The 72,089-nt window shown below is 46.0% G+C and overlaps 1 protein-coding gene and 1 long non-coding RNA gene across 4 annotated transcripts; both read right to left on the reverse strand.

The window, feature by feature from the left end:
- Positions 1–13,884: 13,884 nt before the first annotated feature.
- On the reverse strand, positions 13,885–48,071 carry LOC146177334 (uncharacterized). Its single transcript, XR_014701023.1, has 7 exons — positions 47,759–48,071; positions 46,470–46,606; positions 42,885–43,042; positions 41,815–41,969; positions 39,495–39,598; positions 37,946–37,999; positions 13,885–14,158 (listed from the first exon to the last, which is right to left on the reverse strand). It is a non-coding gene; the product is annotated as an uncharacterized LOC146177334 (long non-coding RNA).
- Positions 24,028–34,966, reverse strand: LOC146177335 (P2X purinoceptor 7-like). Of its 3 annotated transcripts, XM_084581130.1 has the most exons (5): positions 34,093–34,966; positions 33,827–33,988; positions 25,872–25,956; positions 24,333–24,451; positions 24,028–24,252 (listed from the first exon to the last, which is right to left on the reverse strand). In XM_084581130.1, the coding sequence occupies exons 1-3, from the start codon at positions 34,317–34,319 to the stop codon at positions 25,947–25,949; spliced, it is 399 nt and encodes a 132-aa protein (XP_084437256.1). In that variant the 5' UTR covers positions 34,320–34,966; the 3' UTR covers positions 24,028–24,252; positions 24,333–24,451; positions 25,872–25,946. The 3 variants fall into 3 exon arrangements, with proteins under 3 accessions (XP_084437256.1, XP_084437255.1, XP_084437254.1); XM_084581129.1 differs by having other exon boundaries at positions 24,028–24,451; XM_084581128.1 differs by lacking the exons at positions 24,028–24,252; positions 24,333–24,451; positions 25,872–25,956 and adding an exon at positions 29,687–32,049.
- Positions 48,072–72,089: the final 24,018 nt, after the last annotated feature.

Below are 72,089 nucleotides of genomic sequence, written 5' to 3' on the forward strand. Positions count from 1 at the left end.
GGGCCTTTCCCACTTTCTGCGTTGGGAAATAAATGGATTGCGGTGGCCACGGATTATACTACGCGCTACGCTACCACCCGAGCGAGACCCACCAGCTGTGCAACTGACATGGCTGCGTTTCTTCTCCACGACGTCCTCCTGCTCCATGGTGCTCCACGCCAGCTGCTCACTGATCATGGTCGTTGCTGTCTTGCTCGAGTAGTCGACGAAATTCTTCGGTACTTGCTCCATTAAGCCTTATTTTACCACCGCTTATCATCCACAAACGAACGGCCTCACCGAACGCCTCAACTGCAAGCTCACGGACATGCTGTCAATGTATGTCTCGGATGATCACCGCGACTGGGATATTAATTTGCCGTTTGTCACGTTTGCGTACAATTCCTCTCGTCACGAAACAATGGGCTACTTACCTATTTATCTTCTATACGGCCGTGACCCTCTCCTTCCGTTTGACAGCGTAGTGCCCCCCACCGCTAACGCCAGTTTCTACGTTCGTGACGCCATCTCCCGAGCTGATGCCGCCCGTGTTATCGCTCACCGCCGACAGGCTTCCTCCCAAAGTTCTCAAAAACGGCGCCATGATTCTCGCCACCGGGATGCCCACTACTCTCCGGGCTCTCTCGTCTTGCTCTGGACTCCCGCTCGTAAAATAGGGCTGTGTGAGAAGCTCTTGCCACGCTACGCAGGACCCTACCGTGTTTTACGGCCATTCACTCCTGTGACATACGAGATCGCCCCTGTACATCCGCCGCAACAGTCCTCTATGCCATGCACCGAGATTGTTCCTGTCGCCCGAATGAAGCCGTACTACCCCTGTGGTAGTTCGTCCTAGTGCGCACCGGGACTGTGCTTTTCGCGGGGAGGGGGGTAATGTGACATACATGCCCTCGATCGCTGGAAGTTGAAGATGACAACGATCAGCAACAGTGACACAGAAGAAGATAAAGTGGTAGCAACGGTTGATGCTAGAAGAAATTCGACGCTGCTGTGTTTCTGTGTTTTGTGTGCTGTGCCATCCTGGACTAAACTTCGTGGACTAACCTTGCCACGTATCAATATAGAAAAACATTTCCGATATGGACCAGAAACTCTTTTCGAGCAAAAAAAAAAAATGGTACACCCACTGTGAGCCTGCGAATATCATTACCTGTAATCCTTCGAAAGTATACTTCTTTTTTCGTGCGGACATAAGAAAGTTGACATATTTCATGCATCCAGCATGTGTACGGATGCGGATATACGAATCCAGATTCCACGGCCAAGGGAAGTAAGTTTTAAGCGAAGGATGTTCGAGTCGAACAGGGAAGTCCGCTGAACATTGGTGGTTGCTTGGGAAGAATGTGCCCCTCCCCGCACGGCGGTGGAAAAATGTAACTGAAAAAGAGGGTGAAGAAATTGTTCCGTAGGAATGCGACGAGATTGAAGTGCAGCGTGAGTGCTTAAGTGCGAGAATATGGAAGTGAACAGTTAATCGGGGATTTGCTGGAGAATTCCGAGTTTGTGTGTTCTTGTGCCATGCTACACAGTAATCTATATATATATATATATATATATATATATATATATATATATATATATATATATATATATATATATATATATATATATATATGTGTGTGTGTTTTCACTCATTTAATGAAGTCATCAAAAGTTTACAACTGAACAACGAGGTAAAAGATGTATGATATTCATGCAGTAATGACAGGATATGAAAGGCTAGTTGCTTTAGTTAAAAATATGCAAGATAACGTTCAAACTTGCGCCATGATGGGTTATTTTTGATACTAGTAATGAAAAATTTAAGAAAGGAACGGTACTAAAATCTACCCATTTGGTGGTTAAAAAATTTTGGCTTCTTGGTCGTATATTGAGTTGTTTCTCTCAAGGAGTCACCTATAGTCACGGTGAGCTTCCAAGTTCACGACAACACAAAACTTACACTTCAAATTAAATTCGTATTTATAATTATAGTTGTAGTAGTTTGTCATGCAAGATTGCAACAAAAGTATATTTCAGTTGGATTATGATTGAATGAATAGTTTCTAGCAAATTTAAATGTGGATTCCTTTCATTTGACGAGCCAAGGCATGTTTGAACCTTGTTGATAAATCTCCAGCTGATATTTGCTCACCTGGAAAGCTTGAGGTGGAGAACATCGACTCCAGCTGGAAATTATTTTTTTCCAGCTGTTTCCAACTCCAGCTAGAGTCTCTGTTGAGAGTGCAGCTGAAAATCGCTTTTCCGAGCTCTTTCCTAATCCAGCTGGAAGGCTGCCATCAGGAGCAGTAGGAATCCAGCTGGAAATAATACGCATCCTAGCTGAACTACACAGGGTCTTGAATATTTGGGGGCTGGAATTTAAAAAATTCCTATGCAAAATCTACTAACCCATTCGAGCTGAAATGACGTTCACAAAGTAGCAAAATATAGTCTACATTATCTGATAAGTGATTCAACATCGGTACTTGCCTAGATTTCTCGAAATCGAGAAAAAACTGCTCTCGGTTGCGTGCACATTTTCGCAGAAGAGAGTCGAAAAGCTATTTTAACATGATGCGTCATCTGTCGAGCAGTGAGACAAGCTCCATCCCGGCCGTTGGCGCGCTTGCCTCGCTGCCCGACAGATGACGCATCATGTCAAAATAGCTTTTCAACTCTCTTCTGCGAAAATTGTGCACACCACCGAGAGCAGTTTTTTCTCTATTTCGAGAAATCTAGGCAAGTACCGATGTTGAATCACTTATCAGATAACGTAGACTATATTTCGCTACTTTGTGAACGTTATTTCAGCTCGAATGGTGCAGTAGATTTTGCATAGGAATGTTTTAAATCCCAGCCCCCAAATATTCAAAACCCTGTACAAGTTCCAGCTATGACTACTTTCATTTCCATCTGTAAAATGTCCATTCCATCTGGGAACGCAGTTGGAAATATTGATTTAAGGCTGGAAATCTCGATTGCCATGTAGATGTTCGTTGCCATTGTCACCTGGCTTTGGGACATTAAACCCCTCACACCTAACCAAACATACTACCCTATTGAATAATTCATAATGCGTTGAGCATATTGCGATATTAGCCACCTCGATATCTCATGCCATATGCTCCTAGTAATATTATATGAAGAAATCAGGAAATCTTTAAGGAAATTAGACAACCAAACAACTTTATTTCGTTGCCAGGAAAGGAAAGAAGCAGTGTCTGTCAAACTTGTTCGGTGGAGATTGGACCCGCGCCGTAAGGGAAGGGAGGAAGGGGGAGTGAAAGCGGACAGGCGCCGTGGTTAAGGGTTCCGGAGTAAGTTCAACCACTTGGGATCTGTTACGTGCCCTGACATCGCACAGCACACGGATGTCTCTTTTGTGTCGGCCTTATCTAAACGCCGCCGCAGGCCGTCGGGATAGAACGCGGGTACTCCGACACAGTATTTTATAACAAAATTGATCACCCCCTCCAAACGGATGAGAAGTGAGCGGGACATAACAGACATTGAAAATCTCGCCTGCCACAGTACTCTATTTTTAGCTAAACAGTGTAAAGACCCCCTATATTGAATGGGGAATCCATTAGCTCGGAAACGTTGCCACCTAGCGCGCTAGCACGCTGCCCCCCCCCCCCCCCCTGTCGCGTGGCCACCCTGCCTAACTTCGCGCGCATATGTCAAATCATGCATCACGTGCTGTCATGCAGTCATACACCCCGTTGACCGATGACCACAATCTAAAAAGACGATGCCGGTCGCCGGATACCCCAAGGGGGTTATATTAGAATTAGAGGAGTGTAGGTGGCGCCCGTAAGCTGACGCCGCACGACGCCATCTCGTTATAGGCAGAAAATGCGCCGGTTTCGCTAGTCGCGGTCGATTCTTTCGCTTGATTTTACGCTCATGGATGGTGATCTGCGAAAATGGTGGCGTCGTGCATTTTATATGAATACGTACCTGGATCGAAGAAAGCTTGAGGGATTATATTACACCTGTAAGTACGCTATAACGAATAAGCACAATGCGTGCTGCTGTTGTAACGTTGGCTTTGCTGTCACTTTGTGCTCGGACAGCGCCCATGGGTCGTTTCATTAACAGGTTTTCAAAAAAATGAAGTGTGCACCTTATGGAAGCGAAAAGTTCGAGTGAACACAGGGAACCAAAAGGCAGTTATTGGCGTCTCATGCTTCCACTGCACCTGGAAAACCACCGAACTACACCCGGGGATTGCAGTGCTGAATCTATGCCGAAAGTGGTACAGCCCAACATGGGCACACAAAGTAATGCATGCGTGTCTTTTCTTTTTTTCAGCTGCGTATAATTTGATCGTCCCCTTCATGGATCACTGCCTTGTCGTGGTGGAGGGGCTTGCAAAACTCGATGAAGTCGTGAGCTCTGCTGTTTAGGGCCATCCAAGATAGACAGGTCACGACAGAAAGTTCTGACAAAATGTGATTCACTGGAGAAGGTAATGGCAGCCCACTCCAGTATTTCCTGCCAAGAAACCCCTGTGGCCAGTCGCAATACCATTAATGATATGGCGCCGGACGATGAGCCCCCCAGGTTGGAAGGCGTACCACATGTTACTGGGGATGAAGAAAGGGCGATTCTTAGTAGCTCCAGGAGGAATGAAGCGGCTGGGCTAAAGCCAAAAGGACGCTCAGGTGTGGATGTGTCGGGAAGCGACCGGAAAGTCCGATGTTGCAAAGAGATACATCACACAGCAACATGGAATGTAAGATCTATGACGGAAGGTAAACTGGATGTCGTCAAGCGAGAAATGGACAGATTGAACATTGATATCTTGGGTATCAGCGAGCCCAAGTGAACCGGAATGGGAGAATTTAACTCCGGCGACAATTATGTCTTTTATTGTGGGCACGAATCCAAGAGAAGGAATGGGGTCGCTCTCATAGTAAACAGAAGAATGGGCAAAGCTGTGCTAGGGTACAACCCCAAAAACGACCGAATGATTTCACTTCGGATCCAAGGTCACCCTTTAAACATAACAGTTATCCAAGTCTATGCACCGACCACTACTGCTGAAGAAGCTGACGTTGAGAGATTTTATGCGGACCTACAATGCCTTTTAGACCGCACCCCATCATCAGACATCGTTTTTCTCATAGGAGACTGGAATGATAAGGTCGGGAATGAAGAAATATCCGGAATTACAGGCAAGTTCGGTCTTGGTGAGCCAAATGAAGCTGGGCAGAGGCTAGTATAGTTCTGTCAAGAAAACAACCTGACCATAGCGAATACTCATTTTCAACAGCACAAGAGGCGCCTGTACACATGGACTTCACCGGACAGTCTGTACAGGAATCAGATCGATTATATTTATTGCCGGCAGAGATGGAGAAGCGCTATACAAGCAGTAAGAACGATGCCTGGGGCCAATTGTGGCACCGATCATCAGCTTCTTGTTGCCAAAATTAAGCTTCGATTGAGGAAAACGCAGAAAACTATAAGGCCTTTCAGGTATGATCTGGATCAAATTCTATTAGAATATGCTGTGGAAGTGAGAAATCGATTTCAAGAATTAGATCTAGAAGACAGAGAGCCCGAAGAGATGTGGACTGATGTTCGGGATATAATACAAGAAGTTGCTACTAAGGTAGTTCCAAAGCAAAATAAATGCACGAAATCAAACTGGTTATCTCAAGAGGTTTTGCAAACAGCTGAGGAAAGGAGGATGACAAAAGTTATGGGGGAAAGAGAAAGATAAAATGTTCTCAATGCGGATTTTCAGAAAATAGCAAGGAGAGATAAGAATGCCTTCCTGAACATACAGTGCCAAGCAATTGAGGACAACAGCCAATTAAGGAACACAAGAGCTCTGTATAAGGCAGTCAAAGATATCAAAGGAAGCTTCTGTACTAGGCTGGGCTTGATAAAGGACAAACGAGGCAAGGACCTCACTGAGGCCTCAGAGATAAAGAAGAGGTGGCAGGAATACACAGAAGAAATGTACAAGAAGGACCCGAATGTGCAAACCCAACATAAGACGGTTGTGATTACTGATCTCGAGCCGGGCATCCTGAAGAGTGAAGTTGAATGGGCCTTAGCAAGCCTTGCTAAGAACAAAGCTAGCGGAATCGATGGCATTCCAGCTGAGTTACTTCAAAACCTCAACCATGGCGCTGTTAACATTCTGCATACATTATGTCAGAAGATTTGGACAACCCTGCAGTGGCCACAGGATTGGAGGAGGTCAGTTTACATCCCCATTCCAAAGAAAGGCAGTGAAAATATCGTTCCAACTACCGGACGATCGCGCCTATTTCGCGTGTAGCAAGGTGATGTTGAAAATCCTCCAAGGTAGGCTGCCGCAGTATGTGGGTCGGGAGCTTCCGGACGTGCTAGCTGGGTTTCGCAAGGGCAGAGACACTAGAGACCAAATTGCCAACCTTCGCTTTATCATGGAAAAAGCAAGAAAATTCCAGAAACCCATCTACTTCTGCTTTATTGATTATGCGAAAGCGTTTGACTGCGTAGATCACAGCAGATTGTGGCAAGTTCTCCAAGAGATGGGAGTTCCAATTCACCTCATCTGTCTCCTCAGGAACCTGTATGAAGGGAAGAGGCCACAGTCAGAACTGGGCATGGTCTTACTGATTGTTTTCCGGTTGAGAAAGGAGTGAGACAAGGCTGCATACTGTCGCCCCGCCTATTTAACCTATTGCTGAATGCATCATGAGGAAGGCCGGTCTGGACGAGTCTTCAGCTGGAGTGAAGATTGCTGGAAAACGTATCAACAAACCTTAGATATGCGGATGATACCACATTAATGGCAGAAAGTGAAGTGGAACTCAGGAGACTTCTGATGCGCGTACAAGAAGAGAGTGAGAAGTTTGGGCTTACACTGAACATTAAAAAGACAAAGATCATGGCGTCTTGCCCTATCAAGTCCTGGGGCATCAAGGGACAAGAAGTGGAAGCTGTGACAGATTTTCTCTTCTTGGGCTCCAAGATTACCTCGGAAGGAGACTGCAGCCATGAAATTAGGAGACGCCTACTTCTGGGAAAGAGCGCAATGGTTAGCCTTGACCGCCTAGTAAAGAGCAGAGACATTAGTTTGCCAACCAAGATCCGTATAACTCGCCCTATGGTCTTTCCAGTTGTGATGTATGGATGCGAGAGTTGGACTGTGAAAAAGGCTGACCGCCGAAGAATTGACGCGTTTGAACTGTGGTGCTGGCGAAGACTCTTGAGAGTTCCTTGGACTGCCAGAAGATCAAATCAGTCGATATTGGCGACCATAAACCCTGACTGCTCATTGGAGGTTCAAATTCTAAAGGTAAAGCTCAGCTACTTTGGTCATCTGATGAGAAGAGAGGAGTCGCTGTAGAAAGGTTTGATGTTGGGAAATGTTGAGTGTCGCCAGAGAAGGGGTAGGCAGCGAACGCGATGGTTAGATGGCATCCTCGAGGCACTGCAGATGAAGTTATGTGATGTTAGGAAGGTAGTGAGAGACCGGAAAGCGTGGCGTGACATGGTACATAGGGTCACGAAGAGTCGGACACGACTGGACGACTGAACTGAACTGAACTGAACTGATAATTTGATCTTATAGCTAAGCTATGGCATTACTGTGCGACGGCTCATCTTAAATGAAAAATGAACCACAGGCAGAAATATTTTAAGTGTTTTCCGTTCAAATCTCGTGGAAATGCAGTCAGTCGCCATTCCCTATTGCTTATATGCTCAACAAAACATGGAAATCGCTATCTGCAGGTCAGGTGTGAATATTATACCAAATAAACAAACGGGATAAAAATAACTATAATTTTTTGTAGTACACAATTCTTTAGTTAAGCTATTACCTTGCTTTCCAGCGCGCACTAATTAAACGGCTGTATACATTTTTGGCATCCTTGGTGCGTTTTTAGTCTGCATAGGCTATCTCTAGGCGTCTCTAGCTAAATGTGAATGACGATATATTATGAAATTGAACATGGAAATCGGGATGCACCAGTGGACGAATGAAAAATTGCCAGTGGTTTAAACATGGTTTAACCTAGTTAAACAACCTATAGTTATCGTTTTTGCATGGTTTCGCGTGGTCTAGTGTTCGTTTTGAATTTTTGTTTGTTTGTTCTTTTACGGGCCTTAATGTCCCAATACGACTCGGGGTATGATAGACGCCGTAGTGGAGGCCTACGGAAAATTTGACCACCACGGGTTCCTTAACGTGCGCTGATATCGTATACCACACAGGCGCCTTACTTTTCGCCTCATCGAACAGCGGACGCCGCGGCTGGGATCAGATCCGGCAGTCTTGTTACATCAGTCGACCGCTGTAACCACTGCACCACCGCGGTGAAGACGTTGTTTGGATTATTATCATAGAGATTTTTGAAGGATGTGATAGTTTAGGGTACGTAATCAAGTTCTAAGTTTAGTTATAAAAATACTTATTGGTAAATATTTCTTAAAACCTGCATTTATTCCTGTGCATTTATACTCGGCACGACTACTACATGTGGTTCCGACACCAGGAATCGAACCCGGGCCTCCTGGGTGAGAGCCAGGTATCCTAACCACATGTAGTAGTTGTTGATTTGATATTAGACTGAACTGTGTTACTACAACTTTGAACTTCAGGGGATTCGAATAAAAGTGAAGAATTCACACGCGGACAAAAACTGTTTTACGGTAACAAAAACACTGAATATATTCAACAAAGTTTACACGCGTCTTTCTCCGACGAAGGGTGCGTTCCACACTGTCTCGTCCCCTCTTCTCTCTCTCGGCCAGTCGTTCCCAGCAGCACTCGCACCCCGCACATGCGCACAGCCTCCTCGTCGCCGGCCCAGGCCCCTCCTTCTCCTCAGCGGGGTACCACGCCGACCCTTGTTTCCAATCGCGCGTTCCCCGGTCGTTCCGGGAAAGTGGACCATGCCGTCTTCGGTTTGTAACTTGAAATCTAGGAACACGCTGACTTTTGCTGGCTGCTCTTTCGGGAGCAAGAGCTCGGCATTTCTTCTCTGCTTTGTGCTCAGATTAATGGCCCTTTTTCGTTTCTGAAGTCGAGCTACGGGATTGTCGGTTCTTCTTTTTCTCTATATATTCTTTACACCTGCATTTCCTCCTGTGCATTTATACTCGGCATAATCTATCCACTGATGTACACGATGTTGTAGCGTCAAATTATTTTTAATTAAAATTAAAAATAACGGCGAGTAATTGCCACGCGTAGTTATTGAAAGTCTATTCTAGATGTGAAGTATAAAAGTATCCAACCCTTGTGGTATAACTATACTAAAAAGCTGAATTATACTAAGTTTCGCGGCACCGTTAAAGATTGCTTGTTGACTTAGGTTAACATCAATGGGCAAATATATCAGTACTGTGAACTAAACACAGCGCTGAGTGCGCATGTCTCTCTTTTCCGCTCTTGCCTGCTGTGCGCTATAATTATGATGTCAATATATTTTTCAAGAGATTTCTGGTTGAGATTTTAGGTCATCTCATCTTATTTGGTTTAAATATCCACGCTTTAAATGTCCAACACTGGCTTATTTAGAAATCGAGCAACCATCCCTGTCAGCAAAACATTGTGTTGAAAATTTGCGAAAAACTCGCACATGTTTTTATAAAAAGTACTAAGAAAGTACTCAGAGACTTGGAATGAGAGCAGTTAGGAATAAGGGTAGATGGAGAATACCTCAGTAATCTGCGATTTGCTGATGACATTGCCTTGCTAAGTAACTCGGAGGATGAACTGCAAATAATTGATGACCTAGACAGGAAATGTAGAAAGGTAGGCTTGATAATCAATATGCAGCAGACTAAGGTAATGTTCAACAGCCTTGGGAAGGAACAGCAGTTTGCATTAGGTAGCGAAGTACTGGAAGTAGTAGGCGAATATGTCTACTTAGGGCAGGTAGTAACCGCAGATCCGGACCATGAAAAGGAAATAACAAGAAGAATAAGATTGGGACGGAGCGCATTTGGCAAGCACTCGCAGATTATGTCTAGCAGCTTACCGGTATCGCTAAAGAGGAAGGTATATAACAGCTGCACCTTACCTGTACTCACCTATGGCGCTGAAACGTGGAGGCTAACCAAGAGAGTTCTACTTAAGTTGAGGACAAACCAGAGGGCTATGGAACGAAAAATGGTAGGGGTAACTTTAAGAGATAGGAAGCGTGCACAGTGGGTCCGAGAAATAACTCAAGTTACTGACATTCTAGTGGAAATTAAGAAGAAGAAATGGGCATGGGCAGGACATGTAAGGCGAAGAGAGGATAACCGATGGTCGCTTAGGGTAACAAACTGGATTCCAAGGGAACGAAAGCGTAGCAGGGGGCGGCAGAAAGTTAGGTGGGCGGATGAGGTTAAGAAGTTCGCAGGGGTCAAGTGGATGCAGCTAGCACAGAACCGGGTAAATTGAAGAAATATGGGAGAGGCCTTCGCCCTGCAGTTGGCATAGTCAGGCTGATGATGATGATGATGATGATGATGATTAAAATTCATCGAACTAAAAAAGTCGCCCTCTATCTATCCCCTCCAAGAGTAACTCATGAATCCTCCCCTGTTTCGAAAATATGATTGCAGAAAGAGATTTACGAAATAGTTGGGTACTATTTCTTCCTTATGGCAAGACGCCACCGCGTGCTTGTCCAGGCTTCACCTCCACGTGCACGCCGGTATAGGCGGCCTCCCCTCCAGCAGTTCTATTCTATCCTCCATGGATACTGCCCTGTTATTCTCTTATTCTCCGATCAACGGTTTAACGTTGTGCTGGGAAATCAGCGCATGTCGTACCCCTGTACGACTTTCAAAAGTATCCTTTCATTGCCTTATTCATGGCTCATAACTCCATGCAGTTTAGCATTTTTCGTCGGAGCTTTATAATTAACTGTGATTAGGCATTCTTCGTACGTTGTGCGGACACTCTTTTGCAGTAACCCGTATCTGTGAGTCCCTTCCAGCGGAGGTGTTTATACATTTTTTATTTTTGCCCTGAAGCAAGCCGTTGCCGCGATCACCGTGCCAGTTTGCAGAATGCACAAGCCCCAATGGAACTTCAAACTGTTCAGCCAGTTTTGCGCATTCCTGTAAGCAAGCGGAACCTCTGGGGGAAACTTAAGCTCTGTTTTAAGGGCATGACGGGGCACCGGTATTGGTTCCTGTATGCGGATTCTCGTCTGCGTATGTGTGAGCTAAAGAGGCAGTATATACACTTTGTTAGTGACTTAATCAAAAAATACTGTTTAGCTCATCTGTTAGCTCATACATACTCAACATTCCAGCTTCGTAAGCTATGAGAATTATGTGAGAAATAATCCGACACACATATATAGAGCCCGCTTTAACCAAAGAGCGGTTGTTCGTGGCTCAGGACCTCAGGAGTACCAGACTCGGGTTCTATGTTCCCAGAGAGCTCAATTCCCATCCCAGAGCCTGATAGATCGGCCATGTCATAGAGTGAAGTGACGTCACACATTACACCGATCAATTATGCCAGGCTATATACCACATGGTGACTACCACCTGCCAGAGCTCTCGAGCTCTTTGCTTTTGACGCCATATTGAATGGAAAATAAATTTACGCAAATTGACATTCCCAGTACAGAATGCGGGGCCGTAGTAGGACCGATGTAGTACATACCATCATAAAACCATGTAACCATGTAAAACCATCATGTAACCATCATAAAACCTGCATCGTTCCCGATGGGGCAAAAGTGGGCAAGCCCCATTTGGGCTTGCCCCTGCTCCTCCCGCATGGGTACCATAGCGGCGTTTCTTGGGCTAATGCAGAGCACATTCCTGCATCCAGACCACAAGGGTTCCTCGCCGGATATTTAAGGGCAATCCAACCTAAATGTGGGCTTTTTCTGGTAAAGCCTTCATAGATCCGAAGTGAGGCAGCCCTCATTAAATCTTTGAGGGACGAACATCGGCCGTAGTAGGACAAGAAAACGGACATACCCACATGCTGCCCCAATCGGCCCCTTGTAGGTTACTTGAGGGCAGGTGAAATATGAATAACGGCTCAATTTGGGCAAGGCTTCGTGAAGCCCAAATGAGGCAGCCTTAGTTAAACCGGTTTAGGTCCCACATAGGCTGTAATGGGGCTGGAAGGCGGGCGTGCCCGCATGGTACCAAAATCAGTCCTTTGTGGGGACTTTGAAGGTCCGTGCAACAGCAGGTGGGCTCTAGGTTCAAAAACAACGTCCAGCCCCATTGGGGCTGCCCACATAAAACTGCTTTACATCCCACATGGGCCGTAATGGGGCTGGAAGGCGGGAGGGTCCGAATGATACCAAATTTGGTCCCTTGTGGGGAATTTGAAGGCACGTGCAACAGCAAGTGGGCTTTAGGTTCAAAACCAACACCCAGCCCCAATTGGGGCTGCCCACACAAATCCGCTGTAGGTCCCACATCGGCCATAATGGGGCTAGAAGGCGTGGTGCAATGCGTAATCATTGTTTCCAACCTTTATTTGCATTAGATATTGCCCTAAATTACTATTATAGATGATTTGTATAACAGATGTTGCCACGTTTAGTCGATTAGAAATTTACATGGTTTTAGTTCTCGCGCTCATGCAAATTGCGCTACAAATACTAAAACAAACTGATTGCTAATTGTTGCCTCTTATGTGGTTGCTTTGGACAGCCTGCAACTCGCAGCACAATATTACTGTTCAGAACACACATCTCCATAGCCTGAACAAGATGTACATGAAGTCATTTCGGCTAGATGAATGTTATGAATTATTGTAAAATTTATTATTGTGGCTGTTTAGAAAGTGCAGACATGTATAAAATAATTATTTAATTATGTGCATAAATATTGATTGGGAAAACTTCGACTAGGGCTTTCCATTAATTTCTTGCGTCGGACCCCTATGAGAATAATGTGGGCAAGCACAAGTGCGGCTAGCGCTATAGAACCCATATTGGTCCTATGTCATTATATGAGGGGCTAACTGAAATAAAAAAAAATGTTCCTAAAAGCGGCTGCCCAAATCGGTCCAAAGTAGGACCATCGCGGGGAGTGGGCGGGATGTGCCCTTTTAACAATGCCGGAAAAATGTGGGCAGCCCCGCAAGTGCTCCCTGCATCGGCCCCTAGTGGGGCCCATTGGGGCTTTGTCGACAGCCCCCTTCGGGCCTACGTCGGCCCCTCTTGCAGCACCCACATTGAGCCCACCGGAGCTGTCCTGCATTGCCTACATCGGGCCCACCGGGGCCCACCCTTCAGAGCCCACTTTGTGCTACCTGGGATTGTTTAAAAGAGCACGGAGGAGGGATAAAAAGTTTTACGTAGTGACTGGACGTCACGTTTTCAATGCACATAAAACAGTCTCACAAAAAATATACCCTTCATAGAAGCTAAGAGACCAAAATGTTAAAATGGAGGTTACCCGTTTGCCCACCGATGTCACAAATGATTTCCTGCGTCTAAACCGCTCAATCTCAAGACCCAGGTGTGGCGATGACCCTATACTCACTGAACCGATGAAAACCAGCTGAACAGGACGCAGGGAGTTCGAGTGAACAGTCAGGAAGTTTTTTTTAAAATCTGCTTTCCTTGCAGTCAAAGGCGTCCGCTGCCGGCGGGCAAGTAGCAGCATAGCCGTATAGCGAAATAGTCAATTTTCTCTTAGAGCAGTAAGTTATCCTCAGAAGTCCTTCGACGTGGACGGCAGAGATATGCTACTGCCCCATGACCACGGCGGCAGAAACCAATGCAAGCGTCGTCATTTAGTTAGTTCATATATACCCAGTTGCTGTTGAACGTTTCTATGTCAACAGTTACAGGTGACATGAATGAAAAATAATGGTTATCAAATGTGAGTTGGTCACAATATAAAATCTCTACAAAGTGCTGCATGAGGAATAGAAACGATCTGCCAGTGAGACTTTATTAATTCCCCGAGTCGGTGTATTCACACTTCCGGGATGGACAGCTCCGGGTTGTCCATCCCAATACCAACATTCTGTGTTTCAACTACTTAGGAAGGAGCAATGAACAAGGGTCTAGGGGGAGCCAACGTTTAGAAACGGGAAGTTGTCCTTGTTCAGTTCTCTCATATATTGTATAGCCGTCTTCTTTCTCTCGTTCTACCCCTAACCACTGACGAAGTCTTTTATATACATCATTGCCGCATTAAAATATCGAGGGTCTTTTGGTAGCAGGGATCCAGCGCATCTCTGAAAGTAAGGAGGAAACCACAGGCAATGAGATTACTTCCAAACGTTTTAAAGATGCCTTCGGCCTAAGTGCGCTTCAAGGGTTAGCTAATGAAGATGCCGGTAAATACATCATTAAGATCCAAAAACGTTTTCCGTTGAGGGGATTGACTTTGAGTACAGGGCTGCTATGGTTTGTGCTGCCATTTGGGCTCGATGCGCGACTTGCCACTATTCTTCCGCACCAGATAAAGCTGCTAGGCACCGCCTCACATAAATATGCGCTTCTTTATTGTCTACGCTAAACTCTATTTTGATTTTATTGATTTTGTATGATTACCACTCCTATCTGTAATGCCTCCACGGTCATTATAGTAATCAAATTATTCCTGGCAGGCGTCCGGTGTTACTGGGGCCGCTGGCATTTCTGCACTGAAACTGCGAGTGGCGCTACAGATACTTATAGAGATCTTAGGGTGAATGAACAAAGCTGAAAAATTCTGAACTGAAAAAATAAGCGAAGTACGCTAAGTTCATAACATCGTACAAGTGCTCTCGTGACATGGCAGATAAGTGTACGGCGAGCTCTTTTCCAGTGGTATTTGACGTAATATTTTGCAGCAGCTGGGCAAGCGGTGCAACTTTTTCTTGTCATAAAAGCCTCGGGAGAAAATATTTCAATGCTAGCCTCATGCGGCGACAACCATGATGAATGCCAAGGGGCTCCTGTATTAGGCAACGACGCGTGCCCGGCATAGAAGGCAACCACAGCGCCACTATTTCGAGTGGTATTCGTAATAAACGCTTAAAAGCCTGCCGTAACGCTCCACCAAAATTCTAAATTCAAAAGAGCTTGCAGAGCTTTGAATAGAACTACCTGATTTAAGAGAGTTAGATTCATGCACTCAATCAAAAGTGAGGAATTCAGAAAAGTTTGTGGAACTCTTATGTAAATGCACAGACTGCAGTCTCTTGGAACACATAATTCTTAATAGCCTCAACCTCACTATGAGTGCAAACGTTTTCTTACATAAGTGAAGTTTCGTAGTGCTCCTTCTACAGCAAATTTATTTTCAGGCAAGCTGCAGTTACCGCAGTTTTCTAACTCTCCTAGCTATACGCCGCCCAGGTTATGCGTGCTGATACCATGCAAATAAATTGGGGCTGGAAATAAATGTACCACTTAAATTGAAAAAGAAAAGATGGTGAAATGACTGCTCAAAGTTGTTCATATCTTTGTGCGCTTTTACTTTTATACACTATACAATTCGACTCGGTACTACGAGGCTTTAATTTATGCATATGGCTCACTAAATAAATTAATCAACCCGTCGAGGTGGTGCAGAGGGTAGAACGCTCGACGTCAATGTCCGAGGATGTGGGACCGGATCCCGGCCATTGCGGCCGCTTTTCGATGTAGACAAAACGTTAGGCGCCCATGGGCTGTGCGATGTCAGTGCACGTGAAATAACCGCAGGTTGTAGAAATTTCCGGAGCCCTCCACTACGGCTTCTCTCATAGCCTAAGTCACTGGGACGTTCGACGTTCAACCTTACAAACGAAACCAATGAAAGAATAAATTTTGACGACATTGCCAATAACATACAGGAGACATTTTTGGTACTGTGTTTGGCTTGCATGTATTTCTTGATATATGAAAAGCCATTTCGGACCGACAAATAGACAGAACGGGCCGATGAAGTAGTATTTAACTAATTTTTGTTACTGGCAAGGCAAGTCTTCACTTAGCCTTTAGAACTATTGCGCATGGCGCCTATTGTCCACTCTAAGAGAATCTCCACAATTTACAAACATTCATCAACAAATGCCCATGGAATTCCCAGAGCGCAGCATCAACGCAGCACCATTGTGATGGAGAATAACACTACTGCAAATGTACACTCTCTTCAGCGTTTTATCTGCTGCCCATATTTGCATATATGCATTACTTCTACTGAATACAATGTGACGTCAGTTATACGTCTACTCTGCCTTTTCAGTTTTCCACTGTTAAACAGAAGTGTAGTAAGGTTTACTGCTTCGTGAGCAAAACTAGTAGCATTTAAACGCAAACATTCCTATAGCCCTTTCATAAAAATTATTGGCGACGCTTGACTTCCACCTATAACTGTAGGACGCTATAGGAGGAGGAAGAGGAGGAATTTATTAATGAGAAATTGGTGCATTCATTCTTCGTGAGAGTATACTCTTCTCCTTAAGCCGCCCCAGGGGTGGTCGTCGCTCTATGGCGCTTGACGACCTCCTTGGTCCAGGCCGTGATAGCGCGTTGCCGGCCTGGATCTAATAGCTAAGCAATGCAGCCTCCCACTGTTCCAGATGGGTAATCCGCAGGTCCCGCGATGGTTGTATACGTTTTCACGTTTAAACGTGCTGTACCATAGATCTGCCCTCTGATCACCGCAAAGGGAACACGAGGGGCTCTATTCGCCTGAATACCATTGTGCTAATTTATGTGGATAAAAGCACGTATTTGTCTTAAGTTTTGTTGTTGTTTTTGCAGCGATTTTCGTAGTGTAGGGTGGGCTTCTGGATATTTCAGTCTGCGCTTGTACCAGTTCGTAATTCCTTTGTACCTGGGGTTCCTCTCGCGAGCCGATCTTAGTTCGGGGTAACGCACCGCCCGATTTACGACTAATTCTCGGGCCTCATTTCCAGGACGACTCGCGTGTGTGTGGACCCACAAAATTTTCATCTAACGTGCATTCTTGGAGTGATTAAAATTTCGGCTTCTGGTTGATGAATTCGACGTTTTGCGAAATTTTGAATTCCTGTTTCCGAGTCATTGAAAAAGAATTTGGAGTTCGTCGTGACAATCACTAGAGCTAGAGCCACCTCCTCTGCCTCGTCTGATGATCTGGCTTTGTTTATGGCTCCTGATGTTTGTAAGCGATACGTGTGACCGACCACTGCCAGGGCGTACGCTTCCTTATCCCCGTATTTTGCCGCGTCGACATATGTCGTTTGTGGTAGATTAGAATAGTGTTTCTCTAATGATTGCGCTCTTGTTACCCGACATTGCAGTTGAAACTCCGGGTGCATGTTTTTAGGTAGTGGAGGGAATTCCAGTGTTTTGTGTATTAGACGGGGAACCGACGTTACGTGGGAGTGTCTACCCTCATAGTGTATGTCGGGCTTTTCCAGTACCTGTCCTGCGTTCTACGTTGCGGTCAGCCACTCGCTTTGCGCCGTGGGGTGCGTTTCAGTCATTTCTTCTAGTGTGTTATGTATTCCGAGTTGTATGTTTTTCTTGGTAGCCGTGCTAATGGGAAAACTGAGGGCAGTATTGAAGGACTGCCGAATAATGGAGTCGATCGCTTCTCTTTCCTTGGCCTGTGGGAATAAGTGGGGCATGCAGTATATGATGCGGCGGGGAACGAATGCTAGCAGAAGTTTGACTCCTTTTCTTTCATTCCACTTTATTTGATATTAATTTCTCCGTATGAGGCAAGATGTGTGATTACTTATTGTTCGGAATTTTCGGATTAAATCGTTTTTGTCATTTGATTGAATGCATACACCCAGTATGCGTAACTTTTCTAACCTCGATATTAGGCTATTAGCCCACATTTAAAGTCCCGCTTTAGCCAAGCCGTATGAAAGTGCCTGCGTGGCATCCGGTAACGTGACTGTAACGCTCCGGGCAGTCTGATTCTGACATCTATCTCCTGTATGTAAGGAGAGGCCCCAGTCGCCAGCTCCTGCAAAACGTAATGCGAGGAAACCTTACGCTCAGTTAGTGCGTAACGATGCCACTTGCCAGCTACCGCTTGCCAGCACCATGCTCTGGAATTTTGGTTCACAGAACCAACGCTGGCGCCGGTGGATGGCCGCCGACGGCGGAGTTTCGGTTAGTAGCACTTTAAGAGGATATGATACCCCTGAGGTGCGAGTAAGGAAGCTTCAACATTTCTGAGTTTGTGTTGAAATAAAAGTCTTGAATCTTGGCCCTATAATTTTCGAATGAGCTGACGTCAAACACAGCAAGTGTCAGTCGTTCGTTTAAAAATTTGTACGGCCTTCAAGGACCTCGGATGTGCCTCTTATCGTCTCGTCTATGGTACTTTGCTGCGTGTACTGGCTGATATTTTGAGCCCCCTGTCATCATCGGTCCTCCAGGCACAGTTTATGTTGTACGGCTGTCTAAAATATTGCCCCCCTATATCCGCCTCTCCAATTTGCGCTCGCCAGTGCAAGCCGTCCTTTGTCCATCGCGACTTGAGAGACAGCACCAACGTCTTCTTATGCATGGATTGTGCCCGCCGCTACTTCAGACACCCTTTACTGAACGTATCGTCGCGTGTGGAGACAAAATTTGTAAGCTGTGCGTCAACGGTCGCGGCACCTTCGTATTCCAGTATCGCTTAACTCCTGCACATGTCGACAACGTCGTCCTGCTTTCACCAACTGCCCTTCATCTTCTTTTTCAGTTATTTCCCAACGAGACAGCTCCCTGCCGCTTCCACTTCGACTATGCGCTGCGTTAACTCTGTCCCCAAATGGGAGGCCATGTGGTGGCGGGTTTAGCGCCGCATGATTTGAGGTGAGGTGACGTGTACAGCGTCGTGCGCTATGCGAGAAAGGGGAAGGAAGGAACGAGCAGCGGATGAAATAAATACGTTTGCCTGTGATCGTTGTTGGAACAGCATCTTGAACAACCCAACGCCTTTACAAGAAAGTATAATTTTCCCAGAAAGTAAGAAAACTTTCGTTTTTCTGAGACACTTTCTTTTGGCTGCAAAGTATAAGAAATCTGAAATCATATTTTCTACCGCTTCTTTAGCACACAAGGGACATTAGGCGAAGGAGGAACACATAAGAACAGGACGGACGCTAGTCTTCAACTGTCGTTTATTGAAGCAATATGTCATATATACGATCTCAAAATGAACATCACACATGCGTAGTGAGGGTGCCAGGCTTAAAGGGCCCCTGAAACGCCATTTACGGGCGTATTTTGATGCCACATGTGTTTAGAGGTGGCCTTAGTGAGCATCGAGATCATATTCAAAACCTCTGCGTGTTAGCTATAATTTACAAATAATTTTTGAAAATTGCCACTCGCAGCCGACTTGTGCGACGCACCACCATGCGTTTTCAGCCGTCCAGCTCATGCGACGTCATTGGCGTTAGCGTTATCATTCGCCATGGCCATATGACGTCACGTGTAAGTTTTGCAATTATAGATTTTAAAATTAGCACTATTCTTCCTGAATGAAGTATTTTATTCGTTAGTTATTATTGTATATTAAAGAAAGGTAAGAATTCTGCGCGCATGTTGATGGAAACGGAGCACTTCCGGCCGAGAGAGATCCGTCTGCTCGCAAAAGCACGTGTTGTCCGGTTGTCAGTCTTGAAATCTCGCGATAGCAACTGCTGCTGCTTTTTTTCTGGTCTGCAATGGACCACAATTGCTGTGTAGTTGGCTGTAAAGCCGAGGACAGGAAAGATGTTATAATGCGACATCGTGTCCCTACAAAGCAAGGTGTCACGCGGGAAATCTGGCTCCAACGCGTCGGGCTGTCATCGTCGGACAAGCGCCAGGAGCTCAGAGTTTGTGGCCGCCACTTTTCCGCTGACGCATACCAGTACAATCCCAGTTTGGCGCAGCAAACTGGCCTCAACGTGAGACGTCAACGCCTCAAGTCCGACGCTTTGCCGACGCAGTTTCTCCCTGGAATGGTAAGTTTTCTGGGTTGCGAGTTATTGTGGAAACACGCGTAGAATGGCTCGGAGTCTCGCATGGAAGTGCATGAAGCCAAACGCAAGTTTTGTAGGCGAAGATTCCTTCCGCGCAAACCGCTCTTGCGAGAGGACAACAAGTTAAGGCGCTGAAAATGTATGAAAGGGAGCTCTCGCCCTGCGGCGCGTGGATAAGAAAAAAAAATAAATATAAGGCGAGCTTCTCACATGGAACCATGAATTAACATACAATAACGTGTACGCGATCACAACAATCGTAGTATAGGGTTAGGGTGGTCGACTGCTGTGCCCAAGGCACAGCGGCCGCTTTTCGACGGAAGCGCATGCAAGCAAGGTGCCCGCGTACCGGTGCGGACAAAAGTAAACGGAGCACGCTTTTTCTTCTATCATTTTTCACTCGGTGTATATTTGAAACTGGTAGTCGTGGTATGAGTGGACCGGTAGTAGACGCAAGTGCCCTTTCACGGACAAATATTTCCGGATCTCCAGTGAGGAAGGCATTATTTTAATTTGACTGAAAAAGCCTAACTGCTCCGTTTACTTACGTCCGCACTTGTACATGTGCTGTGCGATTTTACTCAGTGCTGTGCGGCGCCTCGTCTGAGTCGAATTTGGGGCGTTGAACCCCATAAACCAAACCTGACTTGTAATAAAAAAGAAATGCTTATTTTACAGTGCGTCCAGTCCAATCTTGATCTTTGCCTTTTAACACCAGTATATGCATGTCTTTCTCATTCATGAAGCGGAAAATTGAAGGGCAAATTGGCTCATTATGATACAATTAATGAAAGGAGCCAACAGTATTGTCCAAGGTAAATGTTAGTTGTTTTTTTTTAATACTTTTGAGGTTGATATTAATCAGAATTAGTCCTGTAATGATTTTAGGAAGAAAGATAATTAAATACAAAGTGGAAGGAAAAATAACATGCAGTATATAGATAAAATAAAAGGTATCCCCTATGTTTACCTTGCACTTGCAGACTGTTGGCTCCTTTCATTCTCATTCAAGTGCAGAATAATAAAACTGCCATTAACACAATGTTGATTACGCACAAATTTCTTTTCTTTTCTAAGCATGGCAAACCATCATCGGCAGGAAGCCCGAAAGACCTCAGCACTACGCAGGTTTCCTCTGTACAGGTTAGCACTGTGATCACGGTATTAATAACAATCTATATATACTTTTATATGTATATTTATATTATATTTATATTTGTGTATATTTAGGCTACATATATAACTTTGGAATATGTTGCAGACATATATGATGGCTCTATTGCTAGAAGCTATATAAACTAGCACAACTGTTGCTATGTCTTTATGCTTTCTTGCAGTTATATGTTTAACCATTGCTTCAGGCACCTACAGGAGGTAATCCAAATACCACAGCTCTTCCTGTAGAGGTGAGAATATTTTAGACAGTTTTTTGTCCAGTGGATGATGCAAGTCTTTTGACATATGTACATGTTTAATTTTCAACTGTACTGAACAGCTTTGTATTATGTTGCATGTGATGGCTCTATTGCCCGAGTAAGTAAGCTATGCAAATTAGTGAAAATGTTATGTCTGCTTCCATGCACAAGCTCGATCATCGCTTGAGGAACCTTCTGGAAGCAATTAAAAATGTAGCTCTTCCTGTAGAGATGAGATTATTTTGGAGTTCAAATAGTTAGTTTTGTTTAGTGGATGATGCAATGCTTTGGTGTGCACTGGCGCACCAAAAACAAAAAAAAAACTCTGAGCACATATATTAACTGGATTAACATGGGAGACACGCCGTCCAAAAATAATGAGCTGTTGGATTGGTTCATGGAACGGTGTATTAATCTACTGTCCTGCATTGTGTCTTTTGTTTGTGCTGCTAACATGCCTCCAAATTTTTCAGGGCTCTTGAAACTCCACAAAATACAGCTTGTCTGTGCGAACTTTTTAGTCATAGCAGTTCTCCACTTTCAGAATATTTGTGTATGTGTAGCAAGTTGACAATGTGTGCATTTTGACTCTATACAGCACCTGAAAATGAAAGCATGAATTATTTCAAATCTGCAACCATCATTATAATTATGAATATCTGTCTGCATTAAGCATCGTAAGCGGGGCCTTCAACTACTCGCACGCATACTGTGGCAACACAGACAATGTGGGAGTGCAATTCTGTTGGTAAGTCATTATTGATAAAGCTGTTGTAGTGTTGCGAAAATGCAATAAAGAGAGCTATATGATTGATTACATTAAACGTAGATGGGGTGCTTGGCAATAATTCTAAATATATGAAATTTTTTTTCAGGTACACAGGTGTCTATTGGACTTAAATCTCTAGTCAGCACCAAGGTCCAAACAAAGAAGCCTGCCACCAGAAAAGTCGGGGTAGAGGCCGACCAGGGAACCTGTACAGCAAGAAAAACGCACCTAACTGCAACGGTACTTGATCCGCTACCACCTGTGCCAAGGAATTTTCAGCCTCCTCGTGGCTCAACACCCATCCCGATGGAAGTACATGACTCTGTGTGCACCGAAGACGACAACAAGCCGCTAACTGCAGGCAGGGACATGAGTTATGTGCTGCCATCATATGCCAGCTTCTGCAAGTATTATTATTTCCACTTCAACAGAGTTTCAATATTTAAAAACAAAAGCCCCAGCTGCAGACAGTCATGATATAGTGCATTACAGTGCAACTGTAGATCGGTTGCACTTATTCAAGCTAGCTCAATGACATACAAGTGTCTCGTAGGGGCATAAAAGTATTCAAACTTTCCTAGTTTAGTTCATCAACAGCATAAAAGCAGATGTCAAACGAAGACATAGAAGCATACTACATTTTTAGTCTGTGCTTAAATTTTCTTGTCCCTGTTCGTGCTGTTTCTCCTTTGAAATGGATGTCACCTAACTCTTCATCTACTGCAGCAGGGCCAAGTAATGCATGTTCACAATTATTTCAGCCAAATCAGATGCAGACTTGAAATTTCAAATACCATGCAGTTCAACGAATAATGTTGCAAAGTTCATCTAAAGTTCTTGCAAGCTTCATTCTTGGAGTGTTTCAAAGACAGTATCAAGACTGCAATGCCCCACACTGCATGGGATGGAGGGCTTGGCTGCAATATGGGAAATGTAGTTTTGCAAGTTGTGCACAAACAAGCATATAACGCAGTAATGACATAGCATCGATGTCATAGTCTCCTTCCTTGTTCTTAGGAGTGTGCATGTTGGGATGTGAAGAATATATGCAGGATCAAGCAGACTAATGGCAGGAGCCATTAGTCTGCTTAGTCTGCATTAGTGTGCGGGACGTTCATGGTGGGGCCAAGAAGCAGAAAAGGGAGTTGAAATATATCTGAATTATGGCATTCCATACTAATCATGTAAATATGTGAACAAAATGCAAATCTGGGAGCTTGATTAGAAAGGGGCCTATACCGGGCTGCGGTAGCTTCATTGGGAATGCTTGGTACCCTTTCCTGTGGTCTGGTATTTACTGCTATCACTGGCCGCACGTTAGAACAGAACTTCTTTCAGCCACTTTTGTGCATTTGTTGGCTATGGCAGGCAAAAACATTTGTCATTTCAGCACTGTTCATTAGGCAAAAAATGAAGAAAACGCGACGAAATACATAGACATGACATGTATGCTACGTCACCTATGTGTCACAGGTTCACTCATTCAAACCTGCAAATATACCCTCCCCGTGACACAGTCCATTCGAGTGATAGCGTTCATAACCCTTATGCATGGCTTGACATGATTAAGGATGTTGTAATACTCACAATGGGTCAACAAATATTGCCTTGATGAGTCAATAGAGACCATGCCTCATACATACCTTGCACACCACTAATCTCGGACGTGGGGTTAGGATATTCACAGTTGTTTCAGCTAGCAAAAGGGCAATTTTTCCTTACATAATATGGTCATGTTGTGTCTGCCTAGTGTACATTAGTGCTGTCTTTAGAGCTACTATGGAGCCATCACATGCACTTTGCCGTTTAATTTTGCACAAATATTTGAACAAGTCACTAAGATGCACAAGGATATTTGATTCTTTTGGGAGAAAAATATAAGTTGCGTAGCCATAAAGTGTACCTAATTTTCCATGGCATTTTTCTGTTCCTGTTGATAGAACGAAAAGAACAACAACTGCATACCTACTATAAACTTTGACAGGACCTTTATTTAGCACATTTTACAGCCAAGACATTCCGAGATGAACATCCATGGCTGCTACGTATTAGTTCATTATATTAACAATCACATGGAACCAATCGCTGATGTCACTGCACTTCTTTTTCGGCGACTATCAGGATAAAACGGCCCAGTCAGAGATTGAGGAACCCCTTTACGAAGAGCGGAATTTCCTTGTGTTCGAGGGTTGCCTGCGGCAGCTTCTTGAGACCTGCACAATGTGCGGGCAAACAAGAACCCTTTACTTTAGCATAGTGGGAAGCCTTGTGACTGTGAAGGGGACATGCTCACTGCAGCATTCTTTCATCTGGAAAAGCCAGCCACTGGTTGAAGGAAAGGCAGCAGGAAATGTCCTCCTGGCTGCAGGTATCTTGTTCTCTGGCTGCGGTATAGCTTCGGTTCTTCGGTTCCTGCAATCCATCAGGGTGCAAGACATCACAGAGAGGACCTACTACAATTACCAACGGGCATACTTGCTACCTGCCATAAATGAGGTTTGACAATAAGTATATCTCTCATACAACATTCAAGTCAAAGTATACGTTATTAACTCCATAACTAGATGTCGCATCCTTTCATGACAACAACTTGAAGCTACAATGCAACATATAAAACATATAAAGAGCTGCATATATGCAACCGCGGAGGCATTGCAGTGCAATGCACCTGCTATTGCACATCTCTGTTGCCTTTGGCTACATGTTTAATAAACCAGCTGCATGCTCTAGTACTGAAGGCATAATTTTTGCAATAAATATTTTTTACTAAATGTGCTGTGAGAAAAGTGAAAAACAATGAAGCATTTGAAACCTGCCCCCCCCCCTCATCCTAATGTGCACTAAGGCAACCACATGACTGCAAGTTTGTAGCCTCTAAATTGAACATCTCCTTCTTTGCAGCTTTTTCAGCAAAGGCAAGCAGAACTTGTTAGTGATCTTGGGACAACAGATCTGGCAGGGGATGGTCGCTGTGACTCGCCAGGCTACAGCGCAAAGTACATGACTTACAGTGAACTAGCTGTGCAGAATGGAGCCATTTTGCACACAGCACAAGTTCAAGTCGGTGAGGTAAGCCCGAGTCAGAACAATATGATGATTCTTTCCCAAATCAATTCTATGCTTGAATTTCCTGCCCTGCTTCAATGACTAAAGTGATGCAACACTCTAAACGTCAGCCAATAATGAAGAGCACGTGCAAGGCCAGTGAACAAAAAATTCAAACCAGGCACAAAACTGTTATTGGAATCATAATGTCTAACCATTTTTATAATATGCTAACTACTGTTCACTTGTGCAGTCACCAGAGGTGCGAAACAGTGTTTCGATGGAGAAACAAGGCCTGATCAAGTGCTTGGCAGCAGTGGAAGACATGGGAATCGGAATTTCTTCACTGACTACAGGTACCATCCAATGTTCTTGCACATGTTAGTCTTCATTACAATAATATATATGTCAATGTCACTATCATTTCATCAAGTGTTTAGTCTGATTTATGGGGTCCAATAAGCCAAATCAACTCTATAGTTATGAAAGGCGCCATACTAAAGAATTCAGAATAATTTTGACTCCCTTGGTTATTTAATGTGCCCTGAAGTAACCCAGATGCTTTGTGTTTATCCTCCACTGAAACAGGGCAGCTGCAGTTGGGAGTAAACACGAGTCTCCTGGCTCTGTAAGTGGCAAGAATTACACCAGCAGAATAAGCATTTAGCTTGTCTTACTCTTGCAGATAGATACAAACTGGCCCAATTTATAGCTGTCATTACACAAATAGTCTGATTGAGATTAATGTACCATCGTTAAAAAGTGCTGTGTTTACCTCTGCTCTTACCATTTTGAATGGGCCTCACAGTTCCTTTTCTCCTTTTTCTTTCTTTTTTTTTCTTCATAGACCGGCACCCAGCCATCAGGCGGTACTGCAGGACAAGCAGAAGTGCCGTTTTGGTGAGTGACAGGCGTTAGCGCTTGGTCATCTCGTCAAAGCTGACGGCGTCCAGCCTGATCCTCAGGTGGCCGGAGCCGTTGCCGCGTTTCAGCAACCTCAGAATGTGAAGGAGCTCCGCAGTTTTCTTGGGTTTTGCTCATGTTTTCGACGCTTCAACCCTCGTTTTGCAGATGTCGCCTACCCGCTCATGTGCCTTACTACATAAAGACAATCCATTCCAGTGGACATTTGAATGCGACTCATTCTTTCCGCCAACTGAAGTTCCTCCTAACATTACATCCTATGTTACGGCATTCCAACCCTTCTGCTCCAACTTCAGAGCACACGGACGCAAGTGGCATAGGCCTGTGCTGTCCTCGTTCAGCGCTATGACGACAGCGAACATGTGATTGCTTACGCCAGTCGGACTCTATGCAAGAGTGAACGGAACTGCACCATCACCGAGCAGGAATGTCTCGCGGTTGTTTTCGCCGTCCGGCGGTTTCGCTGCTACCTGTACGGAGAGCCTTTAGTAGCAGTAACCAATCACCATTCCCTATGCTGGCTACTCAATCTCCGTGATCCGTCTAGTCGCCTAGCCCGCTGGGCACTTCGCTTGCAAGAATACGACTACAGCATTTCGTTCAAAAGTGGCTGACGACACGCAGATGGAGACTGCCTCTCCCAGTTGCCACTTGCCACGACGGAATGCGACGCGGACAACTTTAATCATTACGTCGCTGCTTTATCTCAGAAATTTCCAGATACTCATACCTTTCGAACAGAGGAACACACCGACCAGCATCTGGAGTCGTTCTTAACTGCTGCTCAGGACTCAACCTCGAACAGCCAGTTTTGCCTATGTGATGGCCTGCTATACAAGAAAGTTTACTCGGACACTGGCCTTCGGCTCCTGTTGGTAATACCTGGAATCCTCCGTCTTTCTGTTTTACGCGTCATGCGTGATGATCCAGCTTCGGGACACCTGGGATCTTCGAGAACTTTGTACTGCACTCAGGAGCGATTCTACTGGCCACGGATGCGCCACACCAATGACCAGTATGTTGCAAGCTGTCCTCAGTACCAGAGTCGCAAAGGTCCTACTGGTGTTGCACCAGGAATGTGGTGCCACCCAAGGCTCCTTTTGAGAAAGTTGGAGTGGACCTTTTGGGTCCTTTTCCAGAGCCGCATGGAGGCAATCATTGGATTGTTGTATGTGTGGACCATCTTACTCGCTACTGTGAGACGGCCGCTCTTCCCGCAGCTACAGCATACCAAGTTTCCCTGTTTAAGCTGCGTTCAGTCATCTTGCGACATGGTCCCCTGAGAGTTGTTATAAGTGACAGAAGTCGTCAGTTTACTGCCGAGGTAATTGAAGAACTCCGTTTATGTGCATCTCATTTCAGACATTGGACCCCTTACCACCCTCAGACAAATGGTTTAACTGAACGCACCAATAGAACTCCCACGAATATGCTTGCCCCCCCCCCTCCCAATGTATGTCGCATCGGACCATAAAAATGAAGACTGTGTTCGTCCGTTCATAACATACGCCTTCAGCGCTACCAGGCATGAGACCACAGGATACAGTCCATTCTTCCTCCTGTTCGCCCGCTCCCCTCGACAAACCCTCTACACCATCCTCCCATTTTCCACTCAAGACGACCCGTGATTAGCCAAAACTCTTTGCTTGGCTGAAGAAGCACGGCGAATAGCCCGACTGAGGACTTAGACGTCACAAGAGCGATCGAAAGCTCGCTATGATGACCACCATCGCCAGATCATCTACTTCCCCAGTGACCTAGTCTGGCTTTGGAAACCAATGAGAAAGCGCAGCTTACACCAGAAAATGCTGGCACGCTACACTGGTCCACGTGATCTTAGAACGACTCGACGAACTTGACTACCGAATTGCACGTCTTACGGCCAGTGGACGACGTTCGGCAAAAACTGAGGTGACACATCGGCCGTTTGAAGAAGTGCCACTTTCGTGACAACACCTGACTTGCCGGTGGGCTTCGTTTGCAAAAGGAGGCAAGTGTTACAGACCAGATGAATAATGAATATGAGGAACTCGGGAGTAGGTGGACGAAGAAGAGAGAGTGAGTGGAAGAGTCGCCTGTTTTGGGTGCATCGTTCCTTGGTCTCAGAAACGTTGCGTTACGTAGAGACGTCAAGAGTATTACGTCGTCTGTAAGCCAGGCGGAATGTTTGTAGGAACTTTGACTGATGAAGTGGAAACACTATCCCTGCTCCTTGTTCACATGCAGCTGTTTGCTTGCCATCAGCTGTCTGGTGCGCCAATGATAGATTATTTTGTCCTGATGAAGTCTCCAACCTCAAGATATTTTCACCTGCTCAAAGTGCAGTCGGAGACCTATTCCCCAGCTATTTTACCCGTATGACCGGAGCACAAAATTGGGAAGGTGTGTACCTGGTGCTTCACGAGTGAGAATCAAGTAGCATCAATGGCAATACTGCTCCTGCTTCATGCAAGGCGGGTGCTCAATAATTTAACCACTGGAATCCACCAGCCTGCTTCATGACTCTTCGCAAATTCAGCCTGGACTCGGAGAGAAATTGTCTTGCACGATATGATCCCCAATACTTGACTGCAGGCAATGCCTGAGACATCACCTGTCCAGTGGGTCCCCAGTGAACATGGTAAACGCAAGAACATTGGTGGGAAAGTAAACAGAATACAAAACATCAGGAAACCTAACAAAGGAAATGCAACCACATCTCACTGGAGACAGTTGGTAATAGATACTGAATAAGAGGGCTCCTCAAATGCTACTTGCGTTGTAATGCAAGAAATCTGTAGAGGTGGCCTTTACGAGTATTCGAGTTCAATTAAAGGCTTTGTGTGGAGCCTATCCTTTACCAATAAATTCTAAAAAGTGCTCCGGGCAACACTTGAAGCCGACTTGGGCAGCACATGCAAACCTCGTCAATAATGTCAGTGGGCCCTTAACGTCACTGGCAGTACCTCATCTGGGAGATAACTGGCAACTAGCGCTTGGGTCATGTCTGCCACCTCTTCACTGCTCAAACGCCAATTACTCCCAGCTTCCCACGCTATGTGCCCCTTTTTCTTCCTCGCTTTTTGGCACATCACAAATGGTTGCACGAAGGAAAGCCTTGCACGACAAAAGCACCTTTCCAACAACTGACTTCAGAAATCTCACCGTGGGTCAACATGGTCATGAAGAAAAGCTTCTTCAACCATCGTTAAAAGTTCAGCACCCAGTTTCACAACCACCATAGCGCAGCCAGCTTTAAAATAAATATGTCTCGGAGTGTAGTGCTACGAAATGCTAAATGTAGCCAATGACTGGCTGTAAAAAACGATGTTTGGAGGTTACACATCAGACAAGCTGTGCTTTTTTTGCAAAATGGGAAGCCCTCAAATATCTCTCCTTGGCTGGAACCTAGCCTCGAAGGAAAGCTTTCTTGGACTTCTTGCACAGAAAAAGGATATTTCGTTGCATAACAGGCCAGTCAGGTGGCACAGGACGTGTCTAGTTTGGACTGAAAGGCACATGCAAACTTCTTGCATACTGATGATAGCACAAGATGATCAGTTCAGTCTGGAAGCTCAACGGTGAGCCAATGAGATTGATCACTCACTTTAGTGCCACAGTACAGAGAGCCAGCAATGAAAAACAGTGAGGTTTCAGACAAACACTGCAGAGCTGTCATAAAAGGAAATATTTTCAGTGTAAAGAAGTTTATTATACCAGCTCTGAAACACCACTGGAAAAATGATAACAGTTCATGAATGAAACTGCATCTGGATATAAGCAACAGACACCACGATTATCAACAGTCAGCAACACACATCCCCACTGCTGGCATGACATACGTCCAGCTACCTAGATCTCCTGCACACCATACGAAATCAGGCGGAGCACAGCAATGCAATCTCTAAAATACATGAAGCACTCTTCAAAACTCGAATTCTTCATCTGATGTTGAAAACCGCAACACTTCTAAAGGAAACTGCGGATCAACAACGTCCAACCAATGGCACAGGCCCTGCTACACCTACGAAACAAAGGGGATGCAGAAACTGAACAAGTGCGCCACCCGATGTCACAGAACCAGTGCGAGGACTTGGGTGTAGCTTATTGTAGCCATTCCCAACAGCAGTGATAGTCTCCGGCTCTGCATGAACTTGAGGCAAGCCAACAAAGCCACCTGAAGATCGATACCCAATGCCAATGGTTCAAACAACAGGACCTAATTCTGTGGTATCATCAGCAGGAACTTTGAACAAGCTTCCTGGGGCATAACCTTCACCAGATATTGTAGACAACAGAGGCTCAAATGTTTGTGGGAGTACTCCATGCAACACGAAGGCAGGCAAGTGGTCAAGTAGTGAGAAGAAGCAAGTAATGTTTCAGAAAACATTACTGCATATAGCAAGGATATGTCACAAGCTACCTCACATATAGAGCGAAGTTATGGGATCTCTTGCCTCACATATAGAGCGGAACTAGCGGGAGAGCATGCTTCGACAAGACGCTCTGGGGCAGCGACGGGCAAGAGCACATCCTTGCTGGTCGGGCCGCAGTACAACCAGAAGAGAGTATAAAATGGCAGACCGGAGTATGCTGCAGCAGTGTGCCCTGGGAAGATTCAGTCGTCTGGGCCTCTCTCGTGGCTGCTTGCTCCAGGAAAGTGTCTTGTTTTTTTCACCAACTTGTCGTCCCCTCTCCCGGTACGGCCGCCGCTACCGACCAACTCTGCAACTATGATACCTCATTAGATAAGAAGGCTGTGGGAATCCCTTTTGCTACAGGCTTTCGGTTAATTGAATATTCTTTTCGCCTTTGTTTAAACCTTCATCTGGCTTAGTATTTTAAGCTGTGTTTTTGTGTAACTCTCGCCCTTACTATCTCTGGAATTCTTGCTTTGTTATTTTATAGTCTTCTTTATCGCAGTGTTTGTTCATTGTCGGTTTTTTTTCTTGTCATTTACAGAGTCGTTTTTTATTACTATCATGTCCTGGCGTTTTATTTCTTTTATGCAGTGTAATTTGGACTACTACCTATAAATGTTCCCATTGTGTGTTGAAAAAAGTGATGCATAAATTTATTCCTTGATCACACACCAACACATGCACTTCACTGGTTAATTGGCCTAACTTAACTGTGTTCTCAAACCTCATAGAGGGACGACGGGTAACCGTAAAGGGAATACCGCGCCTCTGTTAATCGTTAAGGCGGGGTTTGTGACAATATAGAATAGACCAAAACTGCAGAAAAGGTATTACATATGCTAAAATATTACAAACATTACAAAAAGGTCAATGAGCTGCAAGGGTTCATCGGATTTGCCAACTTTAATAAGAATTCGTGGCACAGCCTGCATACTCTAATGCAGTGAAAAAATTGCTCCCCCCCCCCTCAAAAGTAATTGCACGAGTGCACTCAATTCTGCTTAGGTGCAGTAGTGTGAAAGCATTGCAAATTATGTCGCACTGCTTAAATTGGTCCGACATTACGCTAGCAAACCTTGGCCGCACTCGTCCAGATGGCGTATGTGTATGCCATATTTCAGTTCAGTTCAGGCGTTCAGTCGTGTCCGACTCTTCGTGACCCTATGGACCATGTCACGCCACGCTTTCCGGTCTCTCACTATCTTCTACCTAGGTTAAATGAAGGAGTGGTGCAGATGGAACTTCGTGAAGATGACAATGCTCGCCGCACAGCTGAACAGAATGTTGTAGTTTGAACTTGATGAAAAGAACGATGCTTACTGCACAGAATGAGAGTGTGTTGCAAAGTGCATTGCTCGTATCGTAGACGGGGAATGCCTCAGCCCACACAACCAAAGCAGAAGCCAGTGGAGGCCGCTGGGAACCGTCAAAGCCGACAGCCCACCATCACACACCCACGTAGCTGGTCGGAATGCTCTGCCCCAAGGCAGGTGACCTCTTCCCCTTGTATAAGTGCTCCCTTCTTCTTCTCTCCTTGCAAATTTCATCGTGGTCTTTTTGTGTAAAGCTGCAAATGTTTCAGTTATGTCCCGTCTTCCTGGTGCTCTGTTCTATATTGCCTTTTGTTTTCTTTTCACTATCCTGCATAGATGAATAAAATGTAAACACCAACGCTGGAAAAAGCGACCATGAAAAGAAGTCACAGAAGAGGAGATATGCAGATAGAAAAGCGACAGATAAAACTACAAACATATTCACAAATCTCAACGAAACAAGATAACATGCCAAGCTGTCGACAAAGTTCAGGCCCCAGGCTCCAGAAATTGCAAGAGAACAAGTTAAAAGCATCCTTATCAACAGTGTCAAATGAATGAATTATGAAAGAAGCTCCTCGCTCTATAAAATGCCAGAGGGATAAATATTAGAACAGGCAATGACAAGGTCTCCCCGCCCGACTAAGTGATTCCTGCGGTACAGGCCTCAAAATGAGAAGCAGTGGCTACCGTAGCTGGCAGAATTCGCGTACATATATTCACTGTGAAAGATACAGCTGATAATCAAGGAATAGGGGATTATGTCCAGGCATGACAGCTGGTGATAGCCGAGACAGCTAAAGTAAGGCTTTTAGAGCATTCGCTCTACTCCTCCCATGCACAAACCTCAAAGGGAATGCAATGTTGACTATGAACTCTCACGCTGTGCAGCAAACAATGTCATCTTTATAGCTCAGACATGAGAGCACTATGCTATCGCCACAACCTATCACACCTCGTAGTAAAACTAAAACACACTCTCGCACTGTACAGTAAACATTGATTCCATCAAATTCTAACTGCAAGACATTTTCGTGCACTACAATGATCATCGTCTTAATGTTTCATCTACTCCTTCTCCTTCATTAAACTTACGGAAATACACCATGCACATACGCCACCTCACTAAAGACAGAGGCTGCAACCGTGCCAGATAGCCTGCCGAGACCACTGAACAAAGAGAAGCCAGACTAGCCCATTGCCAAAAAGCTGAGCAAGAGTGCAAGCGAGCCAAGATCGAAGCGGTAGCAGCAACTGTGACTGCAACCAATGGCTAACGCGTCCTTGAACCAAATTTCATAACTTTTTGAAAATATGCAGTGCTGCCCCTACACTTTGGAAAACACACCTCAAAGGGACCAGCTATTACTGCAGCTTGGAAATAAGAAATGTGACACTCTGCAAGCATATTAGACTGTAAATAAATTCAAATTAATAATTCAGATCAGCAAATGCAGGAACTAAAGTCGTAGTTTGATCTGTGCTTCACCTGTATTACTCCACTGCTGGAATGGATGTATTCTGCGATCTGTTGTCCTGTATTCATGACTAGGAGTATCAATAAACAAACCTTCAAGCACTAATTTCATTGAGTCAGTCATGAGCACTCACACACTCGGTATCAATCAAAGCACAGAATGCTTGTGCTGCCTCGGCACAAGCATTCTATGTTTTTATTTTAATTTTTTTCCTATAAAATTCCATTCCAAATAAATGAATGTTTATGGTAGATGCTTGGAAGCATGTGCCCGAGCAGACTTGGCGATGCTTAGCATTGTCCTCCATTCTGACTTGTTTTTGGATGTGTATATTTTTTTTTATACGAATTGAACTTTCTCCCCAGGTTTGATTTTTCACTAGCTAACAGTTCTACACCTTTCTTGCTAACACATCTACAACTTCTGGCACTTTAGAGAAATGCGATGCCTGTTCTTAAACAGTGCCACAAAACAGACACTCGACAAAGTGCATAACTTGGCGTTCGTAAAATAGCACTCTCTATTTTTCCACCTTAAAAGTACCGCATTTCCATGCACCACTCGAGGCAGTGCGCCTGGCACACGTGATAAAGTTTAGAAGCCAGCATGCAGTGAAGCGAAAATCACCTGAGATTAAAGGAAGGGTGCCTGAATCCCATGTAGCTCGCCGACGGAAATTGACGACGAACCCGGTAAACGACGCAGGCTGGCAGCACCACCCTGTTGCCTTCGCCCAGCCTGCCCCAAATCCACTTGGTAAAGAAGCGGTAGGCTATGAATCGGTGCTGCCTGAAAATACCACGCTTTAAAGTAAACGGATCATACACACACAAGAAAAAATAAAAAATGAATAACAATGCGAATCTGTGACCCGACGCTTCCGCACTACCTACTTGTTCACATCTCCGTCTCCATCGATATTCGCCCCCTCCTCCTCTAGTGCAATGTGCACAGCCCGAAGAACTTCGGGCGTTAGGCACACGCTTTGGAACGCTGGGTGGCTCGTAATGCAGCCGCCGTCCTGCTGGCGCACCACCAGCACCTCCGGCATGCTGCGGCAGCACACATCTTCTTCAGGTGTGGGCATGCGTTCGCAGCGGCCGCAGCGGCACCTGCGCATAAGTAAAATGTGAAAAGGCCCCGAAGCAAACACGAAACAACATTTCGTGAAATAAGAAAGTTGTAATAACTTATGCGCAGAGGCGCGCGCGCCACGGAACGCACCATGGTAGGCCGTCGTCTCCGTCGCCAGCGGGTGGTTCAGAAGGGCCAGTCGATGGCGTGCTGCTGTCACTGCTGTCGTCGCTGTCTAGCGGATTACGAAACGGTGTGTAATCGTATGGATGGAAGTCCAGCTCGGCGGCGGATTCACGCAGCGAAGCTTCCAGCTCGGGATCCATGCGATCCATGGCGACCGACACGCGAACCGCAAACTCGAAGGGGAAGAAATCGGAGCACCACCGGAAGTAAACAAACCGAGAGTCGGTGGCGTCACTTCGTGACGCTTATGGGCGGGGCGTCGGCCCAGACATTTTCTCTTTTTTTGGCCGGCGCATCGGCGTGTATGAGTTGAGGGTAACAGCGACGGGAGAGGAGGAGCGTCATTTTTAATATGGAATATCTGCGTTATTAAAGATGTTAACCTAAAATTTTTTTGCGCTTTGCTGAATAGTGAAGGGCGCCGACCGCTCGTGCGCCTTTCTTAAGCACGGCTTCAAGCTTTTCATGGGCCCTTTAAGGTACGATAGCTCTTTATCAGATAGACACACAGATGGAGGGCTGACAGTTTTGGCCTTCCTTATTTAAACACAGGGCTTCGACAATTTGCCTTTCTGATTGAGCCTTATTTGTTGCCAGTACACGCGTGTTCTGAAGGACTGGTGTGCAGGGTACGGGCTTTGGGTCACCGGGATGTTTTTTGATGAGGCACCGCTTGCAGTGACCAGCGAGATTCCCCCAGTGGATATAGATCCCGCGGTCAAACGATGCTCTCTCAGCCTTTCATTTAAGCATCGACCTGACTGTCCAGTATAAACCTTGCCACAAGTGAGCGGGATTTCGTACATGACACCGACTTTGCGAGGGACGAACTGCGTTTGGCGCTTTTTAGCACAAATCGGGTGTCTTGCCGCACCGTTGAGAAGAGGGAACAGCCGCACAAGCTTTCTGGGGGCAGTCAATACAAGATGGGCGCCGCACTTTTTTGCCAACTTTTTTTAAACGGCGCGACACGTTGTGCCCATAGGGCATAACCACAAGTCGAGTTCGCCGATTAGGATCTTCACGGTCTTGTCGCCGTCCAATTCTAACTTCTTTCAGTAGCTTTTCAGCCACAGATGTCATGGTTTTGTTAGGAAACCCAGCGTTCTTTAGGCGAAGGTTTTGCAACACCACGCTTTCAGGGATGCAACGTTGACAAGACTTGATGAGAGCAGCGCGGATGTCCTTTATGGCGATACCTCTCTTAATCAGCTTAGAATGCGCTGACTGGTAGTTAGGAATTTTTTTTGTCCTCGGCTGATACAACCAGCCAACACGTGCCCTTTTCAAATCTTATGCATATGTCAAGGAACTGCAACCTATCGTCACTTGGCATTTCCGTTGTGAAGGTTAAACCCTGGCTACTGGAGTCGAACACATCAAGCACATTTCCCACCATATCTTCTTGCGAGGGGGGATACGCAGAGATCTAGATCTTGCACTTGCATAGGGGAGCTAGAATTAGATATCCCCCACCACACAAAGCCCTAACAAAGGAGGAAGCGACCGGCTGGCGCAGATTACAGACCAACTCCTTTCCTAACCTACACATACTTAATAAAATGTTCCCGACACAATACAGAGCCACCTGCCCTTGGTGCGATGCCACACCTACACTTTATCATATCACGTGGGAATGCGAACGCAACAAAGCATTCCACCAACACGAAGACCCGAGTGCGGAGCAATGGTAGAGTCGGCTCACCAGCGGCGAGCTCGCGACCCAAAGGGCCTTAGTGCAGCACGCGACTGATGCAGCACGACTCAGTGGAGCCTTGGAATAGGGGTCCACCCTTTCTGACGAGAAGCCTCAAGTCGCCAGTGCCAGAGAAGACGACGGAGACTTCACAACCGCGAAACCCTTGAAACATCCAATAAAGTTTTCACTCACTGACTCACTCTATTATCAAACATTTCAAGATTCATTACCTCAAGATAGTCGTCAACATATCTAGAAATGCGTTTTACTTTGTCAGTGTTTATCCGCGCAATAATACGTTGGTCAAAAAGGGCTAAACAAATATATCACTAAGTGCTGGGACGATGTAGGAACGAATCCATATGCCGTCCTTCTGAACATATTCCGCACTTTCATGCTTAACAAGAGTCGATGAAAGATAAAACGATACAAGGTTTAAAAAGCTATCTATTTACATCCCAATATCATTCCAGAATGCAACTGGAGTGCCATTTTCAATGCGGTCGCGCAAAGAAGCCATGATATGTCCTTGTGGTACAGAATAAAAAAGGTCTTTTATGTCTACGGAAAAAGCAAAATTGAACTGCAAAGATTCTTTGTGAGTCTTAAGATAATTTACTAGCGCATTGGAGTTAGAAATCAAAAAAGGGTCCTTCACTTTCAGGAGACTTAATTTCGCTTGCAAGAATCTAGAAAGAACGCCTTGCCATGATCCCCTTTCTGCGACAATTGTCCTCAGCGGTACATCATCTTATGCGTTTTCGAGGTGAAGAAAACGCCGAGTGCCGTTTCCTTGCTGTCCCCAATCTTCTTGCCCAAGTTTTCCGATCCCATCTCTCTACACAACCTTAACGCCTGTCTTTTTGCTTTGTGGCTCGTCATAGTCGGGGTAATGTAAATTTTTAGTTATTGCCCAATTTATCTTTCCTTCGTACAGATTGTTTACATGAACATAAAACCACCTTCCTTATCTGCTACTAGTAGCTTAAGATTGTTCGTGCGTAGGTATTGAACAGCATCTTGACGCGGCCACTCACACTGTTTTCAGTTATTTTCTTCTTCAGAAGACATTCGACGCCTTCGGAAATGTACCTTCTCTTGTCTTCTTCGTCGGCTTTACATGAAATCCTTTTTACAACGGACAGTAGCTCCACCGAAGTCATCCTGGGCTCTGTACAGAACTTGGGGCCGAAGCTGAGCACCTTTTCCACTTCCTTGGGTACTGACGTGTCGAGGCATAAAACCTGGCCTTGCTTTCATGAATTCTGTTGTTTTGTCCTATTCCACTCGCACAGTTGGGAAGCACTTGTGGCCCACAGGTACTCCCAAACCCCGTACCCTGCACACCAATCCTTCAGAACACGCGTGTACTGGCAACAAATAAGGCTTAGTCAGAAAGGGAAATTGTCGAAGCCCTGTGTAGAAATAAGGAAAGCCAAAACTGTGTCAGTACTCCATCTCTGTATCTATCTGATAAAGAGCTATCGTACCTTAAATGTGGCACCCTCACTACGCACGTGTGATGTTCAATTTGAGATCGTATATATGACATGTTGCTTCAATAAACGACAGTTGAAGACTAGCGTCCGTCCTGTTCTTAAGTGTTCCTCCTTCGTCTAATGTCCTCTGTGTGTTAATGAAGCGCTAAAAAATATGATTTCAAATGCTTTCCAATTCGCCCAAGTTTCCGCCTTAATAAGAAATCTAATGGGCAAGACACTACCTCGACTGCTATGAGTGCACAGAACAAAGAGCAAGCCTCCCATTGCGCAGCAAGCACCACTTACGATAAGTGATCCTATTACGTCGTCGATGTCGATGTTATATTTCTCCAATGTTCCCTGTGAAAGGCGAGAAAAACATCATGTGATTAATGGAGAGCTCGTTATTTATTTCGTCCTCCGAAATTCCAGAAAGATTGAGTTCGGTATTTCATAATACATTTGCACTGAATGTAACAAAAAGCAAGAATTTTTGTTAAACACGAAAGGAGCATCACGACGTAGAGTGTAGATTCGATAGCACAAAAGCAATGCAAATAAAGACCTAATGCCACAGTAATAGAAAATGAAAGATGGTCAAACGCGACGAAGTGAATGGAAAGTGAAGACCAAACAAAACAACTAGAATATTATTTAGCGAAATGAAAAAACAAAAACAAAATTGTCGGCGAAAGTAATTGGGTCAACTGGTAACAGGTTCCAATGAAGACACAATTTTTGGTGCAAATTAATTCGCATATGTCATTGCGTTTTGGCGAGGTAAGCATCGTTGTATGCTGAATACACCGCCATGTTGCAGCAGGCAATTCTGCCTGCGAAAGTCATGATATAATTTGTTCGTTATAGTAAAATCTCTAATGAAATAGGCACATATGAAAAATCTTACGACGAACAACAACAAATAATTGTATACACAATGATACGTGTCAGTGGCTCCTGCAGAGTGATACTGCTAATTGGAAATGCATCGAACTCCCGGGTTTTGCACTCAGAGCACGCTGTGAAACGATACATGGTCGCATTCTAATATGGAACAGGCATATTCAAGATTGCGTCAGGCATGCGTAACTTATAAATATTATTTAGTAGCCGCAATACAAGCAAGTGTATTTGTTTATCATGTCAACGCGTGATTTTATTATGTAACTCTTTTGGGTCTCTCAAATAGTTTATTTATATTGCGCACTTTAAGGTACTGTGCAGCTACATCCCAGTGATCCTTAGAATATTGAATAAGGATAGGGTACTTGGTTGCCGAACTTTTTATGTTACATTTCGCCATGCTCAGTTTCTTTTTTGGTGAATGCCACCAAGTGGGACATTGTATTACATAGTTTTACTTAACGTAATACAGGTATGCGCATATCTAACAGGGTATATTACGCAACCATCGGTAAAAAGAGAGGTTAAACTACAAATATTGAGGATTATCCTTACAAAAATGTCTATGATCACTTTATGCAATGTCTTTAGACAATATGATCATAGAAGCTATCGACCATCAAAAGAAAGTCTTTAGAACACGTATGATCTATGTATGACCTCCCTTCCGACAATTGGCCACTGTGATTGAATAGAATGTATTTACATAGAACTTATTTATACCTCCTATGATTAGCCTATTGATAGCGTATATGAACACTGTAACGACTGTGTTCCGATAATTGGCCACCGTTATTTTAAAGAATCTTGTTCATACAAAGTATTAATATCTTGTGTTATGCTAACTATATTTCAAGTGTCCAATAATAATGTGTACTTTACTCACTGTTCACATGCGTGTAATATTTCGTGAAAAGTGAGAGTAGTGAAAGAAACAGATGCAAATTCATACCTTCATTTATTGCACAAACCCTTGACACAGAAACACTTGGTTTCCGGTGGCAACGACATTGTGTGTTTGATGTAGCGGCCATATCAAATTTATCATGGTGTCACCTAGAAAAGAAATATACATGCTCAAAATTTCTCTGCCAATTTCACACACTTTGTGCTAGCATCACACACATCTCTCTTCACTCAGATGCCTCTTTTTCTTTAAAATATGCTAACAGGTTTCCAACCACTTTCTGTACAAACTATACTACAAAACACCCTCAGGAGATAGAGACTATTGCTGTGTTTAGTTGTATTCGTTTTGATCCTCTATATCATTCGACATTAGTTTATCACAATAGGGACCCAGGAAACAAAGGAGTGAAATTTACACGCCAGTATGCTTGGTCATCAGATAAACTCTCTCCTCTGCCATTTGCTACATCAAGCAAATACACATGTTGAACAAAACTTGAAGTTGGGCTAGATGGTGCATTGTAACTTGACTGAAGATAAAGCGCACGGGAAGACACACACAAGAGAAGAAGACACAGGACACGCGCTAACTCACATCTGGTTTATTTGCAGCAATAACAGCAAATATATGCTGAAAAGGGGTCATGCGCAGTACATAACAATCACATAAAGACAGAGAAAAAATATAAGGAATATTACAAAACATGATCAAGGAATATCACAAAACCCGACCAAGAACACTGATCTCTGCCTTCCAGAGCCGCACCGACTGACACACCTATCTCCCCTTTTCCCGATATGGCATGCCTCCAAAAGCTCACGCGCTGTCTTATCACGGCCTCTGCCCAGAATCTTAATGTCAGCCAGTCGCGGCTCGCACGCAGTGCAGTTCGCGCAATGCGCTGCCAAATTTGTCCCTCCACTCCTTAAAGCCCGCAAATGATCCCCTGCTCGATCATTAATACAGCGACCGGTCTGGCCAATGTAGGCCTTCCCACAGGTCAGCGGGATCTCATATACGACCCCCATGAAGCAGTCGACAAACCGCTTAGAATGTTTTTTCTCACAACCGCTCGATTTTCCAACACGCGAAATGCGTGAGCAAAGCTCCGCCATCTTCTTCGGAGCGGAGAACACCACCGGCACGCCATGCCTGTTCGCCACTTTCTTCACGTGGTGCGCAACCTTATGCATATACGGTACCACAACAGGTTTGGCCGTATTTCTCACCGGAGCAGTTTTCTTCCCAAACATGGCTCGCTTGGTTTTGGGAAGAAAACTGCTCCGGTGAGAAATACGGCCAAACCTGTTGTGGTACCGTATATGCATAAGGTTGCGCACCACGTGAAGAAAGTGGCGAACAGACATGGCATGCCGGTGGTGTTCTCCGCTCTGAAGAAGATGGCGGAGCTTTGCTCACACATTTCGCGTGTAGGAAAACCGAGCGGTTGTGAGAAAAAACATTCTAAGCGGTTTTTCGACTGCTGCATGGGGGTCGTATATGAGATCCCGCTGACCTGTGGGAAGGCCTACATTGGCCAGACCGGGCGCTGTATTAATGATCGAGCAGGGGATCATTTGCGGGCTTTAAGGAGTGGAGGGACAAATTTGGCAACGCATTGCGCGAACTGCACTGCGTGCGAGCCGCGACTGGCTGGCATTAAGATTCTGGGAGAGGCCGTGATAAGACAGCGCGTGAGCTTTTGGAGGCATTCCATATCGGGAAAAGGGAGATAGGTGTGTCAGCGATATGTCGGTGCGGCTCTGGAAGACAGAGATCAGTTTTTTTGATCGGGTTTTGTGATATTCCTTGATCATGTTTTGTAATATTCCTTATATTTTTTCTCTGTCTTTATGTGATTGTTATGTACTGTGCAAATAAACCAGATGTGAGTTAGCGTGTGTCCTCTGTCTTCTTCTCTTGTGTGTGTCTTCCCGTGCGCTTTATCTTCAGTCAAGTTACACATGTTGAGCGGCAACGTATCAGTACGTATACATACATTTTGGTGCATGCTACCAGCAAGTGACGCCACTATGGCTGTTTGCTCCCATTTTTCCTGAGTGATGCCTATGTTAGCCATAGCAGATAACACACACACCTAAGTAATTACTGAAGGAGACCAGCTACACCAAGCACCTAGGTGAATACAAAAGCAATAATAGGGAATGATGAAGTATATTATAGTTACCCTACAATATGCAGTCACACATACTTTTTGCTACATATGCAGGTAACAAGTCTCAATAGTGTATTCCCAGACAGTACGAAAATAAGAAAGTGCCACTCATGCCCATCTTTTCCTTTCAAGAGCTTGTCACCAAGGTAAAATCTTTATGACATATGAAAGCAAAATTTAGAATACCTTTCTTTTATAAGAAGTCCACATGGATGCTGAGGAAACTACGCTGCTATGTCCCACTGCTACTTGTCCCGGAAGTCAGGTTGCCTTGTTACTTGTCGGCACAGACCACGGCAACAGGGTGTCTCCAGATATGGTCGAATGAAGCAACAAGAGGACTGCATATACATATGAGAACACTAGTCAGAACAGCACGAATGAAGATTTTTTGAATAATAAAGGAAAAGTCAAATGCACAAGTAAAAGAAACATAGGAGGAGTATTTCATATGGTTGCTGAGTGACAGTATGAAAAGCCCAGAATTTGAAACGCAATGCTCCACTGAGGAAAATTACATAATCAAAAAATACATAAATACATAATAATCTAGGTAATCTCGGGAATAGTGGCAAGTCTTATGTAGGCACTATCTTTTGGAAATACGTGGAAAGACAAGTCAGATGGGGTGGTAAAAAATGACAGGTTTGGTTTATGTGATCTAACATCTCAAAGCAACCCAGGCTATGAGAGATGCTGTGGGGGAGGACTTCAGAGCGTTCGATGAGCTGGGGCTCTTTAGCGTGCACTGACATCGCACAGGACATGAATGCCTTTTTGCTTCCATTTTGGGCTTACTGCTGAACTGGTCGTACTCAAAATAGGTTGGCGCTACTTTTATTTAAATTTAGACAAAGTCCTTTTGAGGATACAAGACTTGCATGTGTCCCAGACACACTCAGGGAGACATGCTAGCCCTGTAAAAAGGCTTAAAACGTGGAGAGCTTGTCTCATTAAAACCCACCCGGCCCCGCATTATCACCTTTTAGTACCTAGTATTGCCTGCTTTGGCTCGTCAATAGTAGGCTACCGACAATAGGAGCTAAATTATTTCATCCTTAAAAAATCATGCAGCTTACTCCTGGAATATGCAGTCACACATAATTTTTGCTACATATGCAGTTAACAAGTCGTAATAGTGTATTCCCGAGAGTAAGAAATCAAGAAAGTGCCATTCATGTCCATCCTTTCCTTCAAGAGCTTGTCACCAAGGTAAAATCTTGATCACATATGAAAGTCAAATATAGAAGAAATACCTGTCTTTCATAAGAAATCCACATGGATGCTCAAGAAACCATGCAGCTACGTCCCACTGCTACTTGTCCCGGAAGTCAGGTTGCCTAGTTTTTACTTGTCGGCACAGACCACGGCAACAGGGAGCCTCCAGATATGGCTCAATGAAGCATCAAGAGGACTGCATATGCATACGAGAACACTAGTCAGAACAGCAGGAATAAAGTTATTTTGAATAATAAAAAAAGGAAAAGTCAAATGCACAAGTAACAGAAACAAGGAATACTTCATATGTTGCTAAGTAACAGCATAAAAACAGCACAGAATTAGAAATACAATGCTCCACAGAGGCAAACTACAGTAAAATGCTTGTGCACAAAATTCTCTTCTAGAGTGGAAGATTCAGTGATATATGCAAGGGGTTACGTGTATCTATTGTGCATGCATACGGTACTATAGGAATACATTACTGTCTGGGAAGTCAACCTCCACACCACTAGGTATCAAACTACTTCAGAAGTTTCTGAAAGATTTCTATGCAATAACAGGAAGATCTTTCACTATCAAACACAGTTGCAAACAACACTAAAATCTAATGAGCCCATGTATGTTTCTCTTAAAAATGTGCGGACGAAGGAAATGTAGTTGCTGCTCCTTTTATTTATTTACTTGTAACTAATACTGCATCATTTCCAGCTATAGCTTGCGTGAACATAATGCAAACAAACAATAGAGGTGAGCAAGCTTATCTAAAGATTTAGAATGACTTTTTGTAATAAAATGAACAGAAATCATTTAACTAGCCATGTACAGGAGACAATGCATGTACTAAAGCAGAGCTGCACAGATTTAAGAGCCTTAAAAGCTCTAGCAAAACACCCTTCTTGTCACTGTTGCCTTTTCACAAACACTACAGGCTGGCCAAGAGCTAGTTTTGATACAATACCTCTAATTATCGCATTAAAACTGATCACTTTTTCAAATACATTGATAAACACAGGTACACATGGCTGAGCTTTCAAAACATCATCTGTTGGACAAAACCCTCATTATACTCTTGGATAGGTCTGATAATGAAGATCAGCATGGCGAACAGCCATTCGGCGCTTCCATGCGCTATGCAAGCTTAATAGCCTTATCATATCTTACAGAACACTGTTGTAATTTTCAACACTTGAGAACCAAATTCCATGGGGGTTTAAAAGGACATCTTTGAGCAAAGTTCACTGTAGGATATTGCCCCCAAAAAACCCAATCACAACAATCTATAAACACATGTTCGACAGCCTCAGACTTTCTGCACAAAATACAGTTCACACCCCATGGCAGAAAGATCTCTCTCTGCCATCTATGTTTATCCAGGCAGAACCCAAACATGCAATTTAAAAAAGAAGATTTTTAGCAGGCTGTAAAGGCATTCGTTTTAGATGTTAGGATTCATTATTATTTGATAAACACAAAAGGGCCGCCACACTGATACTTCCCTTCGTCTTGCAGCCCACCCCTTCTGTAACAAGCCCCCTCATGTTTGAAGAACTCAAAAACACACAAAACAATTAAACAAAAAATGTTCTCCAACAGATAAATATCAACATATTACTTTTGTTATTGCTAGTAACTATTTGGCTCTAGGGTTAACGATGCATTTATTTAGGTTGTGAATAAAATGAGTTCGGAAGTTAATTGCAAATCTTGGTGACTAGCAAGAAAGTACATATTTGCGTATATGTTGCTTTGAGCAAAGTAAATGTTCTCATTTAGTCACAGAAAAACAGAATACCACTTGAACGAACGTAACTTCGACGGTGTATTCAGTTGTACGAACTTTATTAAATCCCCCCACTGAAGCTCTATTGAACACTATGCAAACACACTTCATTTTAACAAACTTCAGTTATTGCTCATTTCAGTTCAACGAACATTTTCTGCGGTGCTATCCTGTGTCTTCAAGGTCATACTGAGCACTTAAAAAAGCGCAGTCCGCACTCTTTGTAGCATATTTTTATGTTAGGAACCACTCTTCATTATCGCGTGAAGAAAAGTGGCCGTTATTTAGCTTTAAAGTGAATTGGCTGTCTAAACTAGCTTGTGACCAGATGAATCCATAGCTGTCTTTGCACGCTTAAATAGCTGTACAGTCATAGCCAGTCAACGCCAGATCTTCAGCCCTACTAGGCCCTTTAGCTCCAAGAATTGCGAATGTGTGCATTTTGGTTAACCATGATCTGCTTGGAGAAAATGAGCCTTTTCTCCTCAGCAGGCCGTTGTGATAGGCAAGATTCTCAGGAGCTTGCACAGTAATCGAGTTCAAAACCACTGTAGTCCTTTCAAAAGTGCTGCAAGCAAAAGGTTACGCATTCTTCACTTGCAAATCAGCGCAATGACAAATAAATGGGCCCAGATAAGATTTGAACAACCTAAAAATCTGACAGATTTTCTCTTCTTGGGCTCCAAGATTACCTCGGAAGGAGACTGCAGCCATGAAATTAGGAGACGCCTGCTTCTGGGAAAGAGCAATGGTTAGCCTTGACCGCCTAGCAAACAGCAGAGACATTAGTCTGCCAACCAAGATCCGTATAACTCGTGCTATGGTCTTTCCAGTTGTGATGTATGGATGCGAGAGTTGGACTGTGAAAAAGTATGACCGCCGAAGAATTGACGCGTTTGAATTGTGGTGCTGGCGAAGACTCTTGAGAGTTCCTTGGACTGCCAGAAGATCAGATCAGTCGATATTATCGACCATAAACCCTGACTGCTCATTGGAGGGTCAAATTCTAAAGTTAAAGCTCAGCTACTTTGGTCATCTGATGAGAAGAGATGAGTCGCTGGAGAAAGATCTGATGTTGGGAAAGGTTGAGGGTCGCCGGAGAAGGGGTAGGCAGCAAACGCAATGGTTAGATGCCATCCTGGAGGCACTGCAGATGAAGTTATGTGATGTTAGGAAGATAGTGAGAGACCGGAAAGCGTGGCGTGACATTGTCCATAGGGTCATGAAGAGTCGGACACGACTGAACGACTGAATTGAATATTTCTTGAAGCTAATGGAAACAATCTTCCACGCATTTATTTCAGTCCAATAAACTTTCATTTCAACAAACTTTTTCCTAAGGTCCCTTGAACTTTGTTCAAGTGAAGCATCACTGTATGTGTACATATGCTGAGGCAGTCTAAATAAACAGTAACTGAATGTCAGCATAAACATGCACACATATGCACAGTGCAGTCAGCTATATTATGAAACTATGTCAATGAGCTATTAAAACACACGTTTACTCAATTTTGCCTCAACTAGAAATAGTAGGTACTACTGCAATAAAACAGCTAATTATATCTCCTGTTTGAAAGCTCTGAAGAGGCCACGAAAAATTTTCTTTAGTGCAGACTATGAGCAAGATTCACCAACACGTCAGTCTTGCGCTAAATACACAGCAAGAATCATATAACAATACCGAGCTGGTTTCAAGCTTTGCTTTAATGAAGCCTGTTACACATCCGCCCGTTATACTCTCAAAAGAAAACAATAAATGCAAGAAAGCATGAACCAGTAAAAATTTTACAGTTATAAAGCAAACACATGAATGCAAAAAACATCAGCATGTGATACCCACCATTTTCATGTCTCCTTTACAGGAAGGATGCTTCAGGGCAGGGCATCCATGGCTGATAGAATAAACTGCCTCAACAGATTCATGACGCTGTCTGCTTCATATTCAGGCAGCACTCCCTCGATGGCAGATGAAATCTGCTGCAAAAACAGTTTGACAATACAATTGCATCAGCTGGACTGCAAGCATTATTGCAAAACAAGCCGTAAACGCAGTAAAAGAAAGACTTCATTAAATCCATGCTTCGCAAATCCATAACATGCCATTACTTTCCCTATACTACTAAAGAAAAGCTGTCTCAGAAAATGAATTCCTAGCAGCTCTAGGTCACATGCCATAAGTTATCAAAAAACTCGATCCTATCATCTGTTTCAATTCTGACCCTCGTCAGCAATGTCAAACATTAATAAACGAAGAACTTCCATAGTTGAAATTCACTTTTCAAAATAGGCTGTTTCTCTGTGAAGCTTAAAGGTTCTTAGAAATTAAACAAAACAGAAGACTAAGTTTGAAAGCTCTAATCACTTACTTCACAGCCAATTGTTAATTTGACCCACATAACTTGCCACGCCTCCGTAAAAAAAAAAAGAAGAAAACCGTTGGGACTTAAATAAACAATACATACTGACCTACTGAGGATACAAATATAACTATTACTGTGTTGGAGTCTGCGAATTGTTATGAATAAAACGATATATCAACCTCCCCCCCCCCCCCCCCAATCTGTGCCTACTCGAAAGGAAAGCTTAAAATACAGTATAATTTTACGCGCAAATGTCGTTGCTTATGGACTATTCCTATCAACCTCGAATTTCCGGCTCTATGTGCAAATAGCTCAGCAAAGAAACCCTATAAATAAAAAAGATAGGTAGCGAGCGATCGCACACATCTGATGGAAGATAAAAATAGCGTCTACATCGCTTTCACGCAGTACAAGGCCTCTCTCAATATTTGAAGCTGACAGTTATGGCTGCGAGGCAAAGCGGTTGTTTACGTTTGAATAATTGGTAATAACTCCGCAAAAACAAACGCCTTAACTATCTGAACTTTGTTGCAAAATGATCGGAAAGAGGCCGCGGACCATCGAGGATCACTTTTTAGAACTTAACTAGGTGCTAAAAAGGCTAAACGATGAAAAATCTTCCTAGCAAATTGGTCGTGCTGTGTGCAGCAAATTAAAAAATGGGTAAACGCGTGTAAGTTAAAAACTGCTCAGTTCAGAAACATAAAATTTTCCGTGAGTATGCGCAAAAGGGTTTATAAAAAAGGAATGAAAATGTTTGTCAACTTACATTGAAGATTTCTGGCAGAAAGAAGTATTTTTTTCCGTGCTCGACGTCGCCAAACGCCGCCTCTCTGAGAAGTTTTTTTGCAGGTCGTCTTGCACGATCACGTGACACAATCACGTGACGCATGCCTCTATTTTTGCAGGAATTCTGAGAGCAATCACGTGACACATGGGTGCCATAGCCAAGCCGTAGTCTCGGCGTCCGCTCACGCGTGTATTGTGGAGTTCGCTTTTTGTTTGTTTGTTTTTTTAATCGCGCTGCCGCGCCAAGGTCGCCGCGCTGCTCAGACGAAAGGCGGGAAGCGTGGAATGCCGAGCGAGCGCCGGTTCTGTGCGTTCGCAATCTTTTGCTTTCGTTCTTTTTCTTCCGGTGGTTTTGTGGGGTGGCTGGTATTCGAGGCGACGCAGAGACTCGGAGTGGCGAGCCCGCTTCTTCACAGCGCGCTGCTTGGATCGTGTGTTTGCTTTCCTCATTGTAATGAAAACTTGAGTTCTGACCGTATGCGGGGCCACACATATTGAGTACCTGCGCATAAGTTATTTGCACACACGCCCGCTCACACACATGCAGGTTTACAGTGGCGGAAAAGATATAGCTCTCAAGACTGAGAGCATTATCCATTTATGCTAATTAAACACGAAAAACTGATTGCTGATTTGGTTACTTTTACTCGGAGACAGCTTCGTGAATATTTTGTGAAACTTTGAAGCCATCCTTTTCGCTGTATTGATGACATCACTGCGGTATTACCATGAAATTGCGCTGTTATTCGGTAAACACATATCTATTTTCCTTTTTTTTTACTTTTGATGCTGTTCATCTCTGTAATGCCTGCAATGTTTATGCCTGTAACGTGTTCCATGTAAACTCTCAAGCAGTGTGCAACTGCTTTCTCGCTGAGGAGCCCCCCCCCCCTCCCCCGTCCTCGGATTTAAAAATAAGGTTGATTGATTGAGTGATAATTTGATTGATTGATTGATTGAAGGGCGCGTAAATGTTAACGTAGCAGTCAAATCGCCAGCGCTACCTAACTGCCGATCCTTGGTTCGATCGGCAGCTACCAAACTTTAAAAAAATAAACTAAAGGAAGAAAGCGTGCAACGTCTGCTCTGTGATTTGCCGAGGGCAGCTCCAAGCCATCACAGGTTTGATACCATGCTGTCTACGTTGGCAAGCCTGCCCGCTTCTCCTTTCACACCTTCCGCAGTTCAAGGGGGAGGGGGGGGGGGTGAAGAATGCGTGCTTGCGTGCGTGCGTGCTGCTGTGTGCTTTGCTCGCCGGACGGCTAGACGCTCCCCCTCCTCCAGTTCGAAGGCGCGCGCCCCGATGGTCAAGCGCCTCCTTGCATCCTCCCCGCGCATTGGATTTGAGACGCCTTGCAACCACCCTCTCGAGAGGGTGGCGGCAGCTAGAACTAGCATAACGTTTTTAATGGATCACAACACACGGAAGGATGAATAAGTTCAGCTACAGCTGGTTCATATTCCGTGGTTCTGCATGTTAATTGCTGTTAATTGTGCCGTAAGGGCGCTTAATTTATGCACAGAGCAAGGTCAGTGCTGCGGATCGCAGGTTGCGCGGTGATATAGTTCACCAGGCTGAATGAGCGCGATGCGAAGGCAGAGAGAGAATATGCGTGTTTCTGCGGGCGCATTCTATGCTGTTATGTGTGCTAGTTCGCCCGCACCGCCCCCTTCTCTGCGCCGTCCCTCTTCCGCTCTCTTTTCTTACCATTAGCGCGCCTCCCTTCTCTACCCTTGCCCTTTGCACGCACCTCACCCAGACACCACCTCCAGCAAAAACGTAACAAACAAAAGTAGAACCTGTAGAGCACTCGCTCGGTTGACGCACATGCCCAAAGGCTGCTGTGTGGTCTCGGATAACCTCCGCGAGCGAAACATACGATGCGCGCGGTCAGGAACAGTATGGCCGCTGCCTTGCCGGGAGCTGTGGCGCAGAAGTGAATAAGACAATTGCTAACATATTGAGCGCGGCGCTAGAAAATGTCGGCGACGCGGACGCCGATTTGTTTCCATAAGTGGTGGGCAGGGGCGTAGCGTGAACAGTGGGGTGGCTCGACGGCGTCTGGGAGCACAGTTCTAATCCCGATCGTGTCGTTATAAAAGAAAAAAAAAGAAGAAGTTCATTTTTTTTTCTGGTGAAAGTTTTGTCCACGTCAGGGAAAAGCACTCTCCATTTTCCAGTAATTTCGGCGCGTGAAAAGAGAAGGGGGCGGAGGGGGGGGGGGGGGAGCTCGTTAGGTATTTTACTGAACCTGTGCATATACTCAATAGTTGTGTGTATACCATCAAATAATGCTAAAGTCCCGCCCATACAGCTTCTGGGCTACGTGGATCCGAGCGTCCAGGGCGTGCGCCTCTTGGAGAGCATCGCGCGATGTAACCCAACACCACACAGCGCACATTCGCCATCGTAAAGTTGGCGGCGCGGTGGCTGACGCCGTGCTGTCCGCGTTTACCTTCCATTTGTGATGTTTTAGTCTTTAATGGTGCGAGCGAGCTCGATAACAGGACTCAGTGCGTCCTCAACAAGAGCGGACGCTGACGAAGAAATGCGCGATGAAGAAAGAGTGAAATTGTAACCAGTTAAATTTTTCAAAATATAAACTTATACGTTTTTATCAATGATTCTTGCAAATTGGTCGTATCAATTGTCTTTTTCCATTTCTCTTTTAACAGATGTTACTCAGAATAAAAATAAAAAAAGTAATTCAAATATGATTTGCAATGAACAGCATGCACTCGGTCAGTTAATTGGGACTATATACTTTCGATCTGAACATTTTTTCTGACATGCCAAATTGTTTCAATATATTGCAATAGCTGTGTATGAGTGATATAACCAGACATAATTGTCGAGGGCGTTATACGGCATCGATAAAAAAAATTGCAAAAAAGGCCAAAAAAAGGAGTTAAAAAACTTTAGGAAGGTGTTTTGACCTCGAAACATAGCCCTGGTTACGCCCCTGCTGTATATTGACAGGCGTATATACAGAGAAGTATATTCGCCTAACAACTTGCTATGTACTAACTTTATATGAACTGATCTAAATACACAAAAGTAACCGTGTATGAACTTCGTATTTACACATCTCCATAGAGATTAAAAGTACGTACAATATTGATATAGTCAATAAGGTGTTAATACAAATTGTAAAGACTGTTGACGACCATTTTTGTAAGGGAAGTAATTAACATCGCCAACGAAACGTTATGCAGTGTTACGTTTCTCCACCGAGAAGTGGGACAGCTGACGCGACCACCGCATAGCAACAGGCAGAACCGCGAGCGGATCGGCCATTTCGACGCCGTTCATCGGCCGCGCAACGCTTCCTCCCGCCGACAAGTCTCAGCGTGTTCCTGCCACGCGCCAAATGTGTGTGCGTGCGTGTGTGTGCAAAAGCTGGCCAAGCCTGGAGCTCGAGGGAAAGTGCGTCGCCCTCTCCTGTCTGCAGGAGGTGGAGGAGATGAGGTCGGAACACCTGCGATTGAGTCATTCGTCGTGAACCAACATGTTTGGCTCTCCCTTTCCTGTGAGGTTTTACCCTTTCCCTGTGAACTGGAAAAACTATAAAAAGCAGCGGCCGGCTCCGCTGAGACAGAGACTACTTTGACGCGCCATTGAGACGACGCTAGACACCAGCTGTGTGAGAGTGTCTGTATTCTCTCCGGGTCAGCTTCTCTGCCCGTATCTTCCCGATGTTGTAGTAAAGGTTGTTTCGTTAGAAGAAGCCTCGTCTTTGCTGGCACCTTTGATGCCGTCCGCCGTCCACGGAGCCGCAAGGCCAACGCTACCGAGGGGCCGCGCGCCGCAGCGGTACGCTACACGGGCGCGCGAAACCCAAATGTAACAATTGGTAGGCATCGGTGGGACGACCAAGCCGTAACCGTGGTTGGAGGGACGAGCCAGGCGATACCGTCGTCCAACAACTGGTGAACAGCGGAAAGCGGAGAGACGAGGACGACCAAGCAGTGACCGTGGTCGGTGAAACGAGACAGGCCTGACCGAGGTGCAACATCTGGTGGGAAGAGCGGAGATGTCACAGGCGTGACCCGTGAGTCAAAGCAGCTCAGCGGAAAGGCGGGAGCAGTGCAACGAGCCCTGTGTGATGACTGGTTGCCTGCAGCGGAACGACTGCGTTGGATTCTTGGCTGCGAGGTTTGGTGAGTGCGGGACTTTCTTCTACTGAGTTTTGCCAGGCTTTTGTTAAGTAGAGAACAGAGCTGGCAATTGTGTTGTCGTTGTTGCTGGGTTAATTGCAGCAAGGCAATAGTGGGCAGTAGAGAAGGCAGCACTCGGAACAGCCATGGGTTTGGATTTGAAGTCGTTGCGCAAACCGTAATTGCTGGAGCTTGCGGAGGAGTTGGGTCTGAATTTGTCAGACAAATTTAGAAAACTAGAAGTGTTAAAGGCTATTCTTGCGTTGGAAGCTGAAGATGACGAGCTTTTGGAATGCCTTGAGATCATTGACGAACGTAAAGAGGAACGTCAAGAGAAAGAGGAACGTGAACGTAGAGAACGTCACGAGAAAGAGATGCGTGAACGTAGAGAACGTCACGAGAAAGAGATGCGCGAACGTAGGGAACGTTTCGAGAAAGAGGACGCCCGCGTAAGGAAACTGATGCAGCTGGAGATATCAGCACATAGAATGAGCGTGGAAAGGATTAAAGCTTGCAATGTCATTCAGTGTAACGGTTCAATACCGCGAGATGGTCCGCCACCGTTCCTCATTGCCGAGGATGTGGCCGAGTATTTGGCAGACTTCGAGAATGTCTGCAGAAGTAAACGTTTCGAGCGAGATAGTTGGGCGCAGATGTTGGTAGCTCTTCTCTCCGCTGAAGCGTCGGAAGAAATCAAGCGATTGGTTGGCGACCGCTTGAAAAATTACGATGAACTAAAATAGTCATTGCTGATACGATATCAGATAACGCCTCAGGATCTTCGGAAGAGATATGAGAGCGAGAAACATTGTAACGAGGCATATTTTGATTTGGCCTATCAGTTGAAAGCCGCTGTAAGCGAACGGCTAGACAGTGCGGAAGTTCCGGAGCAAATCGAATTTGCACCGGAGTGTGAGAAACAGCTTGGGGAAACGGCCGAGCAACGTGACCGCAGTAGTGAGCCGACCGATCCTCGAACAGAAGAGCATCGTGTTACCTTGGTCGAGACACTAGCTGAGACGGTTAGCGCAGGCTTAATCGGTGAGAAGTCCGAAGTGACGCCGTTAAGCGAGGTGAACTGCACGCCGACCCAAGTAGCTGTAGGAGATACAGTTCCATCAAATGAGTGTGGGGAACTGATAATAGCTGAACCGCCTCTCGAGTTAAATGCAGAAGCTGGTCTAGAGCGTGGCGGAGATGGAAATCAGCTAGGAAATGAGAAAATCAGCTGTGTCGTAGAGCAGGGCACGCAGAAAAACGAAGTGCCGATCAGGGAAACTGCGCAGCCCGCGAGTTGTGATCAGCCAGGGCAGACCCACGAGGAGTGCGCGTCCGCTGTAGAGAGCGAGACTTGCGAAAGCGACAGCGAGCGACCAGAGCAGAGTCCGAATCGTTCGTGCCCTGATACCACGCTAGGTTGTATTCGCGAAAGCAACCCCAGTGCGAACGCGGACGTAGCACACATGACCCTCACGCTATCCGAAGCGCCCCAGCTGTCGAAAGAGCTTGATCGTGCACCGGTTAGCGCTGAGCAATGCGGCTCATCGGAGGACCCGTGTAACGTGAGTGGCGAGCCAGAGGAAATGCCTAGCTTGAGGGCTGGCGTAAGCGGTTGTTCGGATTTGACTGAAAGTGAGTCATGCGATGCAGCCGCGGCGCCGCCAGAGGAAATGCCTAGCTTGAGGGCTGGCGTGAGCAGTTGTCGTTCGGACTTGACGGAAAGTGAGTCATGCGCTGCTGGCCGCGATGAGACGCGGCGCCGCACTTTGACCACTCAGACGACACCGGTGTCCTACTAGCTCCGGTTACCGCTAGCTTACCAGAGCTCGCGCCGAAAGAAAGTGGGACTAGAGTGTTCCGGTGCTGCCACCGAAAAACGCGGAAAGGCAGATGCGAGAAAGAATGCTGCCATCGTAAGGAGAGCAAACGCAAACGATTGCAGAAAGGAAGCAGAAGGCTAGTATTCCAGCGCTGCCGACGAAAAACGCGAAAGGCCAGGCGCGAGAAAGAATGCTGCCATCGTAAGGAGAGAAAACTGAAACGGTTGCAAAAAGAAAGCAGAAAGCCTGGGTTTCAGTGCTGCCGTAGAAAAAAACGGAAAGGCAGGCGCGAGAAAGAATGGAGCAAGTGGAAGCTATCGCTCAAAAGAAAGCGACTATCCCAAAGGCAGAAATGCGCCCGTGCCCAGAAAATGCGTGACTGGTGCGCAAAGCGTAAGGAGAGGGATAGGTTGTTTAGAAAAGCGAGTGACTCGTGCTGGTATGTTTCTTTGCGCCGAAACAGGAAGGTACGGTTGTTCCGTGAAACGGACAGCCGAAGCTTTAGTGAAAAGGGTGATCTCAACGGTAACGCCGATGGCTTAAGTCGAAGCCCATAATGTGAGAAGAAGCCTCAATTTTCACTTGTTGGTGTTTTTCTTCCTGGCATAGGATTTTGAACATTTGTATTGTATTATCTTTGTTTGAAGTGCTGTTTTGAAAATGCGATTTTCAAATTTGTGGACGCGTTCCAAGTGCTGCTGAGCCGCCCTTTAATATTGATGGGGGCATAAGAGGGAAATAGTCTGGCAAAACTTAGTGAAGTTTGTGCCGTGCTTGCTGGCTGACCGGTTGAGTCTTTAGCGTGGTTGTGACGTTGTGGGTTGCCAGAAATCTCTCCTGAAGACAAGTTGCAGAGTGCCTAGGAAACCCGGACTTGCCAAGGAATTCTTCAGGCTGACTGGCTCAAGAGAAACAGAGTCGGATGATCCCGGCTAGCAGCAACATCCCGATCCCTCCGGACAGCGGATGCAGTCCCCTGCCCTTCGGGATCTCCCTTCCCCGGCGGGGCAGTCTGTTACGTTTCTCCACCGAGAAGTGGGACAGCTGACGCGACCACCGCATAGCAACAGGCAGAACCGCGAGCGGATCGGCCATTTCGACGCCGTTCATCGGCCGCGCAACGCTTCCTCCCGCCGACAAGTCTCAGCGTGTTCCTGCCACGCGCCAAATGTGTGTGCGTGCGTGTGTGTGCAAAAGCTGGCCAAGCCTGGAGCTCGAGGGAAAGTGCGTCGCCCTCTCCTGTCTGCAGGAGGTGGAGGAGATGAGGTCGGAACACCTGCGATTGAGTCATTCGTCGTGAACCAACATGTTTGGCTCTCCCTTTCCTGTGAGGGTTTACCCTTTCCCTGTGAACTGGAAAAACTATAAAAAGCAGCGGCCGTCTCCGCTGAGACAGAGACTACTTTGACGCGCCATTGAGACGACGCTAGACACCAGCTGTGTGAGAGTGTCTGTATTCTCTCCGGGTCAGCTTCTCTGCCCGTATCTTCCCGATGTTGTAGTAAAGGTTGTTTCGTTAGAAGACGCCTCGTCTTTGCTGGCACCTTTGATGCCGTCCGCCGTCCACGGAGCCGCAAGGCCAATGCTACCGAGGGGCCGCGCGCCGCAGCGGTACGCTACCCCGGCACTCGCGATCCCCACACGCAACAGCAGTTAAGGTGCATCTTCAAGGCAGTAAGCCGCCTTAGTGGGGCCGTTTGAGTTTGGGCTGTTATTAATGCGGCAATACTTAGACCTTACGAGGTTCATAAATTTTTATCATTTTGTTTTTGTAAAAGAATGGAATCTCGCGAATACCGCTATAATCCGCGTCAAAAACGTAGCGTCAGACTGCTTTAAGTAAACTACCCTATTTAACTTTCGATTAGTGTTTGCTAATTTGGCCTAACCAAGAAGTTTGCTTTAACGTTCGCTGTACCAAAATTAGTGTTCACGCTCTGTGCACAATCACAATGATCCTGGCGCTTGAAAATTACAGCACATTAAATTCCGCCTTAAAGAGTGAGCCTATGGTTGAAGAGTACTATAAGAAAACTTAAAATGCTCACGTAGATCTCACTCATCGTGGCAGTAACGAGGACAGAACTCTCAGTTTAAAGCGGTATTTAGTTTGGAATTGATGAAGAAAGTGAAATGAACGTAAACACGTTAGACGCATGGGGTGGCGGGAATATATCATATGAAGAGGGGCTTATTGGGAAGTCCGAATAACTGAAGTCGGCGACCAGTGACGCAAGAAAATCGAGTTGCAAAGCACAATATTGTATCCAAAAAAAAGAGCTTAAGCGTTAAGTGAGAGCGACAGCTGTTGTTCTTACTGTCATAAAAATGCGTTCGGAGAAAAACCCAGAAGCCTTTATCATTCTTGGTGTCGGCGCAGTGTCATCTTCTTCATCACACACATTACCTGACTATGTCACACGTTAATAGAAGAAAGTTTTTGTCGTTGATATAAACCTAAAGCAGCTTAGCTTTTCTTTTCCAAAAAATTATATCTGATTTTATAGATTAAGCTTGCTTTTTCTGTTTTAAACTTGGTTTATAGGTTTTAGGTACCAAAAGTGACACATGTTATCAGGGACGCCGCAGTGGAGGACACTGGTAATTTTGACCACCTTGGTTCTTTAACCTGCACTGACATCGCACAGCACACAGGCGCCTTGCCTTTCACATCTATCGAAAAGCGGCTCCCACGGCCCTTTTTTTTTAAACTGCTTTAATATAAAAATATACACAACCGACGGAGCCGCTATATATATAGTGGGGCTGCCATCGGCAGGACTACTACAGACCAAAAATTGATTGGATTCTACAATAGATATCACCAGTTGTGTGTGGCTTATTTACATCAAAAAGATATTGTCATTGTAATAATCTGCGCGCTGCTTAATGCTTAATTGGCACTTCAAGTTGACAAAGACGACGAAGCAGCCTTCCTGCCCTTGTGGATATAGTGTGACCATGACAACAATATATCGTATCCTGATAACATGGTTTTCAGAGCCCATCTACTATGATGAAAAACAATACTGAATATAATTGAATTTTAAATTGTTCCGTTTCTCTGTGCCAAAGATGAGTATTTGTTAATGTTAGAAATGGACTTTGAAATAAGCACAAAGTGTATCTAAACAGAGCAGTAGACTGTACATCTAATGCCTAAGAGGCAATAGCTACCAGTGCGTCGTGCTCGTGGGGCAGAGCGGCATCTCCGATACCATCTGATCGAGTAACATCGCTGGCTCCGGTCGCTGCCACATGCCAGTATCACCATGGCACTTTTTGCTAACGGTGCGTCTTTAACTCTTACTTTTCTAAGTGTTAAAGGTACACATTCGTGTACAGTTGTGGTAGCAGAATAGGTACACATCCACACAACATACGTAATAATACCGCTTGTTCGCAACCTGGACAAGCTTGACCGACTTTGCCTTGTCGGCAGAGTGGTTGGTTTGTAAGCGAGAGGGCGTTGGGACCGATACATCCTATTCGTGGTTCCAAAAAAGCTACTAGTCTGGCAATATATCGCAACAAGTTTTATATTTTTTAATTTTTATTTATTTGAATTTTGGTTTCAAATTACATCCGAACCTAGCGTGAGGAGGTAAAAGACATTATAGAATGCTTGAGTGGCGCCCGCCTTTCAATATAACAACAAAAAGTAACCAAAACATTAAAAGACATCGGCAGCACAATGATATCACAAAACCTTAAGTAGAAATATTATGCAAACAACACAAAACATAACGAGTGTTGTCATACACAGGTTCGTAGAGGCGCTTTCACCAGGCGGTGTGCTTCGTCTTCTAGGCTTTGGCAAATCCTCAAATGCCCCTTTACTCCTGTGAGCATTCTCCATCACTGTACGGGAAATCTTAGTAACGTGCCCAAAGCAGCCCCAGGCGGTACTGGCATAAATGAAATGGCCTTATTTTGCACCACTGTTGCGAACGTAGCGTAGAAAACGATGTATTTATGTAGTCTTCTTGTGGCGTTTTTATTTTTCAGAGTTGCAACGGGCGAAATGCGGAACCATACGAATGAGTTTCTTTTTTTTTTTTTTTTTCAGAAAGGCAGTAGGACAAGAGTGCGGGCTAAGTATCGTTCCATTATGTATTTATACCAGCGCAGTACAGGAAAAAGCAAGAGGTCACACAAGCGTTGAACTTTCAACTGACATTTAGTGGCGTTAAATACTACTTATTCACTGGTTTCCAAACAAAATTATGAAAATTTCTGACCTTTTCACTTCTGAAACGAGCGGCTCTACATTTGCTAAAGCGGTCAAAGGAGCACTAACACAGCTTTCATGCAGACGGGCTCTCTCGGCATCGTTAATAATCAAAGATCAAGCTTCCGCGAATGAAAAATAGTGCGCCTCAGACCGTTCCAGCTGTTAAGTAATCAGCAGGTAAATGGACCAGATAGTGCTTTAGATTGTGGAAGCTGCCGAAATAGCTGTTCTGCATGAAACCTGCTTTAGTGCGCCTTCTATCGCTTCAACAGGGTTTATATTTTTGCTCATATCAAACGCTAAGCACATCTCTTAATGTTATTGAAAAATTAGGATATAGTAGCATTTCACCCATTAAATGCCTTTTGGAAGTTGAACGATTGTGTGCCCTCATGTTTTATTCGCGTCTTTAGCTGTGTTGTGCTAGTATAACACACTATTTTGAAAAAACACCATGCGTTCTTTAAACGATGCCGTCAGCTTGTGTGAACAGCTGCCGCTACGGTTAAAAGAGCAACAACTTGTTGCGTTCTAATTTGCCGTCTCCCTCAGCGCTACGACAGACGGGGAGACAAACTACCCAGAGAAAGGAAGTTGGTGACATTTGATGTCACTCCCGAAATGTGACCTTTATTTTTTAGAAATATTTCGCCACCATGGCCATTGTTCCATATGATGCGCCTTGCTGAACGTGGAAGCTGTGCGTTACAAGCTACCTACGCTCAACCCTGCAAATGTTTTGGAAATATTGTAAAGAAGTGTCTTGTATCGAAAGCAGTAGTTCACCCTGCGAGATTTGTCTCTCGATATTATGGAAGGGGACGAGCAGCTTGGTGATAACATTTCCTTATTAGAGATAGTAGCGGAGCATAATGTAAACTGAAGAATAGAACCAATACAAAATAGGGAAACTGGGAGTAAAATTTCTAGGAGGCCTTTGGACCACTAAACTGTGATGAGGCGAAAGCTTCTATTGCGCGGTGGTCCGATTCCCTCCACTGCGGTACTTCTTTTTTTTATTTTTCCACCCCCACCTTCCTCCTTTACCTCCGCGAAGGCGTCCGCGAAGATTTGTGACACATTCAGAACTTTTTTCTTTTCTCTAAACCAATTTGTAACGCCGCTGATGCCTGCTGTACTGTATCTGCTTCTGTATGCTCTGTGATGCGGCGTTCGAGTAAGCGCCAAATAAAAGTCTCCACATCGATGCTTGAATCGGACGCCCGGCAGGGTCAGCTTCGTATATGCGAGAATCTTCTGGAGACATCATGAATGGATGTGACGTCACTATGAGGTCAGTTCTTATTAGACATGGACAGATATGACGTCATGTTGAAGTCATATCTGGTCATGATGTCACTAGGTGATGGCGTCAGAGTCACAGTTATCTATCATTATCATCATCACTGTGACTATAACTAACTGCCACTATCATTATCGGGGACTATCTGCAACTTGTAACGGCGGTGCTCTCGATGGCAATCGCGCTGGCATGACGCTAGACAAGAACAAAGAGAAGTTCTCACGTATCTCAGGATGATTGAGAGATTTAGTGTGACCGCACGGATGACATTATGAACTATTAAAGGCTTTCGCTTTAATACAAAGGAGTGCGCGGCGTGTTCGCAGTCAAAGGAAACGGTGCAGTAGTAGCTGCTCGCTCAAGTACCGGGACGGAAGCCTTTGATGCCAGATCATAACAGATTGTGGCAAGCTCTCCAAGAGATGGGATTTCCAATTCCCCTCATCTGTCTCCTCAGGAACCTGTATGAAGAGCAAGAGGCCACGGTCAGAACTGGGCATGGTCTTACTGATTGGTTTCCGATTGAGAAAGCAGTGAGGCAAGGCTGCATACTGTCGCCCTGCCTCTTTAACCTATATGCAGAGTGCATCATGAGGAAGGCCGGTCTGAACGAGTCTTCAGCTGGAGTGAAAATTGCTGAAAAACGTATTGTGGAAGAAGGCTAGGTCAAGACGGCGAGGTCGTGGCGGCAAGGACAGCGAAGCTTTGTCTAGCGTTTTAATCCGGTCACCAACCCAGGCACGCGCCGGAGCCGGCGCCGCGGACGATGATGATGGTATGTACAAATGAAAGAAGATGATGGCATGTACAAATGAAAGAAGATGATGATGGCATGTACAAATGAAAGAAGGTCCACAGAAGGCTCACACAATCTGCCCGGCGGGTCGGAAGCGGCCAGCCTGGCCGCTCCAAACTAACCGATGTACCCCGGCGCACAAACGGTTTCAAGCGAGAGACATGAACAATTTCAGTTCCACGGTGGCGTCGATCGGCTGGGGGATCAACAAGCGTGACTTTGTAGTTAACTGGAGAAGTTTGGCTGATGATCTTGTAGGGACCAAGGTAGCGGTGGTGGAATTTGTCACTAAGGCCAGGGGTGCGCAGTGGAGTATAAAGCAGTACTTCGTCAACGGGACGATAAGAGACCACGCGATGCGTAGAATCGTAGCGGCTCTTGCGGTCTTCCTGGCACGCTGCTGTGTTGAGGCGGGCAAGATGACGGCATCTGGCCACACGAGATAAGAACTGGGTAGGTACCGATGTGGAGTTGTCGGGCGTGGAGAAGAAGGAAGCAACAAGAATTGTAGTGGGAGGACGGCCATAAACGTGAAAAAATGGAGAATAACCGGTAGTCCGCTGTACTGCAGTGTTATAGGCGAAAGTGACGAATGGTAAATAGTGTCCCCATTTCGATGATTCGGTGTGATATACATGGAGATCATATCCGATAAGGTGTGGTGAAATCGCTCAGTCAGCCCGTTAGTCCGGGGATGGTAGCTCGAGGTTGTCTTATGAAGGGTGGATGACGCGTAAAGAACTTCGGCAACGACTGTCGATAAGAAGGCCGTCCCGCGGTCACTTAGGAGTACCCGAGGAGCGCCATGACGCAATACAATTGATTGCAAAAAGAAATTTGCTACTTCTTGAGCGGTACCGGTCGGTACAGGTGCTGTCTCAGCGTAGCGTGTAAGGTGGTCGACAGCTGTTATAATCCAATGGTTACCCCCATCGGAGAGAGGTAGGGGACTATATAAATCGATGCCGACTACGTCGAATGGCGTGGCGGGACAGGGAACAGGTAGAAGGCCAGCGGGTGAAGAAGTCCGCCGTTTGCGACGTTGGCATAGAGGGCAGGATGCGACGTATTTGGCAACGCTGGAAGATAGGCCGGGCCAAAAGAATCGTTTTTTTCACGCGGTCGTAGGTTTTGTCAACACCAAGGTGACCTGCAGTAGCGTAATCGTGGAGAGCCGCCAGTATACGTTGACGAAGCACACGCGGCACGACTGGTATCCAGCGAGTTCCATCAGGGCAATACACGAAGCGGAGTAGGATGCCATCTTCGAGCTTGAAATTGCGAAGTTGTCGGCGAAGCCAAGCATTGGGTGGGTCCGAAGCGCCAGTAAGGCGGTCGATGACGGGACGGCAGTAGGCATCGGCTAATTGCTGTGAGCGGAGAGCGTGTTTGTTCTCTGAGTGGTCAAATGAAACTGTTGTGATATACGTCGGGGAAAGAGATGGTCGGCTGTGGTCATAGGTGGAAATGCATTGGGAAGAAAAACAGCAAGCCGATTCCGAAAGTGGACAGCGAGAAAGAGCGTCGGCGTCTTGGTGTTGGCGACCCGATTTATAAATGACGTCAAAATTGTGTTCTTGCAGGCGTAGAATCCAACGGCCAAGGCGGCCTGTCAAATTTTTGAGCGAAGACAACCAGCAAAGAGCATGGTGATCGGTCACAACTGTGAAGTGCCGACCGTATAGGTAAGGGCGAAACTTTTGGACAGCCCAGACGACGGCAAGGCACTCCTGTTCGGTAATAGTGTAGTTTTTCTCAGCTGGAGTCATAGTCCGACTGGCGAAGGCAATCACTTTCTCACGCGAAGTTGCATCACGCTGCAGAAGTACAGCGCCAAGACCGATACCACTGGCATCAGTTTGCAGGATGGTTGGAGCGCTGTCACTGAAGTGGCCAAGAACAGGGTCTGATGTGAGGGCGTGCTTCAGGTTATTAAAAGCAGCTTCGCACTGTTCAGTCCACACGAAAGGGCTGCGTGCTTTAAGTAGTTGATGAAGTGGAGCAGCAATACTTGCAAAATGCTTTATAAAACGCCGGAAATAAGACGCCAGGCCGAGAAAACTACGCAATTCTGTAGTCCGTTGTGGACGAGCAAATTTCAACACCACGATGATTTTTTCAGGGTCTGGACGAATGCCGTCATGGCTGACTAGATGTCCCAATATTTTAATTTCCTTCTGGCCAAAGTGGCACTTCTTGGTGTTGAGCTGAAGGCCCGCTGAAGCGAGACAAGTGAGGACCTCATTCAGGCGCGTGAGATGGTCGTTAAAAGTTGACGAAAAGATGACAATGTCATCCAAGTAACATAAACAGGTTCTCCATTTTAGGCCACGAAGCACAGTATCGATCATCCTTTCAAATGTCGCTGGTGCGTTACAAAGTCCGAAAGGCATAACATTAAATTCGTAAAGGCCATCGGGAGTTGCGAAAGCGGTTTTTTCTTTATCGTCCTCGTGCATAGGTATTTGCCAATAACCTGAGCGGAGGTCCAAAGTCGAGAAATATTCGGCGCCTTGGAGAGAGTCAAGGGCGTCATCAATTCTTGGCATTGGGTATACATCTTTGCGGGTAATTTTGTTGAGTGCGCGGTAATCAACACAAAAGCGTACCGAGCCGTCCTTTTTTTTAACTAACACTACTGGGGAGGACCATGGACTTGTTGAGGGACGAATAATATTGCGATGGAGCATGTCATTTACATTTTCTTCCATTTCTTTTCGCTCAGAGAGGGAAACCCGATAAGGCCGTCGGCGAACAATAGAGTTACCTTCAGTAATGATGCGATGGTGCGCAACACTAGTCCGTCCCAGTGGTGGGGAAGTGGCATCAAAAATGGCTTGGTGTTGTCGAAGCAATGTCAGCAGTTCTTGGCGTTGGTTCGGCGTAAGGTTAGGATTAATAGTCTTTGTGAGAACAGAAAGAGAGACGTCTGTCGAAACACGGTGCTGAGGCTGAGGGGCGGTGAGCACCATCAAGGACAAAGGTTGAACATCCACCTTGCAGGGGAGAGAAGTTCCTTTTCGGAGCACGAGGGATTCACGTGAAGTGTTAGTGGCCGCTACTGTCGCTGAGCCGTTGCAGAACCTCACAAGACTAGACGGGAAGGCGATACCGCGTTCAAGATGACGATAAGATGGTGCGATGAGTACGTCCCCGTCAGCGATGTGGTCAGGAACAACGGTAAGCAGTTTTTCGCACTGAGGAGGCAGAACAGTATCAGTGGCGGCAACGAGGGGATGATGTCGTTCAGAAACTTCAGATGAAAAATCGCTGTCTGTCATATGAATAACACGGTCGCCACAAGAAATTAACGCCGAAGCAGTTGACAAAAAATCCCATCCAAAAATCATCAGGTGCGCACATGGAGAGAGCACAGCAAACTGCACATGATGGCGGACGCCGTCAATAACAACTCGTACGGTGCACTTTGCTAAAGGGCGCAAAGGGCCGTCATTGGCTCCACGGAGTTCAGGCCCATCATATGCTGTCGTACCTTTCGCAAACGGTAGCACAAATCAGCGTGAATGATAGAAATTGCAGCCCCTGTATCAATCAATGCTTCGACCGGTAATCCTTCAGCGAAACCAAAAATCACATTATACGGGCGATCTGGAGGACTTTTGGTAAGTTCGCAGACTGTAGTTTGACCTCCGGAAACTGCAATGCTTAGTTTTCCGGATGGCGGACAGGGAGAGTTGTTGCGGGTCGGAGAGGGGAAACTGAGCGGCGGTATGGGAATAGGGACCGACGTCGGGATGCATGGGTTCCACGAGGCTCAGACGAGGATTCTGGAGGTGGGGATGATCTTCGAGGTGGGCTGGAAATAGGAGGTCGTCGCTGATAATATGAGGGTACGTCACTTTCGAAGGCGTCATAACCACGCCGCTCGTTCTGAATACGGCGACGGCAGAAGCGGGATTTATGTCCTCGTATTCCACAGTAGTAGCACACTGGGCGAGAGGGGCGCCAGGGTGCGTAATAGGGTGGCGTAGGCTGAGCCGTCGTCACGGCGTTGATGTGGTTGTAGGGCGATGCCAGTTGGGGCGGCGGAACAAAAGGAGGGGGTGATGCTGCGACGTGCGCGTAAGTCGGTGCTTGGCGGGGTGCAGGAGGGTCGGACGGCATAGGTCACGTGATTGTTGCCAGCTCATCTTTAATGATGTTGTGTAGACCGGCGTCATTAGAAGGTACGGAAGAATGATCGCACCCGTGTCGACAGACAGGCTTGAAGGCTTGGAGCTCCTCCCGGATGATGGCTCGAATCAGTGCCCGTAGATCCAGGTCAGCATAGGTCGGGCCAGTAGCAATGCCGGGCTGCAATCGGGAGGACTGCAGCTGGTCGATGCGTTGGCAGGTCGCAATAAAGGCGTCAACAGTAGAAGGATTCTGGGCAATCAGGGTATTATAAGCCACAGAATTATTTCCTTTTAAGATGTGGTGTACGCGTTCAGGTTCCGACATGGTGGGACTAACACGCCGGCAGAGTGCAAGTATGGCCTCTATGTAAGACGCGTAGGACTCATCGGGACCTTGGAGGCGAGAGGCGAGCTTGTTCTTCGCGACCTCAGTGCGAACTGCTGGGTCGACGAAATATTGGCGGAACTGCTGCTTGAATGTTGTCCAGTTAGTGGTGTGGGGTTCGCGGTTAATAAACCAGGTTCTGGCGACCTCAATGAGGCAGGAAGAAACGTTCAGAAATTTTAGAGCGTCGTCCCACCGGTTGTAGTTACTGCAGCGTTCATAGGTGTCCAGCCAATCATCGACGTCTTCGTCGCGACGATCAGCGAACAGCGGCGGGTCGCGTTGTCGTGCGGGCACAGTCGGAGGGGGTGGTGCAGCCGAGGTAGAGGGTCCTGCCGATTCCTGGGTGCTCTCGGTAGATATAACGATGGTGGCAGGCGGTAAACAGCGACCGGAACGTAGCTCCAGCGAGAGGCAGGGCACAAAACAGCAAGGGGATCAATTCTCACCTCCACCACTTGTGGAAGAAGGCTAGGTCTAGATGGCGAGGTCGTGGCGGCAAGGACAGCGAAGCCTTGTCTAGCGTTTTAATCCGGTCACCAACCCAGACACGCGCCGGAGCCGGCGCCGCGGGACGATGATGATGGTATATACAAATGAAAGAAGATGATGATGGCATGTACAAATGAAAGAAGGTCCACAGAAGGCTCACAGTATCAACAACCTTACATATGCGGATGATACCACCTTAATGGCAGAAAGTGAAGCAGAACTCAAGAGACTTCTGATGCGCGTAAAAGAAAAGAGTGAGAAGTTTGGTCCTAAACTGAACATTTAAAAGATAAAGATCATGGCGTCTTGCCCTATCAAGTCCTGGAGCATCAAGGGACAAGAAGTGGAAGCTGTGACAGATTTTCTCTTCTTGAGCTCCAAGATTACCTCGGAAGGAGACTGCAGCCATGAAATTAGGAGACGCCTGCTTCTGGGAAAGAGAGCAATGGTTAGCCTTGACCGCCTAGTAAAGAGCAGAGACATTAGTCTGCCAACCAAGATCCGTATAACTGGTGCTATGGTGTTTCCAGTTGTGATGTATGGATGCGAGAGTTGGACTGTGAAAAAGGCTGACCGCCGAAGAATTGACGCATTTGAATTGTGGTGCTGGCGTACACTCTTGAGAGTTCCTTGGACTGCCAGAAGATCAAATCAGTCAATATTGTCGACGACAAACCCTGACTGCTCATTGGAGGGTCAACTTCTAAAGTTAAAGCTCAGCTACTTTGGTCATCTGATGAGAAGAGAGGAGTCGCTGGAGAAAGATTTGATGTTGGGAAAGGTTGAGGATCGCCGGAGAAGGGGTAGGCAGCGAACGCGATGGTTAGAAGGCATCCTCGAGGCACTGCAGATGAAGTTATGTGATGTTAGGAAGATAGTGAGAGACCGGAAAGCGTGGCGTGACATGGTCAATAGGGTCACGAAGAGCCGGACACGACTGAAAGACTGAACTGACCATTAGCAACATTCTGGAGACATTCACTACAAGCAGTCGGAATTGACAGCAACACGGCAATAAACACACAGAACACCATCTGTGGCCGAGCACCGCTATCACGTGTGCTCGGCCGGTGAGTACTCCAGCCTTCTTCGCTGATTGCAATTAGAGGTCCCCCTAACAGTGGGTAAAGACGCGCGATGTGCGGGTGCTGTTCGGAACGGGTGGTCCCGTTGGCGGCGACACTCGCTGCCAGGTGAGCTATTTCCTTTATTGCCTCCATGGCCGATTATAAGCATCATTTGCTCTCTCTGATAAACCGGGCTGAGTCGTCGTAGAAATACCTTGCAATGCTGATGAAAGACATCGTCAGTTTAGGGTTTCAGGCTGCGAGCCTCCTGGCCTCTTGCATTGCACCTAGACGACGCACAAACAACGTTTGGGAGTGAGGGGGGTGGAGCAATAAAATACACTGCGAGGTCATGAAACATGTCTCCGCATCTGGTAATAGTTAGAAAAGCTAGTTGACGACAATTCTCTAAGGGGGCTATACTCCCGCAAGAAACTTTGAACGGGAATATATCTGCGGATGTTAGTTGGGAAGGTGTCACAGTCACCCACTGATTTATTCTCAAGTTTTGTGACGTCATTCGATTACATAAAATGGTCGGGTTGGCAAGCACTCCAACCTCTGGCTCCCTTTTGATATGGTCGGGTAAAATCGGAATACTGCCTTCCGTGACCATTGGATACCGCTTTAGACACACTGCCTCTCGTAATGATAAGATAAAATGAGGAATATTGTTTGCATGCTGGGTGGTCTTTCACATAATGGGGCACGTTACAGCTGTATCTGAGTGTTTGAGGGACATCAGGCACCTAAATAACAGGATGCTAATGAGCGGGTAGCAGAGGGAAAGGACGCAAACGAAGATCCGCAAGCGAAGCCGGAAACGAGAACCATCAATTTTGTCCCGTCATCTCCATAAAGGCGGAGTCTGCTCCCAATGTTTTTCTTATTCTTATTCAAGCATCCCCTCCACTTTTTTCTTTAAATATAAAATTTGCAAATATTTTTATTTCTCTTGAAGCTTACAATCTTGGCATGGGGCACAATGGAAAAACTCTGGCCTCGTGAGCCACTGCTCATGCTGTAAGTGCCCAGCCTGCTCGAGCAGGAAGGCAACTCACTGACAGCTCTTACTAGCCTTTGCGCAAATTGTAGTACATAGCCGTGACGTTTAGCACTCTTGTTGTATTGCGATGCCAATACTAACAGTGATAACAGCGAAGGCCAGGCTTGGCTTTGAACAGCCGAGGAGGAGGAGGAGGACGTGCTGCTGCTGCTGCTGCTGCAGCAGCAGCAGCAGCAGCAGCACGTCCTCTTCCTCCTCGGCTGTTCAAAGCCAAGCCTGGCCTCCGCTGTTATCACTGTTAGTATTGGCATCGCAATACAACAAGAGTGCTGCAGCAGCAGCAGCAGCAGCAGCAGCAGCAGCAGCAGCAGCAGCAGCAGCAGCAGCAGCAGCAGCAGCAGCAGCAGCAGCAGCAGCAGCAGCAGCAGCAGCAGCAGCAGCAGCAGCAGCAGCAGCAGCAGCAGCAGCAGCAGCAGCAGCAGCAGCAGCAGCAGCAGCAGCAGCAGCAGCAGCAGCAGCAGCAGCAGCAGCAGCAGCAGCAGCAGCAGCAGCAGCAGCAGCAGCAGCAGCAGCAGCAGCAGCAGCAGCAGCAGCAGCAGCAGCAGCAGCAGCAGCAGCAGCAGCAGCAGCAGCAGCAGCAGCAGCAGCAGCAGCAGCAGCAGCAGCAGCAGCAGCAGCAGCAGCAGCAGCAGCAGCAGCAGCAGCAGCAGCAGCAGCAGCAGCAGCAGCAGCAGCAGCAGCAGCAGCAGCAGCAGCAGCAGCAGCAGCAGCAGCAGCAGCAGCAGCAGCAGCAGCAGCAGCAGCAGCAGCAGCAGCAGCAGCAGCAGCAGCAGCAGCAGCAGCAGCAGCAGCAGCAGCAGCAGCAGCAGCAGCAGCAGCAGCAGCAGCAGCAGCAGCAGCAGCAGCAGCAGCAGCAGCAGCAGCAGCAGCAGCAGCAGCAGCAGCAGCAGCAGCAGCAGCAGCAGCAGCAGCAGCAGCAGCAGCAGCAGCAGCAGCAGCAGCAGCAGCAGCAGCAGCAGCAGCAGCAGCAGCAGCAGCAGCAGCAGCAGCAGCAGCAGCAGCAGCAGCAGCAGCAGCAGCAGCAGCAGCAGCAGCAGCAGCAGCAGCAGCAGCAGCAGCAGCAGCAGCAGCAGCAGCAGCAGCAGCAGCAGCAGCAGCAGCAGCAGCAGCAGCAGCAGCAGCAGCAGCAGCAGCAGCAGCAGCAGCAGCAGCAGCAGCAGCAGCAGCAGCAGCAGCAGCAGCAGCAGCAGCAGCAGCAGCAGCAGCAGCAGCAGCAGCAGCAGCAGCAGCAGCAGCAGCAGCAGCAGCAGCAGCAGCAGCAGCAGCAGCAGCAGCAGCAGCAGCAGCAGCAGCAGCAGCAGCAGCAGCAGCAGCAGCAGCAGCAGCAGCAGCAGCAGCAGCAGCAGCAGCAGCAGCAGCAGCAGCAGCAGCAGCAGCAGCAGCAGCAGCAGCAGCAGCAGCAGCAGCAGCAGCAGCAGCAGCAGCAGCAGCAGCAGCAGCAGCAGCAGCAGCAGCAGCAGCAGCAGCAGCAGCAGCAGCAGCAGCAGCAGCAGCAGCAGCAGCAGCAGCAGCAGCAGCAGCAGCAGCAGCAGCAGCAGCAGCAGCAGCAGCAGCAGCAGCAGCAGCAGCAGCAGCAGCAGCAGCAGCAGCAGCAGCAGCAGCAGCAGCAGCAGCAGCAGCAGCAGCAGCAGCAGCAGCAGCAGCAGCAGCAGCAGCAGCAGCAGCAGCAGCAGCAGCAGCAGCAGCAGCAGCAGCAGCAGCAGCAGCAGCAGCAGCACGTCCTCCTCCTCCTCCTCGGCTGTTCAAAGCCAAGCCTGGCCTCTGCTGTTATCACTGTTAGTATTGGCATCGCAATACAACAAGAGTGCAGCAGCAGCAGCAGCAGCAGCAGACGAAGAAGAAGTAGAAAACTAAAGGATGAGCTTTAGAGTCCTCAATAAAGGTAGCACCTTACACTTAGAGGCCCTGATAGGGGAATAATGTAGCCGGCAAAAGAAGCTTCCGCCATTGATATCGCAATTCAACTAGGGTTAAAAACGGTTAAATTGAAACGAATTATTCTTTCCTTGTTCACACTAAATATTCGCCGGCTCGGAGAATTTTTTTGCGACACAAGACACGAGTAGATTTCCCTTCAGTGTTCGGTACCCTGCGTCACTGCTTCCACACTGTTCCACATTGTTATAGTGACTTTCACCATCTTTCCTCTAAGGTGTCTTGTCTTAACTCCAGCGCTGCCGAGAGCACCACACATTCTGACCTTATACGAGCGCAAAGCACTTCACTCCTAAGCGGATTCCGAGTGCAAAGCAGCCCCCTACGCGTTCTTTGGGAAACCGTTAGATGTTTTGAGGCCTTTATGGCTCATATCTCGCCGGTTTGTCCCTGCATGAGTCCGTGCGTCCGCGGAAGCTGTCGATCATCTTCAGAAGAATTAGAATTGTTTCATAACTGATAGCGATTCAATAATGGAGCAGAAGGTGTATGAACTTTAGTTATCTAATCAGTCAAGGCTTATTAGGTAATAAATCAATGCTAAAAAGGTGAATAATCAAGACTAGTCAACTAATTAGACAATTTAAATTAGTTAATTAGAATTAGTTACCTGTTTATTAAGAGTCAGGTGATTGATACATGATAATTAGTTAATCAGTAAGCTCTGACTCGTACGTGCGTCCGCGAGATTCCGCGTGATACCACGAGACTAACGCCATCCCCTGGTGACGTCATGACAAATCGTGAGGGCATGACCGGTTGTGACATCATGATGACGTCACATAAAATCCTCTTAAATACACGGAACTGACGTCATCACAACATCAGGTCCAGTCATGAGAGCTGACGTCACTAGGTGATTCACGCATATAAGAGGCTGACCACACCAGCCGCCCGATCCAGGCGTTCGTGCGGTGCCTTTGTTTTGAAGCTTCCTCGAAAGCCGCAACCCACAAGATAAAGAAGCATGCAGTAGCGGTAATTCAGACTGGTGTACAGGAAAGATAAGGTGCAGTATCTGTCACAATTCTCCGCCGACACCTGACTTAGCCGTAAAGAAAAGGAGGAAGGGGAGAAAGAAAGAGGTGCCGCAGTGGAGAGCTACAGACCCCCGTGCTATAAACTATTTCACCTCATCGCACTTTAGTGATCCAAAACGCCCCCTAGATATTTTTGTTCACATATGCCCTCTCCTCTCCACTACGCGACTTATGTGAATACACTGTTATTTCTGTATAAAGTGTTGAGTTTCCCTATTTTGGGCATGTACACCACCGGTGGTAGCGGCAGTGAAGTTCGAGAAATTAATTTACATAACTTTGGTAAAGAACATTGTATGCTGTGCTGTATTGTTTGCCTCAGCACCTCGAAATACAGAATTATTTTGTCTAAGATGCTATCACCGCTGTGTTGTAGCATTTTGTCTTTACCGATAGTGGAACCATGCTGGCAAGATGTCAAAGATATGCCCTCTTAAAATTAGCAATACTAAGTTGAAAAGATGGAGGAAGTGAAAATCTTTGCTGTGTAAATGCAACGAGTGAAGTGTGAGTGTAGATCGCTTTGAAATATCAACGCTCCAATGTCGCGAAAGCAAGAGCAACCATTACGATATGGTTTTGTGCATTCGCCGTCTCGTCGCCGGCGTTTACCCGCACAATAAACATACAATAAAGCCCTTAATTGGCTAGTGCTTAATGTGTCACAGGATAACGCAGAGGGTCAAGTCGGGCGAGCACACGAGCAAGCCGAGCAAGCAAACCAAGATCAGTACAAATTCAGTAATTGTCGTCTGCTAACAAGGTCTATTGCATTGCCGCGCACAGCTCTGCCGTCATTAGTGCGTTGCCGGTTAATGGTTACATCCAATCTTTCGGCAACGTTTCAGCGTCCCATATAAGCGTGGCAAATCTCCACATAGGATGTAGGCAATCACAGTGTTATCATTAAGCCAGCCGGATATAGAGGCCCACCTTCAATTATAGCCCGGGCGTGAAAGCTAGAGATTCGGCTCGAACCGTACCAAAGAGGTGGCCTTGTAGCCGAGCATCATCTTGCATTCGGGAGGCACCATTTTCTATCCCTGAGGCCACCTGGTACTCACCGGTTTTCAACGGGATCAAGACTTCCCCTTCCTTGCATGGTGTGTGGCTCTTGGTGAAATGTTTGGGAAAGGCGTCATGGGCCATGACCAATATTTCTCGTGCTATGTTTTATATTGTTGTTTCCGCAGCCTATCATTTAGGCAACGCTCTCTTCGCCTAGGTATGGTGTCCCATATGATAGTATAGTGTATTGTACACTACTTCTTTTACATGAAACTCGTCTTCCGTTTCTTTTAGCACTGTTTTGGCACGAGGAAGAATTCACCTGAGGCCTGCAAGTGCACTGCAAATTTCGACAAGTGTAATGTTCTCAAGAGGCACAAAGACCAAACAGTGCGCGAACTATTTGAGGTAAATGTATATAACCGCAGAGCTGCGAACTGTATAGGCATTAATTTGAAAAAGAAATGAGATTGAATATCTTGATGCAATAATTACTAGGAAAAATCTCGCAGAATATTATGCTTTTTTGTTTTAGGTATCTTCGTTTTTTGCACGCGTCTGCTCCGAGATGAATTGTAGTTTGCTATTCAAATAGCAGCCGCGCATAGGTCATATTTACATTTGAGTGAGCTTTCTGATTTCTTGCCTGCTCTATTCTACATCATTGAATGCATTTTAGAATTCACTCCTCTCCTTTGTCGTCATAGGACATATGGCGTTTCTCGTAGAGGCAACATAATTCACATTGGAGGATGTGTGCTTTCCATCCTGAAACAAAATAATTAAGCGGGAAGCACAATTTGGCTTGTTAGCATCCTTCTGTGCAGTCGTGTTGCTCCTCTACATACTGGAACTATCTCTGCTGAATCCT

Source organism: Amblyomma maculatum, chromosome 10 (genome assembly GCF_055883805.1).
Source record: "Amblyomma maculatum isolate TAMU_Amacu chromosome 10, ASM5588380v1, whole genome shotgun sequence".
Classification (NCBI taxonomy): domain Eukaryota; kingdom Metazoa; phylum Arthropoda; class Arachnida; order Ixodida; family Ixodidae; genus Amblyomma; species Amblyomma maculatum.

Bases quoted from the DNA above. Each gene is read 5' to 3' on its own strand.
- LOC146177335 (XM_084581128.1), bottom strand. From the start codon at position 34,319: ATGCGCAGGTGCCGCTGCGGCCGCTGCGAACGCATGCCCACACCTGAA. The intron at 33,989-34,092 runs GTAGGTAGTGCG...TGGTATTTTCAG, and splicing joins GGAGACGGAGATGTGAACAA to GCAGCACCGATTCATAGCCT. The intron at 32,050-33,826 runs GTGATTTTCGCT...TCATCTATGCAG, and splicing joins CACCCTTCCTTTAATCTCAG to GATAGTGAAAAGAAAACAAA.